The sequence below is a fragment of the Salvia hispanica genome, chromosome 6, assembly GCF_023119035.1.
Source record: "Salvia hispanica cultivar TCC Black 2014 chromosome 6, UniMelb_Shisp_WGS_1.0, whole genome shotgun sequence".
NCBI lineage: Eukaryota > Viridiplantae > Streptophyta > Magnoliopsida > Lamiales > Lamiaceae > Salvia > Salvia hispanica.
In genome coordinates, this window is record NC_062970.1 from 17,314,948 (window position 1) to 17,385,526 (window position 70,579).

General features: G+C 38.6%; 9 protein-coding genes and 1 pseudogene across 10 annotated transcripts; 3 read left to right on the forward strand and 7 right to left on the reverse strand.

The window, feature by feature from the left end:
- Positions 1–2,304: 2,304 nt before the first annotated feature.
- LOC125194823 (protein FAR1-RELATED SEQUENCE 5-like) lies at positions 2,305–4,438 on the reverse strand. Its single transcript, XM_048093041.1, has 3 exons — positions 4,035–4,438; positions 2,831–3,852; positions 2,305–2,705 (listed from the first exon to the last, which is right to left on the reverse strand). Exons 1-3 carry the CDS (start codon positions 4,436–4,438, stop codon positions 2,305–2,307), a joined length of 1,827 nt encoding a protein of 608 aa, XP_047948998.1.
- A 16,495-nt stretch (positions 4,439–20,933) lies between these two features.
- Positions 20,934–22,045, forward strand: LOC125194457 (annotated as a pseudogene).
- Positions 22,024–24,158, reverse strand: LOC125194456 (chloroplast stem-loop binding protein of 41 kDa b, chloroplastic-like). The gene is made up of 10 exons (XM_048092682.1): positions 23,999–24,158; positions 23,638–23,772; positions 23,472–23,558; positions 23,310–23,400; positions 23,169–23,223; positions 23,028–23,088; positions 22,730–22,951; positions 22,522–22,638; positions 22,349–22,438; positions 22,024–22,268 (listed from the first exon to the last, which is right to left on the reverse strand). The coding sequence occupies exons 1-10, from the start codon at positions 24,098–24,100 to the stop codon at positions 22,089–22,091; spliced, it is 1,140 nt and encodes a 379-aa protein (XP_047948639.1). The 5' UTR covers positions 24,101–24,158; the 3' UTR covers positions 22,024–22,088.
- A 434-nt stretch (positions 24,159–24,592) lies between these two features.
- LOC125194458 (Golgi apparatus membrane protein-like protein ECHIDNA) lies at positions 24,593–28,668 on the reverse strand. The gene is made up of 6 exons (XM_048092683.1): positions 28,513–28,668; positions 26,079–26,135; positions 25,771–25,974; positions 25,628–25,687; positions 25,221–25,347; positions 24,593–24,888 (listed from the first exon to the last, which is right to left on the reverse strand). The coding sequence occupies exons 1-6, from the start codon at positions 28,525–28,527 to the stop codon at positions 24,800–24,802; spliced, it is 552 nt and encodes a 183-aa protein (XP_047948640.1). The 5' UTR covers positions 28,528–28,668; the 3' UTR covers positions 24,593–24,799.
- A 4,645-nt stretch (positions 28,669–33,313) lies between these two features.
- Positions 33,314–38,167, forward strand: LOC125191663 (AP-3 complex subunit mu-like). 2 transcript variants are annotated; one of them, XM_048089055.1, is made up of 8 exons: positions 33,314–33,453; positions 33,963–34,062; positions 34,190–34,300; positions 35,686–35,775; positions 36,328–36,575; positions 37,066–37,275; positions 37,352–37,559; positions 37,724–38,167. In XM_048089055.1, exons 1-8 carry the CDS (start codon positions 33,347–33,349, stop codon positions 37,967–37,969), a joined length of 1,320 nt encoding a protein of 439 aa, XP_047945012.1. In that variant the 5' UTR covers positions 33,314–33,346; the 3' UTR covers positions 37,970–38,167. The 2 variants fall into 2 exon arrangements, with proteins under 2 accessions (XP_047945012.1, XP_047945013.1); XM_048089056.1 differs by having other exon boundaries at positions 37,201–37,275.
- A 526-nt stretch (positions 38,168–38,693) lies between these two features.
- LOC125191833 (pentatricopeptide repeat-containing protein At3g62890-like) lies at positions 38,694–41,506 on the forward strand. The gene is given in 2 exon segments (XM_048089255.1): positions 38,694–40,750; positions 40,752–41,506. Coding segments are annotated over 2 exon segments (2,388 nt in total). The 5' UTR covers positions 38,694–38,711; the 3' UTR covers positions 41,101–41,506.
- On the reverse strand, positions 41,416–43,755 carry LOC125191834 (putative pentatricopeptide repeat-containing protein At1g56570). The gene is made up of 2 exons (XM_048089256.1): positions 43,067–43,755; positions 41,416–42,974 (listed from the first exon to the last, which is right to left on the reverse strand). Exons 1-2 carry the CDS (start codon positions 43,652–43,654, stop codon positions 41,772–41,774), a joined length of 1,791 nt encoding a protein of 596 aa, XP_047945213.1. The 5' UTR covers positions 43,655–43,755; the 3' UTR covers positions 41,416–41,771.
- A 310-nt stretch (positions 43,756–44,065) lies between these two features.
- On the reverse strand, positions 44,066–47,295 carry LOC125196458 (alkaline/neutral invertase A, mitochondrial-like). Its single transcript, XM_048094979.1, has 6 exons — positions 46,537–47,295; positions 45,984–46,143; positions 45,610–45,821; positions 44,913–45,406; positions 44,774–44,822; positions 44,066–44,685 (listed from the first exon to the last, which is right to left on the reverse strand). The coding sequence occupies exons 1-6, from the start codon at positions 47,200–47,202 to the stop codon at positions 44,359–44,361; spliced, it is 1,908 nt and encodes a 635-aa protein (XP_047950936.1). The 5' UTR covers positions 47,203–47,295; the 3' UTR covers positions 44,066–44,358.
- Positions 47,296–59,581: 12,286 nt separating this feature from the next.
- LOC125192957 lies at positions 59,582–60,317 on the reverse strand. Its single transcript, XM_048090643.1, has one exon. The coding sequence runs from the start codon at positions 60,252–60,254 to the stop codon at positions 59,700–59,702; it is 555 nt and encodes a 184-aa protein (XP_047946600.1). The 5' UTR covers positions 60,255–60,317; the 3' UTR covers positions 59,582–59,699.
- Positions 60,318–63,762: 3,445 nt separating this feature from the next.
- On the reverse strand, positions 63,763–64,488 carry LOC125193142. The gene has a single exon (XM_048090885.1). It carries the CDS (start codon positions 64,483–64,485, stop codon positions 63,922–63,924), a length of 564 nt encoding a protein of 187 aa, XP_047946842.1. The 5' UTR covers positions 64,486–64,488; the 3' UTR covers positions 63,763–63,921.
- Between the last annotated feature and the right edge of the window lie 6,091 nt (positions 64,489–70,579).

The following is a 70,579-nucleotide window of genomic DNA, read 5'->3' on the forward strand; positions in this document are numbered from 1 at the left end:
AGATTTTCCAACGACCAGTGAGTTCCTAGACCTTGTGATCTAGTGGATTTGCTGGACCTAGGAAACTTGTTATTCTTTTCTGTGCACACAAGCTAAACTCCGTGGCCGTGAGTCATCGTAAGGGTTGGCCGGTCAATGTGATCGTGGAAGGTGGCCACCTTCCCGACACACAATGAACCATCAGATATGGCGGATTGTTGGAATGAACTTAGCTTGATCAAGAAAACTTTATGAAAATGAACTTAGTAAGCTCGGGCCTTTAAGAAAACCCCCGTGTGTTACTGTGATGGCATGATAATAACTTTTTCTTATATGTGTATCTTTCGGCAATGTGTTCACTGAGTACCCCGTACTCAGCCCTGCATGTATTTCTAAATGTGCAGGTTGAGCAAGTGATGAACTGGTGGCTGAGTGGAGTTGGTGGTCGTCTCATCTCTTTTGTAGGATTTTCGTGGCATGTGTCTTCATACACATGACCATATGGTTACAACTCCTTCCGTTGTGTTTTTGTTGTGGTATTTTGTAGTAGATGGGTCATAGGAAAAATGATCAGTAACGAGTGACTTGTGATAAACACTCTTTTAAATTCTCATGATCTTTCGTTGTCTTGTGAACCTCTTGTACCTTATGAAGAAGTACTTGTGTGTCTTATTGTTGATTCTTCGTCCCCTTTCTATCCCCTCTTCTCAATTCCCTTCCCCGGTCACAATTTATCGAGCAAGGCTATCCTTAGCAAGGCGCGGTCGTGACACTAACAATGATATCTATGTTAGAATATGAACAAGTATTCTATGGATATAATTTTATCTTTCATGTCATACAGGTCTTCTTCCCAGTTTGTGCAGATAACCAATACTACCTTGTAGTATATTGGATGAAGAAAAACATCATTGACATCATTGATAATATAAAGCCACCTAAAGATACAGATCCGTTGAAGAATTATGGCATTGATATTGGCTTACTGGTATGCTTTTATCTATGTTATAGACATATTCTCTACATTGTGTTGAAATGCTTTGTATGTGTAGTTTAATTTAGTTATTTATATATTTTGCAGAAAGATATGTTCGAAGCATACTTCATAGAGAAGAAATTGCTAGATCTTTGAGAAAATATAAACAAGTCTTCATTCAACTTTCTGAATTTAGAATGGGCAACAACCACAAACATAAAGGACTGCAGTGTCTATTTGATAAGGCATATGGAGACCTATGTTGGGAAAAAGGGCAGTGATTGGGATATCGGCTTCTCTGCGCGTAGTCTGAAGATTATCCAAGTACTCAGGGGAAGATATTGTTGCACGATGATTGCATCAATTTACAATAACCAGAGATCGCCAATGTTACAATTAGCTCATGATTGGATGGAAGCAAACATGGACAAATTGCTTAAGCTAAACAACAAATACAAGAAGTTGTTTAGTTGTAGAAAGAGGAAGTGAACAAAAACTGATTTTAATGTTTGATTTATATGCATTCTGATTTTTGAAATTAGCAGTTATAACAAATGTTAATCAGTTCAACAAATTGTATTGAAATGTCAACAACTTGATTGAAATATCAACAACCTATAACAAAATGTCAACAGCTTGTATAAAGTGTCAACAACTTGGAAAACAAATATTATAACTAAAAAAGAAACTTAAAATTGACATAATTATATTAGTTGTTGACATGGCTAGTACGTGTAGTTGACATGACTTAAAATTGTTGTCAACATGTTTTCTATGTATTGTTGACATGGCTTGTACGTGTAGTTGACATGACTAGTATATGCCGTTGACACAATGTGCACTATAGTTGACATAATTATATTAGTTTAGTTGACACGATATGTACCGTAGTTGACATGACTGGTATGTGCCGTTGACACGATGTGCACCATAGTTGACATAATTATATTAGTTGTTGACATGGCCAGTATATATAGTTGACACGATATGTACCGTAGTTGACATGACTGGTATGTGCCGTTGACACGATGTGCACCATAGTTGACATAATTATATTAGTTGTTGACATGGCCAGTATATATAGTTGACATGATTTTTAATTGTTGACATGTGCACCTTAAAAACATGATATAGCACGAAAGCAAGGCAGAGTCCAACTTGTACTGAAATGTCAACAACTTATAACCAAATGTCAACACATAGTATAAAGGTGTACAACTCAGAAAACAAAACTTAAAATTAAAAAAACAGAATCATAAAATAGATGTCAATAGAGAGTAAAATCAGATATCAACAACTAACAAGAAAATGTCAATAATTTGTAGTCTATGTCAACAACTAAAAAACAATCATGTCTCCTTTCTGCCACAACTTCTAGCATTATGATCGGTAACTTTATGACACTTTCCACAACGCCTATGAGGTTTATTTGCTTTTTCAATTGCTTTCTCTATGCTTGACTTAATCCTGCTTTTCTTGTCACTTGCACCTCCTTTTGTACTAACCACATCTGGAGCATGTGCAGTTATTTCTTCAGGTACAACAATACCATATATGTTCATGATTGAATCATTTTTATCAATAGATGACGATCCAGCACAGTCATCTTTAAAGATTTGAGGACCAATACCCGCAAGCAAATTATCCAAAGCAATCAAATGATCTTTATTCCTAAAAGCACGCTGATATAGACCAAAGTAACGACCATGACACCTGTTAGCAATCTGTAGTTTGTCATCTTTGTTAGAACCTGCACACATATAAAATGTCAACAGCCTATATAAGATGTCAACAGCCTATATAAGATATGTCAACAGCTTAAATAACACATGCTAAAACTTAAACTGAAATATCTATAGAAAATAGTTTGCATACCTCTGTCAGACGCACTTTCATCACTCGTGAGACCATGAACTGCCTTTAGTAATTCACTTTTAAGCCAATGGTTACCAACATATTTCTCTGGAATATTGTTGACATCTTTGTTTCTGAGGATGAAGAAAAGGTGGCTGCATAGATAACCACACCTTAAAAATAGTTTACACTCACATTCATATGACTCAGTCTCTATCTCATGTGTAACTGTAAAGGTCTTCTTTCTAGCATCAGAAACTTTGAAGACCTCGATGTTCTCCAATGTGGACATGCTAATCATCCGACAACTCTTATCAGCCTCAGCAATAAATTCTTGTACCACTCTAAACATCCTATCTGTGTATACAGATGCCAATTGCTTCTCAAATGCTAAATCAGTGACATATTTTGGAGTGATTACAGAATCATAATAGTCAAGCCTTTCAGTTTGATTCCTTTGAGCATCAATGGCATTATTATACTGAAGAGTGAAGTCAGCAAAATTAAACAACGGTTTCGAGTACCTCTTAAAAAAACTGTTTTCAGATTCTGAAAAAGATGTTGTTCTCATTAAAGAACCCATAGGAACATCTCTAAAGAAGGTTGGGATCCACATATGTTTAATAGCAAACATATCCTTAAACCATTTATGATCTTCTACACCATATTTTTCAACAATACTAGTCCATAATATATCAAACTCATCCGGATCTAACAACTCTGACCAAACACAAGACTTAAACTCCTTACTAAACTTTTCTCTATCAGAAATAGATTTAGGTATCTTCTCAAACAACTTGCTCATAATATGCCACATGCACAAACGATGCCTTGTACCAGATAATACCTTCTCAATGGCAAGCCTCATTCCCCAATCTTGGTCAGTGATTATGATTCTTGGAGCAACACCCATGCATTCAACAAATACAGTGAAAAGCCATGAAAATGCATCACAATTCTCCCCGGATACGAAACCAGCTCCAAACGCAATAGGACACCCGTGATTGTCTTTCCCGGTAAATGGACCAAACACCATACGATACCTATTGAACAAATAGATCAACACAAAACATCAACACATTTTTATGATAACCAATGTCAACTATAGGTATATGCTATGTCAACTATTAAATCAGATATGATGCAAAGTACAAATGTATATCCTATGTCAACTACCATGTCAACTACTATGTCTGTCAATTACTAAGTACAATAAATAAACTACCTGTTTGTCGAATATGTAGTATCAAATGCTACAACATCTCCAAACATATGGTAATGTTTCCGAGACTCAGCATCAGACCAAAATAAGCTCACTAACTTATTATCATCAGGTGATAATTGATACTTGTAAAAAAAGCCTTCACAAATTCTCTTCTTCTCTTGCATCTGATTTAGGATCATTTGAACATCCACTTCTTTCAGTTTCTCTTTAATATCACGAGAACAATTCCTAACATCATTCAACGTACACCCAACAACATCATAACCACCGAAAAACTCCTTTAATAAGTTGAAAGTTGAGGTAGGACCGATGTTAGCTTTGGTGCAATCTTCAACAAACTTATGATGAACATCATTCAAACTTCGATTACCTTTCATAAATCGCTTATGATCTTTGTCAACCATAGCATGATTGTGTTCCTCAACGAATTGATGCACAAGGTAATACTTAACACCAAAATCAGAAAAAAAAAAAAAAAAAAAAAAAAAAAAAAAAAAACTTAAAACTAATTCTCGCTCCACATCCACACCTTTTGGTGCCACGTCTACGTCTCTTCTTTGAAGATACTTCATCATCATCTGATACATTACCATCCTCAGATACACTTACATCAACATCCAACGAATCTACTGTATGAAATCCTTGTCTATTGCAAACAACATACTGAAAAATAATAACACCACCACTAGACCTATTTCCAAATCTTCGACAATCAAAACAAGACTCCTGAGCATACATACTCCTCAAGGGAAGAAAATTTTTGACAATAAGGCCTCAACTCAGGCGTGCAAAATAACAGATCCTACAACACAGAATATTTAACAGATAACATAAATCATGTCAACAGATTTTCAAGTCATGTCAACAAAGCATAAATCACCAACATAACACAACAAAATAATGTTAATGAAACAGAATGTCAACAAAGAGCTCATAACTCATACATCTCCATTGAAAGCTCATAACTGATTAAGAAAAAAGGGTTTAACAGTGTGCACCTAAAGGTCATAACCCATACATCTCCATTGAAAGCTCAGGCTTTATGGTCATTTGCTTAGCCAATGACTAACCGATTTTTTTATGTCAAGTTAAGGACTCTCATCATGGTTATATCATATGGACTTTTACATTCAAGAAAATTCAACCAAACATTGATCCACTTAGACTAACGTTTAATTCCTAGGTCAAGAATTATTGAGCTGATTCCTCAAATAGCTTCACTTAAAGCAGAAAATTACCCATATAGTTATATCTAAAGAGGTGGTTGCACTCTTGTAAAATTCTTAGACAATTGTTATAAGTTATGTAAGCCAAAATATCAAAACATGCTTCAAATTACCAGGATCAGAATGTCCAGTTTAATTAGAATACACCAAAACAGAATATTTGGACTGAGACAGAGTTGCGTACTGGATTGAAGAAATTTGTTCAATGGTATCTTAGTCACCAAAACGTCACTCGTAATACATGAAAGAAGCAAGGGAAGACTAGGAACTATATAAAGATAACGAAGAAAGAGTAGTATAGTATCCAATTTAGGGAAAATGTTCAGAATTCTATTGCTTAGTGTTGGTAGAATTATGAGGAATATTTGACCAAGAAACCTTAACCTCATTGATAAGGCGAATTTCATGCATCGGTAATGTGCGAAAAATGTTATAATTTGCTGGGTCTAACACGTTTCCTAAGCCAGGTGTGTGAAGAAAATCGCTAGATCAAGGAAGTACTGAAGGAGATGGTCTAGCGAAGGAAAGGAACGAAGTGAGCAGGATTTACAAGGAAAATTGGCGTGACAGAGGAGTCTACAGCTGAGGGCAACAAAGTCTTATCTATACCTCGCTGGGCCCACTCAAACGCCTATATATATAGAAGAGCATGCAACGCAAAAGGGAGATAGTTTTAGTTTTTTTTTTCACTCTTCTTAGCTCACACACTTTACACACACTTGGGAATGGATCTGGGGTGGTCGTGATCGGAAGGGTACTTTCTAGAAAATCTCGTGTTTGGCAACACCGTCCGAGTGAGGGCGAAGATACAATTACCTTTAATTTCAGTTGTTTTGCTTGTTTTCACCGTCGAACTTCGCTTTTGGGAGTCGACCTTGATGTTGATGATGCTTAATTGTTTTACCGTTCGTGGATCTGCGTTTAGCGGTTAAATTTCAAGTCATTTTGCATAGATCTCTCTGCTGTTAGCTTATTTCTTCAATTGTTATGTCGATCTCTGTTTATTTTGATGTTGAGGTGTTTGATGTGGAATTTGGTGACAGATCTGTGGTTGTTTGAGTATTCGGAGTTCTTTTTTTTTTTTTTTTTTTAATTTGACGTGATGGAGAGTTTCTGCTGTTTGGAGTTCATGTCGGACGCTTGGATCCGGAGTGGATTTAGCGTCTGAGGTTGGATTCGACGTGTGGAAAGATAGTAGTTCGATAGATCTTGTTTTTTTTCTTCTTGGTTTCTATTTTACTTCATCTAGGGTATGCAGATCTGTTAAGTTCTTCGTTTATTATGCATAAATTTGATTTCAAGTCAGTAGCTCTGTTTTTATTTTGCTCATGCTGCTTTTCTTAAGAAGTTTTACGCAATTTTGGTTGTAGAAGACGATGTCACTGTCAGTCGGTACGAGAGTTAGTTATTCTGCCAACTTTTCAGTCGTACCTTGCTTTTTTTTCAGACATGGTCCCCACAGTAGGTTTATTTCCTAGGTCTAGCTGTTAGTTTAAGAATTTTTAAAAGTTCCCAAGTCAAGTTAATTTTGATTTTCCTCAACCCAAGAAAATGCGTGGCAGCAGCCAACACCAAAAACACTCTCAAATCCTTGAACATGAGTATTACGCATCCTTCTCTGTGGGATCGATCCCTACTTCCCTATACTAGGTTTAGTAAAGTGGTTGAGGGTTTTTTGAAAGAAAAAGTGCTCTGTGTGTCCGACGACCGGGATTCCTCGCGACCCACGAGTTCCTAGACCGAGTGATCCGGTGGACTTGCTGGATCTAGGGAACCTGCTATTTCCTATTTGAACACGCGTAGACCAGAGAACCTTTCACTCATCCTAAGAAGATGATTCTATACAATGTAACACCCAGATTTACACACGATGTCAACAGAATATTTAATAAGTAACATAAATCATGTCAATAGAGCATAAATCACCAACATAACCCAACAAAATAATGTTAATGAAACAGAATGTCAACAAAGAGCATAGCAACAACACAGAATATTTACCAAGTACTCCCTCCGTCCCGGCTAAGATGACACATTGCTTAGCCGGCACGGGATTTTAGGAGTTATTAGTTAAAGTGTTTAATTGGAGAGAGAGAAGGTGGGTGGAAGTATTAAAGTAGAGAGATAAAGAAAGATGAATATTTTAATAGGAGTGGGAAAAAGTGGTTGAGTGTATTAATTGGAGAGAGAAAGTTACCAAAAAAGGAAATGTGTCATCTTAGTTGGGACAGACTAAAAAGGAAAACGTGTCATCTTAAGCGGGACGGAGGGAGTAACATAAATCATGTCAACAGATTTTCAAGTCATGTCAACAGAGCATAAATCACCAACATAACACAAAACAAATCATGTTAATGAAAATCAAACCAAACTACCTCTACCATTCGTCGACGTAGACTCGGAATAAGATGAAGAATCCATCAAATAACACTTATTTGTTGATTACGAACTAAAGTCAAACCTAAAGATGAGAAAATTAAAAAAAAAGAAAAAATTGATTAGGAATAAATTTGACTGGAGATAAACAAATAAAACATACAAACAGAATCAAAGTCGGTAAAATCGACCGAAAAACTTCAAAATCAACACAGAAATCCATCGAACTGGTCGTCTGTTTTTCGAAAATTGAATCGCAAATCAGAAATCGTTGAAATCGTCTGAGTCTAATTTTGCGAATCAATTGAATCATAAATCGTTAAAATAGATCCAATCAGTGATATGATTGAATCGTTAAATTCTCACCAGAATCGCCAATATCAATGGAATATGATGAAGAACCCTAGATTAAAATGCGAAAAGACAGTTTTACCCTTTCATATTAAATTAATCTAATAATATTTATTGTGTGGCAAAATCTGGACCACTCATTTAATAAAAATGAGTGGCTGATATTGCATCTCATTTCTCAATTAGCCTATATAATCTCAATTTATCATGATCCTATGCATATAAACTGCTATCACAAATATCTTCTTGATTCATTGTAAATTTACATTATTTTTATTATACTAATATTAGTTAGGTTTCTCGTTTTCCTTTAAATATGTTAAAGAGTATTTAATTGTTTTAGGTATAACTAACCATAATAAATGGAGTACTATTTGTTAATGGAATTCCTTGAAATATGATTATGAGACTAATTATTGTAAGTCTATAACACTAATTATATTCAATTATTAAATAATTATATCTACAACTGTAAGATAAAATTTAATTGATTATAAGTAAATAAAGAGTAATATAATATCAAAATAAAATAAAAACTAAAAATACCAAACCTAAAAAGTCATTAGCTATCAGTTTTTAATTATATGAAGAGTTGAATATTCATTAAGGCATATTATGGAGTTAATTCCCAATTAATTCTAGAAGTTAGTTAAAGCAAGGTCCATATTACTTATTATATATAGATGTTATATCATGAATTATATTCAAATAACAAAGCTAAAATTTCAAAAGTACAGTAAGATTTGAATATTTTTTAGGTGTATTTATGGAGTTCATTCTCAATTAATTCTAGAATTTAAATATAGGAAGGTCTATAGTATTAACTATATTCAATTACAAAATAATTATATCTAAAATGATAAAATTAAACTTAATTAATTATAAGTAAATAAAGAGTAATACTTCATCCGTCCTACAAGAATATGTACTCTTTTATTTTTACTCTGTCCAAAAGAATATGCATTTTCTAATTTTGAAAACTCTTTCTCTTTAATGAGGGAGACTCATTCTTAACTAACAATATTTAATTACTTTTTCTTTTTACCTCTCTCTTACTTTATCAATTGTGCATTAAAATTTGTGCCCTACCAAAAATGCATATTGTTATAGAAAAGATGGAGTACCTGTTAGGATCGGTACACTGAAAAGCATATTTCGAGTATGTTGTACACTGAAAAGCATATTTCGAGTATGTTGCACAGATAGAATTGCTTGTATACAATAAACTCTATATTCCACCAACCCAAGGCGATAAGAAGTAATTTTATCGCATCGATGTTAGCTTATGCATCTACAAGATGTTTCTCAAATATTTAAATGTATAAGAAACAAACAAGTCTAATTCTTCTACATAGTAGACTGGTCATGAATGACGTTCACAGAAGGTGGCGCAGTCGGTTCTTTGTACAAGAGAAGTATAATTTAACAACCTAGATCAACTTTGGCTACCTATCGCAAAGGTTGCAATATCCGCCGTATGTTTCCTTACCTTAGGAAATAAACGACACCGGTGTGGTATAACACTAACTGATCTAACAGTTGAGATAAGTCTTTCTTGCTATTTACAAAAAGACAAGGTCTCGATGATTGTTATTTTTTAATTATTGTTGACATAACATTGAGCATATGATATTGGTTATGCACTACTTTGATTTATCAAATGGTGCGGATTTTTCGTAATACAAGATTTATGATATCTTGGGTAGTGGTGATCAATGTCTAGAGGTGCTAGTATTGTTATTGCAATGAATAATATGATGGGTGAGTCCAGTTCAATAATATCCTCAAAGGGTGTTTGAAAAAGTTTTATTATTCTGAAACCTGGTTGTTTGAATTTATTTTAGATTAATAAATAATGATTTTGAACTAGACAACTCATAAAAAAATATATTAATTAACTAAAGTTGTTAGTATGCCTTGAATTTGTATAGGATTAGGTTTCCTAATTGGGATAGGATTATGTTTCCTAGGCCCAGTCTGTCTAATGTGTGCCTATATATATGGGAGTAGAGCACATGATCTGTATCTGAAAACTGCAGTCATAATACAATTTGTTCTCCGTTTTTGCCCGTGGACGTAGCCAACACAACGTTGGTGAACCACGTAAATTCTGTGTCTATTTACGTTCTTTTGTTTCTCGATTCACAATTGCCCTATTTGTCATAACAAACTGGTATCTAGAGCCTTGGTTTTCGAACTAGGGTTTTGAATTCCGCTGCGATGGTTTTGTCTGATAAAATCGAGATGTCTGCTCTGAACGTGAAGGTTGACAAATTCACCAGGTGAAATAGTTTTGGTTTATGGCAGATCAAGATGCGATCTCTGCTGAAGCAGCAGGGTTTGTGGGAGCCGCTCAAAACAAAGAAGGCTACGGAGGATGATAAGGAGTGGACAACCCTAGACGAAAAGGCCCACTCGACCATCATATTGAGCCTGTCTGACGATGTTATCATCGAAGTTGCGGATCAGGAGACGGCTGCTGCTCTTTGGGCGAAGTTGGAGAGTCTATACATTACGAAGTCTCTAACCAACAAGTTGCTCTTGAAGCAACGTTTGTTTCGGTTACGCATGCAAGAAGGTACGCCCCTTCGGGATCATCTGGAAAATTTGAATAAAATTTTGCTAGATTTGCGTAATGTTGAAGTTAAAGTAGAAGACGAGGATGCTGCTTTAATTTTGCTTGTGTCTCTGCCTGAATCTTACGAAAATTTTGTTGAGTCTTTTATGACTGGCAAGGAAACTCTTTCATCGGAGGATGTTCGATCTTCTCTCTACATCAGAGAGGATCGTCAACAGGCAACGAGTTCAGCCACAGAAGATCCGCCATCAGGATTATCTGTTACGGGTAAAGGACAGAAGAAATTCGGACAAAAGAAACAGAACTCAAAAGGTTCAAAAGGTCCTAAAGGCCCTAAGCCAGATGACATTTGCAGATATTGTAAAGAACCAGGGCATTGGAAGGCTGATTGTCCAAGGATAAAGAAGAAATTGGGCAAGAAGGAAGATGCTAACGGTTCTGCGACTGTGGCAGAAGCTGATGACACAAATTCGGAAGAAGAATTGGCCTTGGTTGCGGATGAACAGCCACACTGTAATGATGTGTGGATTTTGGATTTTGGAGCGTCATATCATCTCTGTCCTCACAGGGAGTATTTCAACACTTATGAGCAGATATATGGAGGCAATGTTACCATGGGCAACAGTGTTGTCTGCAAGGTGGTTGGCATCGGCTCAATCAGGATTAGGACTCATGATGGGGTCTTCTGCACCTTGAACGATGTTAGGCATGTTCCACAGATGACAAAGAATCTGATATCCCTGAGTACATTTGATAGTAAGGGGTTCAGTTTCAAATGTGAAGGTGGAGTAATGCGTATTTTGAAAGGTTCGAAGGTGGTTCTGACAGCTTTGAAACGGGGTACCTTGTATGTTCTGAGAGGTTCCATCATAGCAAATTTTGTTGATATTGCATCATCCGAGGTTGCAACCAAGGATATGACCAAGCTGTGGCATATGAGGCTCGGTCATATGGGAGAACGTGGCATGAGAATCATGTCGAATCGTGATTTTCTTTCGGGCCATAAGGTGCAGAAACTTGATTTTTGCGAACACTGTGTGTTGAGGAAGCTTCATCGCAGCAAGTTTCCAAAGAAGGGTGTTCATCGAACGAAGGGGACACTTGACTACATTCATATGGATTGTTAGGGTCCCTCACGTGTTGAGTCTATTGGAAGACACAAGTATTTTGTGTCGATGATTGATGACTACTCGAGAATGACTTGGGTGTTTATGATGAAGCATAAAGGTGAGGCATTCAAGAAGTTCAAAGAGTGGAAGACTCTAATTGAAAACCAGACTGGGAAGAAGATCAAGCGATTGAGAACAGATAACGGTCTGGAATTTTATTCGTCTGAGTTCGATGAGTTTTGTAGGAGTGAAGGGATCATTCGCCATCACACCGTTAGACATACACCACAGCAGAATGGTGTGGCAGAACGCATGAATCAGACGTTGTTGGAGAGAGCAAGATGCATGCTCTTCCAAGCCGGTTTGACTAGGAAGTTTTGGGCAGAGGCAGTAAACACGGCTTGTTATCTGATCAACCGTGGACCTCACACTGGCATTGACTGCAAGACACCGTACGAGGTATGGTCTGATTCACCTGCAGATTACTCTATGTTGAGAGTTTTTGGGAGTACTGTTTACTATCATGTGAGTGAAGGTAAATTGGAGCCAAGAGCTAAGAAGGGAGTATTTGTTGGTTATGGAGATGGAGTTAAGGGGTACAGAATTTGGTCATCTTCAGAGGGTAGAATTATTCTCAGTCGGAATGTGGTATTTGATGAAAATTCTATGCTTAACTCTACTGTGAAGTCTATTGCTACAGAGGATTTGGATGGTGTTGATGAACAGGTGGAGCTGCAAGTCACTCACGATGTGAGTGAATCACAACTCCAAGGTGGAGAAGATCAACACACTACTGCTGAAGCCGCCGATACTTCTAGTTCGGATGTTCATCCACAAGCTCGTCAGAGAAGCATTGCTATTGACAGAGCTAGGAGGACAAATGTGAAGCCTCCGTTGAGGTATGGTTTTGAGGATATGATGGCATATGCATTGCAGGTTGCCAATGAGGTCGAAGATGAGCCTTCGGCAGATGAACCACCTACCTACAAGGAAGCTGTTTCGGGCAGTGAGCGTGCCAAGTGGCTCGCTGCAATGGAAGAAGAGATAGAATCACTTTTGAAGAACCTGACTTGGGAATTGGTTCCACGGCCTAAGGGGAGAAAGATTGTCACTTGCAAATGGATTTTCAAGAAGAAGGAAGGCACTACACCAGATGAGGGCATTAGATACAAGGCTCGTCTAGTTGCAAGAGGGTTCACGCAAAAGGAGGGGGTTGACTATAATGAGATATTCTCACCAGTGGTCAGACACACTTCCATCAGAGTGTTACTTGCGATAGTTGCACATTATGATTTGGAGCTTGAGCAACTAGATGTGAAGACGGCTTTCCTACACGGATTGCTTGAGGAGGATATCTACATGACTCAGCCAGAGGGATTTGTGGTTCCGGGCAAGGAGGATTATGTGTGCAAGTTGAAGAAGTCCTTGTATGGACTAAAGCAGTCTCCGAGGCAGTGGTATAAGAGGTTTGACAGTTACATGATCAAGCTGGGATTCAGCAGGAGTCCGTATGATTGTTGTGTCTATCACAACAAAGTTGATGATGGTTCTATGGTCTATCTTGTTCTATATGTGGATGATATGCTCATAGCTGCGAAGTCGAAGTCTGAAGTACAGAAGTTGAAAGCTCAGCTTAGTGCTGAGTTTGATATGAAGGATTTGGGTGTTGCGAAGAAAATTCTGGGCATGGAGATTTCTAGAGATAGAGAAAAGAAAAAGCTTTCTCTGTCACAGAAGAGCTACATTGAGAAGATTTTGTCAAGATTTGGCATGTCTGCATCTAAGGCTATTGATACTCCAAGTGCCACAAACATTCATTTGTCATCTGATCTTGCACCGAAATCCGAAGTTGAGGAGGAGTACATGTCTCGAGTCCCGTACTCTAATGCAGTAGGGAGTTTGATGTACGCCATGGTCTGTACTAGGCCAGATATAGCGCATGTTGTCAGCGTTGTTAGCAGGTTCATGGGAAATCCTGGAAAGGAGCACTGGCAGGCTGTGAAGAGGATCTTTCGTTACTTGAGAGGTACGTCTGATGTTGGTCTCATTTATGGAGGTGATACTCACTGTTTAGTGACTGGTTATTCTGATTCTGACTACGCTGGAGATGTCGATAGTAGAAGATCTATGACCGGTTATGTTTTCACTCTTAGTGGTTCTGTTGTTAGTTGGAAAGCAACTTTGCAGGCTGCAGTTACTTTGTCTACTACTGAAGCAGAGTATATGGCGTTGACAGAAGCTGCTAAAGAGGGAATATGGTTGCAAGGGCTAGTTGGTGATCTTGGTTTACATCAAGATCAAGCTGTTGTGTTCTGTGACAGTCAGAGCGCTATTTGTTTAGCCAAGGATCAAGTCCATCATGAGAGGACTAAGCATATTGATGTGAGGTATCATTTTCTAAGAGATGAGAAGAGAATTGAGGTGAAGAAAGTAGGTACTGCTGATAATCCTGCTGATATGTTCACCAAGTCGGTCCCGCAGAGCAAGTTCCAACATTGTTTGGACTTGCTTAATGTCATGAGCTGTTAGTTGCCCGTGGAGGGAAAATCTGAGGCAAGAATGGAGAAGTTTGTTCGTCTGGTGTTATGATGATGCGTCTGCAAGGGAGAATTCAAGTCAAGGTGGAGATTTGTTAGTATGTCTTGAATTTGTATAGGATTAGGTTTCCTAATTGGGATGGGATTATGTTTCCTAGGCCCAGTGTGTCTAATGTGTGTCTATATATATGGGAGTAGAGCACATGATATGTATCTGAAAACTGTAGTCATAATACAATTTGTTCTCCGTTTTTGCCCGTGGACGTAGCCAACACAACGTTGGTGAACCACATAAATTCTGTGTCTATTTACGTTCTTTTGTTTCTCGATTCACAATTGTCCTATTTTTCATAACAAAAGTCAAATAGAAACTTAAATTAATTAATTGATATTTATATCTTAAACACGAGAAATAATAAACTAAAGCGGTAAAGCCCGGATTACTCGTAATTTAGGATTTCACGGGCCGTCAATATTATTTTACTCTAGTGGCTGATAATAATATTATGTTAGACTTGCATTAAATTGGCCTCAATTTAATTAGTAAAATTCCAACAGATTTGGCCAAATTCCAACCTTCAGGGATCACTAATCTGACCCATCATAATTGTATATAAAGAAGATTAGACAGAGGACAAATTAAAAAAATTACTTCAATCATTTTAATCGTTTCTCTCTCAGATTGAATGAGTTTTTCAGTTCTCTCCAGAACTGATTTTTTTGTCTTCTTCTCTAATCAAGTCCTTTTGATTCTGACAAGTTTTGCCCACCAAAAGGTCATAATTTGAGTTCGGGATACAGATTAGAAGATTCGTGGTCGAGTACGAAGATCTTCAAGTGGAGAAGGCGCAAGCAATTGTCGATTCTTTGGAGAATTTGTTCAGTAATTCTAAACCATAGGAATTCATGAATTAGGATTTCGATTCCATATTTGTGAATTATATGTGTTCTAGCATACTATTGATTGTTTAACATGTGGTTAATTAATTCCATAATCAGTCAAATAGATTTGTAGATCTTATTTATTTGTTTATGCATGCCGCTATGGACAAGTCACCAAACCCCAACAATAGTATAATAAAATTGAAAAAAAACTAAAAGCAAACCTAAAAATTCATTAGCTAACTGTTTTTAATTCTTAATACACCCTCTCCAATTAAATTACATTTCCTTCATTAGAAGGTATTTGAGTTGTACTATTTCTTTCGGACATGTGATAAGTAATTGAGTCATTTAATTTATGGCAAAATATTTTACTAAGTATTATCTTTTTTAGTATTATCTTTTTTAGTACTTTACTCTCTCTTTATCCCTTATACTTTATTATAGTATTTGGTAATCATTTATTAAAAAAATTAGTTTGTTAACAAAACTATTATAATAAATACTTACTCCCTCCGTCCCACAAAAGATGTCACACTTGTGGGACGACACGGGATTTTAGGAGGTTTTATTTTGTGTGTTAAATGGAGAGAGAAAATATAATTTTTATATTCATGTGAGAGAGAACTTTTTCCAAAAAGGGAAATGTGACATCTTTTATGGGACAAACTAAAAAGGAAAGTGTGACATCTTTTGTGGGACGGAGGGAGTACAATTTATGCTTTTACAATCTGTACTCATATAATATAGTATTATTTTATAAATATTATTGTTATTATTTTTTATTTTAATTATATGTATAATATTTAAAATAAATTCATGTTAACAAACCATACTAATCAATAATTTTGTTCCTTCTAGGTTGTACAAAATAGTTGAGTCACTATAATAAATATTTATTATTACTATAATTTAGACTTTAAAGGTATATTTTATTTATTTTATTAGTTTGTAAATCAAATTTATTGTGGTATATTTAAATTGTTGTAATGAATATTTATAGATATAATTATTTGTATAGTAAAATTATTAATCATATTTTTAATACATTTCCTTTTTGTTAAAAGTGCATATAATGATATTAATTTCTTAATTCTATTTAATTATATTGAATTTTTATTCAATAAATGAAAATTATATGACATGTGCATAGCACCTTTCTTAATTCTATTTAATTATTTTGAATTTGTATTCAATAAATGAAAATTATATGACATATGCATAGCACGGGTGATAATACTAGTTATAATAAAAAATATGAGGGAGACGAGCCAAAAATAAGAAAAAATAGAAATGGTTAAATTTTCCTTTGACACTACAAATAAGTACTCCCTCTGACCCTAAAAATTTATCACTTATTTTCATTTTCGTTCGTCTCCAGAAATTTGTCACTTTTGACTTTTATCATTTTTTATGGTTGATTCTTGATCATACATACCACAAACTCATTTCCACTCATTTGTCTATAATAATGTGTCACCATTTGATTTGGCATAAGAGCATCCGCAGCGGTCGTCCTTGCCGACGGACGTCGTCCATGCCAGCGGCAAGGCGACCGCTGCTCGCCGCTGCACGTTGTTCGTCCGTGCCAGAAGCAGGGCGGTGCTCTTAAATAAGAGCACGTTTGTGCCGCTGAGCAGGCTGGCATGGCGGGCTGCGATTGGCCAACGGTTTAACCGTTGGCATTTTCGTTTTTTTTAATAAATTCGAAATTTAATATAAAAAAATGTTTTTAAATAAATAAAAAATATTTTTCCACTTCCCAATAAATTATATCCGTTTTCTACACACTTTTAATTTATTTTTTAATTTTTTTTTCCCAAAAATTCACATTTTCATCTATATATACACCCACTTCAACACAAAAAAATTCCCACCCCACTACACAATTCTCATCTATTCTCTCGTCTAAATTCTCTCATCAATTCTCAATCTTTCACTCTTACAAAAACAATGTCTGGCTCCGGCGATCACCCCTTCGACTCCCGCAGTTGGAAAAACGAATGGTTTGGCTCACAACCATTCCCTAGTCCGAAAACGCAAGTCACGGCCCCTCCTCAAACCCAAGGTTCTCAAGTTCCGGGTGGCTACCGGCCTTACCCGGTGGACGACCAAGATGCCTCCGATGGGCGATACGGGTGGGCACCCGAATCCAGCTCGGGAGGGAGTGGAAGCTCTACTCCTACTCCTCCTACTCGTGGTACCCACACTCCGTACACTCCGGCAGAGATGAGTCAGTTATTCAAAGCCTACTTGGAGGTCTCCGAAGATCCGGAGATTGGCACGAACCAAAGCGGGGAAAAGTTTTGGTTCCGCGTCACTCGTATGTACAATGAAATTCGGCCGGGGGGAACCATCATCGCAATGATCATATGGTGCGCAATTCCATCTTCAGAGCCAACGAAGCAATCAGTAAGTTCCAGGGGTATTATCTCCAGGAAGAGCGGTCGGTGGGGAGCGGCAAAAGCGAGCTTGACATAATCAGTGCCGCTTTGGCGACCTACCAATCCATGACTTTGAAACTGTCCAAGTACCTCAGTTGTTGGCAGGAGGTGCGCCATCATGAGAAGTATAGGAGTGTCATACTAGCATCCTCCTCCAGCTCCTCCAACAAACGGTCGAGGTCGGTAGCCCTATCCGACGGCGCCTTCGATGAGGTGGCTACCCAGCTTGCCGGAACTAACTACTGGGGATTGGTGCCCCTTGCACAGCGGAAGACATGCATAAACAAATAAATCAGCTCTACATATCTATTTGACCGATTATGAGATTAATTATCTACATGTTAAAAAAACAAATTGCATTCAAGAACACAAATAATTCATGTAAAAGGAATTAAAACCCTAATTCATGAATTTCCTACGGTTTAGAATTACCGATCTGATTCTCCAAAGAATCGTGATTGCTTGCACCTTCTCCACGTGATGATCTTCGTACTCAACCACGAACCTTCTAATCTGTATCCCGAACTCAGATTATGACCTTTGGGTGGGCAAAGCTTGTCAGAATCAAAAAGGGCTTGATTAGAAAGAAGACAGATTTTCTGTTCCGGAGAGAACTGAAAATCACGTTCACTCCAGAGAGGGGAGAACGAAATTTATGTATTAAATCACATTAAATCCCCTTTCTAATCTCCTTTTATATTGAGTTATGATGGGTTAGATTAGGGATCCATGGAGGTTGGACTTGGGCAAACCTGTTGGACTTTTACTAATTAAATTGAGCCCCAATTTAATAGAAGTCCAAACAGAATATTATTATCATCCACTATAGTAAAATAATATTGACTGCCCGTCCAATCCCAAATTACGAGTAATCCGGGTTTTACCTCTTTAATTTATTATTTCTCGTGTTAAAGATATAAATATCCATTAATCAATTTAAGTCTGCCATTTGACTTTACTTAAATAATATCTTTTTCCAAGAGTTGTCTAATCTTTATTTATTATTCTGGAATAAATTCCAACCGGCCGGGTTTCTGAATAATAAAACCTTTTTTCGAACACCTCTTGAGGATATTATCAAATTGGACTCTCCCAGCACACGATTCATTGCAATAACAATACTAGCACCTCTAGACATTGATCACCACTACCCAAGATATCAGGATTCTTGGATTACGAAAAATCTGCACCATTTGATCAATCAAAGTAGTGCATAATCAATATCGTATGTTCAATGTTATGTCAACAATGATTAAGAAATAACAATCACCAAGACCTCGTCTTTCGATAAATAGCAAGAAAGACTTATCTCAACTATTAGATCCTTCAGTGCTATACCACACCAGTGTCGTTTATTTCCTAAGGTAAGGAAACATGCGGATTGACACTGCAACCTTTCACGATAGGTAGCCAAAGCCTATCTAGGTTGTGAAATTCTATTTCTCTTCTACAAAGAACCGACTGCGTCACCTTCTGTGAACGTCGTTCACGACCAGTCTATTATGTAGAAGAATTAGACTTATTTGCTTCTTATACATTTAAATGTTTGAGAAACATCTTATAAATGCACAAGCAAACATCAATGCGATAAAATTACTTCTTCTCGCCTTAGGTTAAAAATGGATTGTAGATACAAATTACAAGCAATTCTATCCGTGCAATATGCTCGAAATATGCTTTTCAGTATACCAATTCTAACACTAACTTGGGTAGCCCCGACGCTGGCCCGAGCAGTTTCCGCTGGCCGCAAGGAAGAAAGAAGGCGACGGCCAACCGCCATCGCGCCCCAACTCCATCCGCCCCCGATCCCGATCCCGCTCCCGCTCCCTTTGTGCCACCTCAACCCCGGACCAACTCGTTGTGGACGCTCTTGGGTCAAGTCAATATGGCCGATAGGTCTAACATGACTCCCGACCAACTTGCAACACATGTGGCAACGATACGGGGTCTCCGAAGAACATTGGGGATAGAGGACTAGTCTTCCACGCGGGTATTTTTTAGTCATTAATTATGTAATTTTTAATTTGTAGGATTTTAATTATGTATTTTTTTATTTTCTAGGATTTTTATTATGTATTTTGATTTTTTAGGATCTTAATTATGTAATTTTTATTTTTTAGGATTTAATTATGTAATTTTTATATTTTAATGTATTTTTATATTATAGAAATGGTTTTAGTAATTGAAGTATTTAAATTGAATAATAAAATGGTGGGACCCTTGAGCTTGTCCTTGCGGAAGAGTATGGATGTGGGTGTTGTGCTCTTGCCTAAGGACATGGAGTAAAAGTGAGTCCGGGTCCACTTCCGTACTCTTAAAATAAGGCACGAATGGGGAGCTCTAAGTTTTAAAAAATGTACTCCCTTCAGTGATTAAATGTCTCATATCTAATCAACACATCTCTTAAGAAATTGTTTGACTTTATAAATTAAAGTGGAATGTGTGACATACTTTTATATATTAATTTAATCATATAGTGTGAGTGAAATGTAGGATCCACTTATCAAATATAGTAAAAATGAAATGTGACATTCATTGGCAGATAGACAACAAAAGAAAAATAGGACACTTAGTGACAGACAGGCAATAATAGAAAGTGTGTTGAAAAAGTTAGTGACATATGAAACCTACCTTTATACTACCTTCGTACCACAATAGGATTACACATTCGACTCAACACAGATTTTAAGAAATTTAAACAAAAGTGAGTTGAAAAAGTTAGTGAAGTAAGTGTCTCACTTTTATTTATTAGTTTCATAATGAATGTGTGTGGAATGAGTTAGTGAAATGTCAGATCTACTTATCATTCATAGTAAAAGTAAAAGTGGATTTTTATTGTGGGACGAACTAATATGCAAAAATGGATTTTTATTGTGGGACGGAGGTAGTATTAAAATGTGATTGTGAATGAGTTAGTGCAATGTGGGGTTATGGTCCAGTACAAAAAATGGTACTACCTCCGTCCCCCAAATTTTGACACAGTTTACCATTTCGATCTGTCCCTGAAAGTTTAACACACTTCACTTTTTACCATTTTTGATAGTGGACCACATATTCCACTAACTCATTCCTACTCACATTTTATTATAAAACTAATACTTTAAAAGTAGGACCCACATCCCACCAACTTTTTCAACACACTTTCCATTACATTTCTTAAAACTCGTATCGGGTCAAACCGTGTCAAAATTTGAGGGACGGAGGTAGTAATAGTGAAAGACGATAAATTTTTAGAGAAAAACGAAAATGAAAATAATAACAAAATTTTAGAGACATTGGAAGTATAAAAGAGAATAATATTAAAAATTAAAAGAGTATACAATTCAATTAAAACTTTAGTTTATATACATCTCGCAATTTATTTTTATAAACTATCACAAATATGCATCACGGAATCATGGTTCATTCTGAATTTACATTATTTTTATCATACTATTGGTTAGGTTCCTCGTTTCCCGTTAAACAAGTTGAGAGCATTTAATCGTTTACGTGTAACTAACTATTATAAATGGAGTATTTGCAGAGGTGAAAACAGAAAATCATGAGCAAACATAGGCGATGAAGATGATAACAGGAGTAGAACCATCACCCGCCCACTCATGATGAGGCTCAAATTCTTCATCGGCTCATTCCTCTTCAACCGCTTCATCCGCTCCGACGGAACCATCAACCGCCGCCTCCTCAGCCTCATGGACCCCAAAATCCCGGCCTCCCCCTCCGCCTCCCCTGTCTCCTTCTCCGACATCTCCGTCGACCCCTCCCGCGACCTCTGGTTCCGCCTCTTCGTCCCCTCCTCCCACTCCCAAAAACTCCCCCTCCTTGTCTACTTCCACGGCGGCGGCTTCTCCTTCTTCTCCCCCGACTGCAAGCCCTGCCACGACCTCTGCCTCTCCCTCGCCGCCGCCGCCTCCGTCAACTACCGCCTCGCCCCCGAGCACAGGTGCCCCTCCCAGTACCACGACGCCTTCGACGCCCTCCGCTTCATCAACGATGAAGGCCTGCCGCCGAGCATCGATTTGCAGCGCTGCTTTCTGGCGGGAGACAGCGCCGGCGGGAATATAGCGCACCACGTGGCGGTCAGGGCGGGGAGTGAGAGCGAAAGGCACGTGCTTGATAAGGTGAGGCTCGCTGGGGTGGTGGCGGTGCAGCCGTTTTTCGGAGGGGAGGAGCGGACGGAGTCGGAGGTGAGGCTGGCGAATGGGGGCCGACCGGGACCATGCTGCGGCGAATGTTCTTGGCGGTGAGGGTGATTTGGAGAGCGTTGGTGGTGGTGGGAGGGGATGATTTGTTGCAAGATCGCCAGAGAAGTTATGCTCAGTGGCTTACCAAGTGTGGGAAGCAAGTGGAGTTGGTTGAGTATCCAAATGCCTTTCATAGTTTCTATGCTTTTCAAGAATTGCCTGAGTTTCAATTTCTTATTCGTGATGTTAGGGCCTTTGTTAGCACTCCTCATTAAGGAACTAGTGCATTGCTTTTGATTGTGCAATAACAACAAAAATTTCATTTGATTGCTGATTGTACAATAACAACAAATAAAGGTATATTATTGTTCTAGGACTGAGTAACAAGAGACTTGCCCAGGATAATGTCATCAGTTGTGAAATCAGCTGCTTTCCTGAATGTCCCTCTGCCAAAGTCTAGGTTGTAAGAGTCTGTAAGGCCTGCCACGAGATCAAACTCCGGCATCCATCCCAGTAAGCTCTTTGCCTTGTCAATCGAGGCGAAGAAATGCTGCATTCAAGCACAACATCTAAGCAATCTTTGCAATGCAAAAAATACTATAAATAGGTCTGTGTTGCTCGTTCCAGTACCTGGTCACGGAAAGGGAACGCCTTCTTCTTGCCAAAATCGTACTCTTTGGGGTTGTAATGAACAATCTCGGGCTCAGGGAAGCCACCGGCCTGTCAATTTTATGTGTTTAGTAAGCTATTATAAGCTGTGAGGATTTACCTTTTTTCTGGAAGTGCATTTTGTGAGGATTTACCTTAGCACATGCTCTTGCTAGACCATCAAAGGTGACATATTTATCTCCAGAGATGTTGAACACTTCCTTGCTTGCTTTCGGATTGCCAAGCACCTTGATGAAGGCCGTGGCGAGGTCCTGTAAGTTTGGATACAAGAGAATGAAGTTGTGTCTTGAGTAGTAGTGGCAAGATTATAGGGAAGTGAAGATGGTGTTTTGAGTGAGATACCTTGACATGACCAAGCTGTGTGATCTGTATGCCTGAGTTGGGGACGGGGATGGGCCGGCCTTCTTTCAGCCGGTGGAAGAACCATTCCTCAACAGGGTTGTAGTTCAGTGGCCCGTAGATGTAGACTGGCCTTATAGAAGTCCAGTTCACATCTCTTGATGCTAGCAAGCTCTCTGTCTCGAGCTTGCCCTTGTGTCTGCTCTTCGGATCAACTGCATCGACCTTCAACGAAGCGTGAAGATCAGATGCCGATATATGTATGCAAGTGATTTTGATTCTAAACAAGATAAATTCTGACCTCATAATGTGGAGGGTAATCAGTTTTGAGGTAAACTCCTGCTGAAGAGCAGTAAATATACCTGTAAACACACACACACATATCTCAGAAAAAGAAAGCAATAGAATTGTATAATACAATCCAAGAATTAAAGATCCTAACTGTTCAAGATTTGGAAGAGCATCGAGTATAGGTTCAACTTCAACTGCTTCACGCCCTATTCCACAATGCCATGAAATGTGAGGGAGACTTTTTTACAACACAAAATGAAACAAGTTAAGAGAGATATTGATCGACACACACCATTGATATCATATACAACATCAAATCCTTCTGCAGCAAGACTGGTCTTGACAAAATCAAAATCTTGTCTGTCTCCCTTCAAGTGTAAGATCTACACGTACCACAAAAATTGAAGAATCGTGTACTATCCGGTGCATTCGTATCAGGTAGAAGTTAGCATACCTTGGAGGAGAAATCAGAGAATTCAGCGTCAGATTCACCAGGCAATTGTTGAGCAATTGGAGCTTTCCCTCTAGTGAAAAGTGTGACCTGCCATTCGGTGTTTCAGGTTTTCAAAGGCAAGGAACAACATCAACACAGAATCAGAAGCAGGGGAGAATGAGTGAACCTGGTGGCCTTCTTTGACGAGGAGTCTGGACAAGAATATGCCGATGAATCGAGTGCCTCCCATTATAAGGATTTTCTTGGCACTCGATGCACTAATACGTAATGCTCCTTTCGGCTGCCATACTTTCCTCCTCAACTGCACCAAAATCTTGATTAGATTGCATACTAAAAAGGATTTGCAGCTTTCGTGGAGGATCATTATTCTTTTTTACTTGCATTGAGTTGAGGCATCATTTGCTCCAAAAGCCAAGATGGTTTTCAAGAACAAGATTGTAATAGTAGCTTATAAGTAAAGAAGAGAGACATGGGAATTTCAAACCGTAACAAAGTGTATTTTGCTGACATTTGTGTTGTGGGAATACCTGGACTGAGGAAGTAAGTCTGGCGCCGTTGAAGTCAGAGAGAGAAGATGAGAGGACGGTGGAAGACGGTTGTCTGTGTTGCACCACCACCAGACTTGCCATATTGAATATCAACCACCACCACCGTGATCAGTTAGTTCGTTGAGAGGAAAACTGAAATGGGACATAAACATTTTATGGGGTTATCATTTGCGAGTGTGTGATTCTTACAATAGGGATAAGACAAGGCCACACTCTCACCACAACCTTCATTATATCCATATTTTCCTCATACATCAAAACCTCTACGCTGGGTTGCTAATGTGTTTAGACAATTTTGTCCCTAAACTTTAATTTCATCAAAACATTGAATAAATATTTTTTCTGTTCTGAAAATATACCATGTTATGCTTGTGGTGGGATATACTACGAAATACTATGAAATTTAGACGAATACCTTAGCCTAATTCCACAAATATCACAAAATTTATTAAGTGCATCTTGCTTGCTTGATGTTTCTTCAATCAAATTTCCTCTCGATCATTGAAAAAAATTCATGAAATTATTACCACATTCAGTAATCACAAATGACCCCCCCCCAAAACCCACAAAAAATAAAATAAAATAAATAGAACCTAACAAACCAGGATTTTTTTACGTATTACAACACCTTTAGATATCAAAAAATGGTACATAGACATGCACCTTCTTCTGTCTACATGAATGTATATGAGCAACTCTTCTAAATGTTCATTTACACTAGGAAAATAAAATCTGCTTGACAGCAGCTTGCGGTGCGTTCCTCTCAATGAGTTAAGCAACTCAAACAACACTAAATGCTGACTGAATGGTGGATTGGAAACGAGAAGCAATGGTCTGGGAAGCAAATGCCTGAAGCTGCTTCTTAGCATCTGGACGAAAAATTGAACCACATACAGTTACGTCAAGAACGAAAATAATCAGATGACTATTTTTACTTCCTAGGTTAAAAGTGAGGACTCTAATTTGCATGAATAATTCACTACAGTAAAAAACAGAATCCAGGAGGCTACAATAAGTAACAACATTCAACAATAAGTATGAGCATCAATCACTACAGAAAACCAGCAGCAGCAGTCAAAGAAAATTATGCACTAAGCAGGATAGTATGAGCATCAATACAGAAAAACAAGTAAAAACAGTTGAGGACTTAAGTAGAACTGTAAAATCCGACACTTGAGATAGACATCCATAGTAGACAAACCTTTCCGACATTTTGTGAAGCCGATGATATTAGCAATGCTAAGTGTCAAGCACACGCCAACAACAAGAAGGTAATCAGCTTGGAACCTAATCAGAGAGAATATGGCAAAAAAGATCCATACAACCGCCTGCCAAGAAAATAAATTAATTAATTAATTAGAAAAAATAAATAGCTTAAGGAAGATCCGATGCCATCAAATGGAGAAGGCTTCACTTGCAAAAATATAATACTCCTATATGATTGCTGCGAAAGAATTGATAAGTCAACAATAACACACATCATCATTCATATGCAACTCCTCATTAGCCTAACCTTTTGAACATCATCTATCTACCATTATCCTTTCCTTTCCAATTGAACTAAATATAATATCCGTATGGTATCTTAACTCAAGATTCTTTATTTACCGTAAGGTATATGGTCCACCAGAACAGCCATGAATCCTTCTTGTTCATTCGAGCCATTGACTGAATAAAATGAAAATGATGAGTAAACATGGTTATGGCAGAGTAGAACAGATAAGAGCATTAAAGTGGCAATATATCCTCACCTCTTGGTCAAGGCATTCAAATTTCCACACACTCTCACCATCATCATTGATTTCATTCCACCACCTGAGGCCCACTAAGATGCGCCCACTTACATTCTTGACAACCCAAAAATCAAGTGCAGCTAGAAGTACGGTGATCACGAATATGATGACAAAATTATTCACAAATAGTGCTGAAAGAATATAAAAAGCCAAGGCAGCCCCCTAGAAAGATATCACTTTCGTGGAGTTAGAATATTGACAAATTCAGAAGCAAAACACAAGACTATGACAAAACTGAAAAGTCAGATAGGTAAAATGCAATAAACCTTGAAAAGCACATGGAAGAAGCATATTTGTGGATGAGCATAATTCTCCCCTTGAGGCTGCAGAGAAAGAAAAGAGACCGAAATTAGTTCTCTGCCTCTCTGGCACTTTTCTCCACTCTTTCTCTCCCACATATTCTTGTACTCCTCTAGGGTGGAAAGAACACAAGTGTGGAATAATAAAAAAAAATATTTTCATTCTATACATTTTTATCTAAATTCATGAAATCATGATGCTCATAGTGGAACAAATTAAACTTTTCAACTTAGACCAACTACAATTTCTGTCTGCCCTATAGTTCAATGTACTACTTCGTAGAAGTTGTAGAAATTGTGGAATGTGCAATCAACAAATTGTAGAAATCGATGAACTTATACATGAAAACAATAGGGTACATCACAAGATCCTAACAATCTTCAAATCCTTCACTTTAAGGATGCAAAAGGAACTATAGATATGCAAAGCATTTAAAGGCTACCATAGCATTTTTTGGTCAAGATGGAATGGAATTAAGTAGGTCTTATTTCACTAAAATAGAAGGAATCCAATTGACACGAGAGATTCTTGAAGAAAATGCGGTTGAAATAACAATACAAAATATGATAACTTGTGGTTGTAGGGAGCATAGAAAGATAATAATCGATTAATTCACATTCCACAAAGACAAATAAGATAATGAAATTAAGGATTCCATATATTCACAGCAAATATTAAGCTAATATTGGACAAGGAGTTTAAGTTTCAATATTCCTTCAGTGGCAATGTGACATTAACTAGAACACAATATTTTCCCTGCTACTAGTAAATTGACAAATTAAACTCAACAACCTGTCACAGAAAAACAAGGGCATTGTATTAAAGTATAAAACGATCCAGCACAGTGGAGAGAAGACAAATCTGATTGATTTTAAGAAATTTTGGGTAAGAAGATGCAGTTTTAAGGTAATACTGGACATACAGTTGTTCAATCAAAGAAGCCTAGGGAGTTTCTCAACTAGTAGTTTGTACTTTGTAGAAATTAAGCTGTAAAACAAACGTTAGAGGGTGCCATCAATGATTAGGTGATGGGTTCAAGTGAGGGATTCATGAGAGAGAATCAATAAGTAACAACTAGTATACCTAAAGTTATAAAACTATTTAAAAAGTGAGGATAACCTAGACACCTAAAAAGTAGAGCCATCAAATTGAACTCTTCAGTCTTCACAATTCACATTTACTTATTTTAATTTTTAGTGCTGAATATGTCAGTTTTTATTGTGTTATCGGTCATCTGGTTGTGAATGAATGAAAAAAATAAAACAAACATTATAGCCTAAGAGTAACATTTCAAAACTGAACCTCATACAAATTGACAAATTTCACTATACTTTATTGAATAACCACAGTGTCTCTAAAAACACTTAACCACTGAATCTTCAACAAGGTTACATGGCTCCGACATATCATCTTCCACCCCATGATATCAACAGAGAGATAAATGAGGTACACAGATGCACTCGATCAGACAGGAATCTAAGAGCTATTGTAAATCTGAATACAAATTAAAGTGATAAACATCATGGTTTTTTACCCATAAGACACTAAAACAGTTGAAGGTTACATAACAGATTTTAAAAACTTTAAGCTCCAACTCATGAAGCAAAAAAGTTCCTCAACAAACCATTAGATTACAAAAGCACTTCAAAATGAATCTCTGTTTATTAACAGAGATTAGGGGAGTCGTGGACATTGGATCAGTTAGTTAAACTGCCTAAAGATCAGCGAAGTAGAAAAAAAAGTTATTTGGTTAGGTTTATTAAGTTGACTCTAGCTAATGCGAGTTTCAAAGAGAAATATACATGACATAATGCTGATTGCTGGCAATAAACAACTGACCTATCATACTAGAGCTCAATGGGTCAATTTCAAACAGAGATGGGGATGAAACAAACTAAATTTCCTATAAATCTGTTAATATAGCTTTGCATGACACTGAAAAATAATTTCATCAGATAGTTTCAGATATCTGAAGCCTCCCAAATCAATGAGCAAATTTTTTCAAGCAGAGCTCATGATATAGGTTTTAGAATCCTAGATCAATAACTGAAGTAAAGAACAATAACTAACAAAAAAAAATGAAGATCGCTTTGTTTTTCCAAGTCAATCAGCCATTTCCCCGACTCGAGACCCACACACCATGATTTCTAATGCATCAAATTATCAGAACTGAAACCCTTGGATTGGTGATCTCGCCATGGCAGGGGTGAAACTTGCCGCGAACAAGAAATGCAGCTTAAAAATAAGTTAAATTTACCGATCCATGCTGCATTATACTAATAGGTTTAATTAGTCGTAAAAGAATCACAGGATTCATCATCCATGTCCCGACAGGGGAATTTTTCACATAATAATTGAATAATTGAGAAACGACTGAACAATGGTGAAGAAATCACTTACTGGATTAAGATCCATGCTTTGGGGATTTACGATTGCAAGATCTCCTCGAATTCCAACCCTTGGGATAATTTTCTATGGTGTGGTGGATGGGCGTCTCCTTATGCTTATTCCAGTTATACAAATTCAGATCTACTGAGCTCCATTCCCATCTTGGTAAATGAGTGCTGAATTTCGAGTTTTTGGTAATCGTAGATTGACCCCGGTATTTTGTCATATCTAAAATTAACCCCTACTTTATATACAATCACGTTTTTTAATACAAACGAATTATTTGGATTTTGGGATCAAATATAAGAGCATCTCCAATGCCGGCTAGCCGGTCGCTAGCTGAACCATTGGAGCAGGCCAGCGCCGAATCGGCGAAAAAACCGGCGTAGGCTGGCCGATTGCGTGGCGCTGGCCGATGCGCTGACCGCCATTGTGGCGGCCCGATCGGCCAGCGCCGAATTTCGATTTTTTTCAAACCTTTATAAACGCGATTTTAGTTTCATTTTCATTTGCACCACTTGTTTTAACGAGTTTTCTCTCTCTCTAACTTTTTCCGTACAAGAGCATCATCGAGCGATGAGTAACACGGGTGGTAGCGGTGGTGGTAGTGGTGGGGATGCCGAGGAGTACGAACGGAGGATGAACGAGGCTATGGAGGCCTACATGAACCGTGAGATGGAGCGGTACATGCGTAGGGTGGAACAGCAGGCGATACCTCGCCCTCCACGGGTTGTCCACCGCCGAGCAGTGATTGATCGGGATCACGTAGCCGCACATCATCGGCTGTATGACGACTACTTTTCGGAGAACCCGCGGTTCCCGCAAACATGTTCAGGGCGGCGTTTTAGAATGCGCAGGGAGTTATTTATGCGTATCGTTGACGCTTTGGAGCGTCGATATCGTGTTTCCGCTCAGGGCACGATGCGGTTGGCAGACCCGGCCACACCCTTATTCAAAAGTGCACGGCGGCAATCGCAAGCAGCTTGGCCTACGGAGGCGCGGCAGCACATGTGGGATGAGTACCTCCACATCGGTGAGTCGACAACTCGGAATGTCCGGGTATATTTCGTGCGGGCGTGATAAACATTTTCGGTGAGCAAGTACACTCAAGCCCTACTCCCCAAGATTGTCGGCATTTGATGCGTATGCACGGGGAGCAAGATGGGTTCCCTGATGTTAGGCAAAGATAGATTGATGCATTGGGAGTGGAAGAACTGTCCGACTGCCTGGAAGGGGGCCTACACGACCGGCTACAAGTCAAAGAATCTCACGATGATCCTCGAGGCCGTAGCCGATTACCGGTTGTGGATCTGGCATGCATATTTTGGGGTAGCCGGGTCGAACAACGACCTCAACGTCCTCAACTTGTCGCCCCTATTCAACGAGAAGTGTCAGGGCATCGGTCCAGCCGCCTCATTTGTGGCCAACGGCAACCGGCATGATATGGGCTACTACTTGGCGGATGGGATATACCCTAGGTGGCCTGTCTTTGTGAAGACGATCAGTGCACGCAAGTGATGAAAGGAAGGCCTACTTTGCGGAAAGGCAGGAGTCGGTGCGCAAGGACGCTGGAGTGCGCATTTGGTGTGCTCCACTTCTCGATGGGCGGCAATTAAGGGTCCAACGCGCCAGGATGTCGATGCGTTTCCCAAATAATGTACGCCTCGCATTATCATGCACAACATGATCGTCGAAGACGAAGGCGTACAACCGACTAGTTGGGCCAATGACGATGAAGCCGGTCCAAGCCACGGAACGGCCACTAGCCTAGCGTACGACGTGGGGTACCTCTTGATGAAGTCGGCCGCCTCAAGGAATATGCCGACATGCGCCAAGTGGAAGCTCGTATTCAACTCCAAAAGGATATAATTGAAGAGTTGTGGGCACGGAGGACTGCACGCCGATAGTTTTTTTTCTTTATTATGTAATTTTTTTTTTATCTATGTACCTTTTTTTAATGCAATTAATGAATTTTTCCGTATATGTCTCGTAAATTTAATTTCGTAATTTAATCGTAATTTTAATTCCGTAAATGTAGTATATTTTGAATTATTTTTATTGCGGCTTGCCTATGGCACGGCCTAAATCTGATGTGGCGGGTGGATTTTTAGTGCTTGCTGACGTGGCAGGGAGAGAGAGTGGGCTGGCATATGACTGGCCTATTTGCATTGGAGATGCTCTAAAAGCATCTCCAATAGAGATAGGCTAGCCACAGGCTAGCCACTCTCTCTCCTCTGCCACGTCATCAGCACTAAAATTTCACCTGTCACATCATCATTTTGAGCAAATAGGCTAGCCACAGGCTAGCCGCAATAAAAATAATTCAATTTACGGAATTAAATTTACGAGACATATACAGAAAAAATTCATTAATTTCATTTAAATAAAAAAAGGTACATTAATTGAAAAAAATTACATTAATAAAAAAAAACGGGCTTCCACACACGAGCCCCGCCTCTCTCTACTCCTCGTCGCCGTCGCCGCCGTCCTCGCCGCCGTTGCCGCCGCCACCCGAGACCTCCACATCTGTGGCATCTGAGCCCGCGTCTGAGCCCCCCAACTGTGCCCTCGCGGCATCCAAATCGACCCGCATACTCTCGAGCATCGAGTGAAGAAACCTCTTCTCCATGGGGTCAGTTGCGGCCTTCCAATCTTGGAAGACCATGTACATCTGCTCCCGCATTTTTTGACGCGAGAAGAAGGTGAGCGCGAGTGGGGGGGTTGCCGAATGGACCTCCTGGGGCGATAGGGGGGAGGATCCCCTTGCTGCCCGTTGCGCCCGCCTTTGGCCAACCGGGCGAGTGCAGCGAGCAAACGATGGAGGGGACGGAAAATCCTCAGCATCCGGGGGGAGGTCGTGGGAACCGCCGCTGCTGCCGCTATAATCGCCAGAATAGTTCAGCTTCTGCTTCTTCGGCCACCCAGCGTCGACCCCCGGCCGAAACTTCTCGGAGTACTTCAGCACCAGATAGCAGTTCCAGTAGGTGAATTCCTTATAAGTCTACGGCACGGGGAACTGACTCTCCGCTATCCTCCGGCAATCCTCTCAGTCTGCCCACTAGTCTGCATGCGGAGGGCGTTGGCGTACAAGCCCGAAAATCAGCCAACCGCGGCCCTGATGCGTTCCCACGCCTTCCGGCACTCCTCCCCGGTGTAGTCCTTTCCATGCGGGCAGTTTCTCTTGTAGGCTGCTCTAATCTTAGCCCACATGTTGACGATCCTCTGGTTATTCGACCAGGGGATCGTTGCAACCCTACACCCACACCTTGGATAGGGCGACGTTCTCATCGTCCATCCACTTCCTCTGTGGGGTGGTGTCGTCAACAGCCGGCTACGACGACTCGCCGACCACCTTGCTCTTCCCCTTATTCTTCTTCTTCTTCGGCGCGGCCCGAACCCGCCCTACTCCCCCCGTTGGAACGGGAGTGTCCGCCTCATCGACATAGATCCCCAACTCCTGTAATGAGAAAGTCTCATCCCCAGTGAACTGCGTCTCCACTAGGGTCGATGTGTGAGATGAAACCGTCAAAAAGTCAAGAGTGGGATGATAGACCGTGCCCCTCCCCCCCCCACCCCGCCATACCGGCATCATCCCCATCATCTGTTGTATCATCTGCGGCATACCTCCCCACCCCGGCATTGCCTGCCCGCCGCTGGCCTGCCCCGCCATCAATCTCATTAACTGTTGCCAAGAGTACATGTTGTAGTGCTGCCCATCTGCCCCCATCCAGCCCCCCGGGTACCTTGGGAGTCTGAGAACCGCTCGTCGCCGGAGTAGACTCCAGAAATTTAGATAGAGAGAAAACACGTTAAAACAAGTGGTGCAAATTAAAATGACGTGAAAATCGCGAATATATAGTGTTTCAAAAATTTAAAAAAAAAAAAATTTGCGCTGGCCGATCGCTCGCTGACCGCCAGCCTGCAATGGCGGCCAGCGCATCGGTGAGCGAATCGGCCAGCACCTGGAAATCGGCGTGCGCTCGCCTAATTTCTCGCCGATTCGGCGCTCGCCGGTTGCAGTAGTTCGGCTAGCGACGCGAATCGATTAGCCGGTGGGCTAGCCGTTAATGGAGATGCTTAGAGCATCTCCAATGGCAATAGGTTAGCCATAGCCTAGCCAAAAACTCCTCTTGCCATATCATCAGGACAAGAAACTCCTCCTGCCACGTCATCAAGACAAGAAATAGGTCAGTTATAGGCCAGCTAAATTATAAAAAACAAATAAATTACAATCACGCAAATTACGGAATTAAATTTACGACACAAATACGGGAAAATGCGATAATTTTATTTATAAATTAAAGAGAGAGATACTTGTTAAAACAAACGGTGTGAATGAAAATGACGTTAAATCGCGTATATATAGAGTCTTGAAATTTTTTTTAAAAAAAGGGGCGCTCGCCGATCGCTAGCTGATCGGGACGCCACAATGGCGGCCAGCGGATCGGTGAGCTAGCCGATGCGCTCGCGGATTTGTCGCTAGCCGGTCCCAATGGTCGACTAGCGGACTGGCGAGCGTGCGCGGAGCGGCTAGCCAATCCGCTAGGCGCCATTGGAGATGCTCAACTATAATATTTTATTTGAGATTTCAGCAAATATAACTATAATATAGTAGTTATTATTTTTTGTTCGATAGATTCATAAAATTTTTGGACTTTTTAATTTGAATTTTAGATATTTAATTAAATATGTAATAATCCGAATGCTCGTCCCTAACTTGATTTGTGTAATAAACAATCCAATTTAATAGCTTAAAATGAATAGAAGTTAAACTTGTCATTTTATAATTTATACTCTATACACACGTGGAAAAAAAAGAAAAATAGTTTGAGGATTAGAGCTTAAAATGGATTGGAACAGCAGAGCCAGCGCAGTTTGGAACAGCCTTTACAAATTTAGGGAACAAAATCGGGAAAACATGATGCAGTGTATATTTCTTCTATCAGATTCCGGGTATGATCTCAAATCCCCACCCCAACTATTTTCATGATATATGCGTCAAGAAATTGTTGCTGGTTTATGTAAATTTCAATCCTTGGTATATTCAGATTTAAGGTTTTACATATTCAGCTGTCAGAATTGAAAATCATTACCTGCTAGCAGAAATAAATTTGTTGAGAAGGTTATTAGATTGAATGGTACTAATAAATTGTTGAAAATTACTGTATTTAAGGGTTTACATATTTTACTAGACCTGGATATTTTCAGCTTTGATAAATTGTTGATGGGACCAAAACATAAATTCTTGGATACAATTTCTGTTGCAACTGGGTAACAAAATAGTAGGCTGTTCTAGGATTTGGATTGGCTCTAGCTGTTTTTGCAGTGAAGAGTGATAGTACATTAGTTGTGCTTCATATAGGAATGCTTGAATTTCCGAACGGGAATTTTCTTCAGTAATTGAATTTACGGAATGGAAAAAGAGAATGGGCTGACGATTCTGAAATGATCTGAAATTTCAGGGAAGTGTTGCTTGAGAAGCAGCTTACTGGTCACCGGGTTGACCGCGCCATATGTGATTGGTTCTGGGACCATATACTTACTCAAGGTGAATCTTTGAAGGTATCCCCAGCCACTATAATTTTGATTCGATTCGATTCTGCACAGATAACAATTTTTTATATTTTTGATGCCTATTTGAGTATTTGGCATTTCTGTGTATGATTTTCTTTCCCTGGTGATAAAATAGCTTGTACCTGTTATTGCTTCACCCACCCACTACCTGTTTCAAGTTGTTCGTGAGGGGATCACCTTCTTGGCGTGCACCCAAGTTGAGATGCCACCTTTGATGGCAATTGAGGTGGGTAACGTCGGTCCTAGTTCTTTTATTTAACTATAGTCATCGCTTTCAGTTCGTGAACTGTGGATTTTCAATGTAAATTCCTTGAAGTATAATGAACTGCCGACGTGTAATTTTGTTGACATAATTGAAGAAATGAGCAGATGTAATTGTAGGCAGTAACTATCCATATTCCTGATTTGAGGTGCAATTTTTTGAACTGTTTCTTTTGCTTGCTCCTCTGTTGAGACCTATCAGCAATCAACTATAGCCTCTCTACTACTCAAAGAAAATGGAATCAACATTTTCTTCAAGAATTGTTAGACTTTCAGTGTTTGTCTACAGATGCTTTGAGAATTTATGAATGAACAAGACAACAAAGACGGTGACTTAGGCAGTCTTCATAGAGAAGGTTAAAAAAATAATGTGTAGGCAATTGAGAAAGGATACCTCACCTGTAAAAACTTCACTATCCTTTTGTGGCTTGAATAGCAAATGCATGGCTTAGGCCGAATGAATATATGAAAAATATTGTTAGGAAACCCCAATATTTCACGAAACCCGTAGAAAGTGTAAATTGATAATCTCAATGTAGCCGCAGAATTCATCATATGAAATCAGTAGTTGGATGATTGCTCTGTATTTTTATACCACTCTGTCTGCATAGTTTCTTCTTTGATACTCATATTCATAAAAAATTAACTTAACCTTTTTTTACCTGCCACAACCATCCGAAAGAATGATACTCCCTCTGTCCCATAAAAATAGGGACACTTTACTTTTCTGTCCGTCCCATAAAAATAGCCCATTTCCATTTATGGAAAGTTCTCCGCAACTCATTACCCATATACATCAATTTATTTACAACTTATACCATTAGGGCCCACCATTAAACACTAATAATAATGTGGTTCCCACTCTCCACTAACACTAGTTTAACTACCCTCCTCATCTCTCTTACTTAATAATTATGCATTAATTCCTGTGTCGTCCCAAATGTTCCTATTTTTATGGGACGGGGGAAGTACTAGAATCACTGATGCAACAAGAGAGTTTATTTTTACATTTGACAATGTGCATTTTGTTATTTATCTATTATAACAGTGATAGCATAATTGTTTGATGCTGATCATGCCACAAACAGTTTCAAATGGGATATATATCATCAGTATAAAAGATGTTGATATTGAGAATGTATTCACGTTTCACGTATGCAAGCATGCACTGTAGAAATAGAACACATATGTCAAAACAATAAAGTTCCAGTGTTTCTGCTTTTAATGTTCTTGATGATTATTTTATTCCTTTTCTTTTCCATACCACCACACCATATGATATTTTATGGATTTAAATATATACTGAGCAGATGTGATTACTTATTTAACACTTGACAGTTTGATTTCTAGTTCCTTTGCAGGGTCGCTGATGTTCTTTTAAATTATTTGGATGGCTTGAATGAAGACGTGATTAAGGATAACTTTGTTATTGTTTATGAGGTATCTATTTACTACTCCCTCCGTCCATGAAAAGTGGGAACATTTGGTTCGGCACGGGTTTTAATGTATAATTGGTAAAGTAAAAGAGAAAGTGATTAAGGGTAGAGTAAGTAGTGTTAATGGGTAGTAGGCTCCACATCATTAGTAGTGTAGTGTAATAGTATAAGTTGTAAATAAAATGATGTGTAGGGGTAATGTGTTGGTTAACTATTCCAAAATTAGAAAGAATACTTTTCTGGGACAGAGGGAGTATGATTTTTCTGGCTGGTTATATTTTTGGTAAAAATGATAATCCCTTGTCAGCCCTTTATTTCTGTGATACCAATCCAGCGTGTTATGTCTGTTGTTTTTTTTTTTATTTGGCGTGAATCCTACCATACACTTCATTCTTATTTCTTATCCTAGTATTATGCCAGGTTTAAGGATTATAATTATGGTACAAGGCACAATAAGTCAAGAATTTTATCTTCAATTCTTAATCTTTTATAATAAACTTTATATACTTCTAAGCTATTGTAGAATCCAGAGCTGACACAAATAAATGATATGCAGCTGCTAGATGAGATGATAGACAATGGCTTCCCTCTAACAACAGAACCTAATATCCTAAGGGAAATGATAGCTCCTCCAAACATTGTTAGTAAGGTTCTGAGTGTTGTCACTGGTAGCACATCCAATGTGAGCAATACACTTCCCGGGGCAACTGCTTCTTGTGTTCCATGGAGAAAGACAGACCTTAAGCACGCCACGAATGAAGTTTATGTTGATCTTGTGGAAGAAATGGATGCCACTATAAACAGGTGCTTGGATAAACATAGAAACTTGTCTGACACTTTATTACTTAAAAACTCTGCTCCATCTCATGGTCTGACATCACATGTTTGCGCTCTTCAGTTTTGTTCTTTCGGGTTTTTCAGTTTTCCTCTCTCTCTCTCTCTCTCTCTCTCTCTCCTCTCTACAGTATGCTCAACTTTGCTCTGGTTGTCCGGTATTCATAGATGGGTATTCATAGATGATAGAACAAAAGGACTAAATCCAGTTTCAAATGCCTGGTATTTGTGGATATGGAATCTTCATCTTTTCATCTGCTAATACAAAGCACCATTGCAATGGCTGTCTGGTAGAAAACTAGCTGGAATCTTTAAAAAGACTAAAATGATAAACATATTTCAAAATTATGTTTTCTGGCACTTCTTGGTTTCGACATCCAAAGCAATTGGCAAATGTATTTTATCTGTATAGTTTATCATGTTCTGATTTGTCGCCGCTTCTCATATTGCTTCTGCTTAGAGATGGGAATCTGGTAAAATGCGAGATATACGGTGAAGTTGAAGTAAATTCAAATTTATCAGGTCTTCCGGATCTAACTCTGTTGTTTGCGAACCCTTCGATTTTTAACGATGTGAGATTTCACCCTTGTGTTAGACTTCGGCCATGGGAAGCTAACCAGATTTTATCCTTTGTGCCACCTGATGGACAATTTACCCTCATGAGTTACAGGTTTGCTGAGTTTCATTATGCTCATGCATATCAGTACAGCTTCTTCACCGTAGTTTAAATACATGTTATCTTTTAGGGTAAAGAAGTTGAAGAGTACTCCAATCTATGTGAAGCCACAATTCACCTCAGATTCAGGGACATGTCGTGTAAGTGTTTTGGTTGGAATTCGGAATGATCCTGGGAAGTCAATTGATAATATTGCAGTTCAGTTCAAACTACCACCTTGTGTCAAATCATCTGATCTTTCGTCAAATTATGGATCCGTGAATGTTCTTGCTGACAAGGTATATAATTTTCCAGTGCAGCAATAATGAATTTCATCATAGTTACAGGATTCATTATATTGCCATTCAGTTGAATTCGAATTTTGCATTACTGTGGCATTTGGAGTGGTTTATAGTATTGGATTACTAATGTTGGTGCATTTCGACATCTTCTGTTTCTGCAGACCTGCTCGTGGACGATCGGGCGGATGCCAAAAGATAAAGCTCCTTCCATGTCTGGAACCTTAGTTCTTGAAACAGGCATGGACCGGCTTCATGTATTTCCGACTTTCCAAGTTGGTTTCAGGATCATGGGAGTTGCTCTCTCCGGCTTAAAAATCGATAAGTTGGACCTAAAGAATCCACTTTCTCGGCCGCATAAAGGTTTTCGGGCTCTTACAAGAGGAGGTGAGTTTCAAGTGAGATCATGATCAGATTATCGATGCAAGAAGCATAATATCAAGTGTGACCTTCAGTGTTTCAGTTGTACATTTATACATTGAAGGGTATTGGTGCATGAATAGCCCTTGTTTTTAATCATAAGTAATTATTTTTTGAATTTTTTTGTTTCAAATACTCCTCCATCAATCTCTGTGATTTGAGTTTTACTCGGGTGAAATGATTGCATAGTTTGTTGGGGTTCGATTCCCAAGATAAAATATATTTTGGTCCATTGTGAAATATGTTAGCTCTTGCTCTAAAAATGTGATTGTTAATTTTTTACAATAAATCATGGATCAAAACTTACTGTTTCAGATCAGGTCAAAAAGCAACTGACCATTAATTTTTTAACAATTAGTTATGAATCAAAAAGCAATTGACCATTAACTTTTAACAATTAGTTATGAATCAAAAACATATTGTTTTGAGATTAAAAAATAATTAATATATTTAATGCGGGTTAAAAAAAATCGACAAAGAGGGTCAATTTTAAATCTATTATTACTGTGTAAGGCACCTTAATGGGCTTTATAAGGCTGCGAAATTATCTATTAAGGGCCCTTATTGGGCTATAGTCATATACAGCAGTTGAGCGAATCTGCAGAAAAACTTGAATTAAAATTCATTACTTATATTATTGAAACTTTTAAACCTTGAGATTTAATCTGATCTCTCTCTCAAAATTTCGCGTTCTCTCTTTGCTGAAAGCCTTTGTGCATCGATATCTTTCTTATGAGTTCTGCAAAGCGAAGTGCATTATCAGCAATTAGATCATCCCTAAACCAGAAATCCACTTCAAGAGCTACAATAACTTGCTCGGAATTGGAGACTCTTTTGTCTCAATGCCATACTCCGCGCTTCTTTAATCAGATTCTGTGTCAAACCATCTGCTCTGGTCTTATTAAAGACACTTATGCTGCTAGCAGAATTCTCAAATTTTCCACCGACTCATCGTTTATTCCATTTGATTATCCTCACAAAATCTTCGCCAAAATTGACAACTCAAATGGGTTCATCTGGAATACAATGCTGAAAGCTTTTGTCCAACGGAACAGACCAAAAGATGCAATCTTTCTGTACAAATCAATGTTAAAGAATGGTTATATGTTCATGGACAACTATACCTACCCCATCTTGATTCAGGGCTGCTCTCTCCGTTTCTCTGAATTCGAGGGGAGAGAGGTGCACGATCATGTTGTCAAGATTGGTTTCTGTGGTGATGTTTACGTTGTAAATAATTTGATAAACATGTACAGCGTGTGCGGGCGAGTTGAAGATGCCCGAAAGGTGTTCGATGAAAGTCCTGTTTTGGATTTGGTTTCCTGGAATTCAATGTTGGCTGGATATGTTTTAGCGGGGAGCGTTGAGAATGCGAAGGTGCTGTATGCTCGAATGCCTGAGCGAAACATTATTGCATCAAACTCTATGATAGTGTTGTTGGGGAGGAGTGGTAGGTTGAGTGAGGCGCGGGAATTTTTCGAGGAGATGGATAAGAAGGATGTGGTATCTTGGACTGCTATGATATCTTGTTATGAGCAGAATATGATGTATAAAGAGGCCTTAGATGTGTTCTTGACAATGTTTAGGAAAGGAATTAGTGTTGATGAGGTAGTCATCGTGTCTGTGCTTTCAGCTTGTTCGCATTTGACGAGTGTGAGAATGGGGGAATCAGTTCATGGTTTGGTTGCAAAAGTTGGTTTTGAATCTTATATAAATCTACAGAATGCTCTAATTCACATGTATTCAAGATGTGAGAATGTCTCAGCAGCGGAGAAGTTGTTCAAAGCTGGTTGTGTTTTGGACTTGATATCTTGGAATTCTATGATATCTGGCTATGTTAAGTGTGGATTGGTTGAGAAGGCTAGAGAGTTGTTCGATAGGATGCCTGAGAAGGATGTTGTATCGTGGAGTTCAATGATATCAGGCAATGCGCAACATGGTAACTTCTCTGAGACATTGGCGTTGTTTCATGAGATGCTGCATCAAGGTGTTAAGCCTGATGAGACCACTCTCGTGAGTGTCGTTTCAGCGAGCGCTCAGCTTGCTGCTCTCGACCAAGGAAAGTGGGCTCATGCTTACATACGGAAGAGTGGGATGAAGGTTAACATTATTCTTGGCACAACTCTTATTAACATGTACATGAAGTGTGGAAGTGTGGAGGAAGCAATGGAGGTTTTCGATGGGATGGACGAAAAGGGAGTTTCTTCTTGGAATGCTCTGATCCTCGGCCTGGCAATGAACGGGCAAGTTGAAAGGTCACTTGAGAGGTTTGAGGAGATGAAAAGATGTGGAATGGTGCCAAATGAGATAACTTTTGTGGCTGTTCTTGGTGCTTGCCGGCATATAGGTCTGGTAGAGAAGGGCCGTGAGTATTTTGATTCGATGGTGAAAGATTATGACATTGAACCTGGCATTAAACACTATGGATGCTTGGTAGATCTTCTTGGGAGAGCGGGGTTGCTTAAAGAAGCAGTGGAAGTTATTGACACGATGCCTATGCCAGCCGATGTTGCTACTTGGGGCGCTCTGCTCGGAGCTTGCAAGAAACATGGTGACAAGGAAATGGGAGAGAAATTAGGAAGGAAACTTATCGAGCTTCAGCCTGAGCACGATGGGTTTCATGTATTATTGTCGAATATTTATGCCTCTAAAGGGAACTGGGAGAACGTGGAGGAGATAAGAGACATTATGGTGAGGCAAGGTGTGGTTAAAACCCCAGGTTGCAGTATAATCGAAGCCGGTGGTGTTGTGCATGAATTCATGGCTGGAGACATCACACCCAAGGATTAAGGAAATTGAGGCAATGTTGGCTGAAATGGTTAGGAGATTAAGGAGCCTAGGTTATGCACCGGGTACAGATGAGGTTCTGCTTGATATAGATGAAGAAGAGAAGGAAACAAATCTGTTTAGACATAGCGAGAAGCTGGCAATTGCCTTTGGCTTGTTTGCAACAAATGCTCCTGCACCGATAAGAATAGTTAAGAATTTGAGAACCTGCAGTGATTGTCACGAAGCAGCAAAATTGGTGTCCAAAGCTTTTGATCGTGAGATTGTGGTGAGGGATCGGCACAGGTTCCACCATTTCAACTGTGGTTCTTGTTCCTGCAACGATTATTGGTAGCAGATGCCTATATGGCGTGATGCCAAATGCAAGGATTGATTATGATTTAAGGAGCATTCTCCAAGCTGACCGAGAGTGCGTTCATAGTTACTGCACGAACATTGCTGGGATTGCCAAGATTATGACACAATATGAAGATACGAGGCTTTGCAGTGAACAAGAGCCTGGCCACTGAGTCAAGGTTACATGTATTTATGCCTTAATGCTCATCATAATTTGGGTGTAGCATCAATTTAGAAGTAGTGTGTTATTGTATCAATTGCCCTCTGAATTATTCTTCACCAAGTCTAGCACAATCTTCACTTTTTGGAATAATTTCATAAATCATAATGTGTGTCATTGTATCATTTTCTTTGCTCAAAAAGTGAGCATAACAATACAAAATATGCACATGCTTCGCAGGAAACCATAGCACATTTACAACATACAACATAACTCTGCAGTTAGATTCAGTCATTAGTGGTATGATCCAAATCTCATGCTAAGATTTCTTCATTTCTGGGCATCACTTGAATAAATAAATAAATGAAAGAATGAGTCTTTTCTTCAAAATCTGATGTAACTCCTCAAGGCCAAAGATTTCGTGTTTGAATCTCACCGGTGCCTCTACGAGTCCGCACTTTTAAAGACACTGCCTCGAAGTCACTTGCTTCCCAATGACTGTCAGCTCCTCACTCCAAATCATCTTCTAAGCATTGCAAATCAGGATTGTATCGAGCATCTTTTATATGCAGTCCCAACGTATCTACAGCTTCATAAACCCAATCGATATGGGATCCCATCTTATCTCCTGCAACGAAAGTACAGATCTGATTCTTCACCTCGATCCAGCTCATCCCCGCCTCTTTCTTGCTCCCCATCCCTTTCAATAATTTTCTTATCCTCGCAAAATCCCCCCACTTCCCGTTAGCAGCATATAAGCTAGACAGCGCCAGATACGTCCCAGCAACACCGGGCCTCAAGTCCAACACCCTTCTTGCAGCTTTGCTCCCCAGCTCTGCAAGCTTATGTGCTTTGCAGGCTCCAAGAAACGCCCCCCAAACAGATTCATCCGGCATAAACGGCATAGCTTCTATCAGCTTGTACGCTTCCTGAAGCCTCCCTGCACGACCAAGCAAATCCACGACACACCCATAGATCTCCTGATCCGGAGTTATGTTGTACCTGTACACCATTGCTTTGAAGTACTCCAGGCCCTCGTCAACAAGCCCTGTGTGGCTGCAAGCGTTCAAAACAGCAACAAACACAATCCGATCAGGTCTGACTCCGGACTCAACCATCTTATTGAACAGTGCAACAGCTTCCTTCCCATGCCCATGGCTGCCATATCCAATCATCATAGAGGTCCAAGACACAACATTCTTGCAATGCATCGCCTTGAAAATCTTGCACGCGCTCACAATGCTACCGCACTTGGCATACATGTCGATCAAGGCATTGGCCACCCCCATGTCGTCGTCAAGGCCTCTTCTCACGACCCCACCACGAACCTGCTCTCCAAGCCCCAAGATTGCAATGTTAGCTACTGCAGCTACGACAGAGGTGAATGTGAAACAGTTTGGCACGTGGCCTTCAAGCATCAATCTAGAGTAGAGGTCCAGGGCCTTGTACGGATCCGACTTCTCATACCCTGCAATCATGGTGTTCCATGTGATTATATCTCTTTCAACCATCTCACCAAAGCATCGATCTGCATCAGTCAGACCAACACACCGGCAGTACATGTCTAGAACAGAGTTCATCACAGGGATATTCGTTTCGAATCCATGTTTGAACACTGTAGAATGTATCTGCTTCCCAAAGGCTTGCGATCCAATCGAAGCGCAAGCCCTAATAGCAATAGAAACGTTGAACGGATTCAATTCAGCCTCCTCCTGCAGCCAGCAAGCACACATACACATGAGAACTAAAAGCAAGAATTTACAAACGAAGGAATGAACGATCACGTATGGAGGTGAGTGGATACCAACAACATTCTCCTAAAAACATCAAGACCGCCATGGCCGTCTCCCATATGCGTATAACCAGCAATCAGAGTTGTCCACGTGACCGAGTTCTTAACACCAATCTCCTCAAACGCGGTGCGGGCTCTGTCCATATCATCGCAGCATGCAGCGTACATGTCCATGAGCGCGTTGGCAACGTAGATGCTCCCAAGGAAGCCATGCCGGAGGGCGAGCGCGTGGGTCATGGCGCCACGGGGGAGAGAATTCATGGTCTTGCAGGCCTTAAGTACGCTGGAGAAGGTGAACTCGTTGGGGCGGACGTCAGGAAGCATGTCGCGGAAGGCGGCCCAGGCATCGGCGGGGCGGTTGCAGGAGGTGTAGCCGCTGATCATGGCGGACCAAGCCACCACGTCTCGGTCAGGCATTTCGTCGAACAGGATGCGGGCGTCATTGACGAGGCCCGCCTCCAGGTATGATTTGATGACATTTGTGGCAAGGACTGAAGGGGGTTTCGGGGCAAACGGTGAACTGAAATGGGTTGATGAGGAGAGTGGGAGAAAGTTGGGGAATCTGGGATTCAGATGATGGACTAGCTTTCTTGATGTCATTTCTTGTGTTGTTTTTAAATTGACAATGTAAAGACACACAACGTATTTAACAAAAGATTATACTTACTCTTTGCTCTTCATGCCTCAACAGAGACAGTAAATAGATAGGGGAAAATAAATTGATAGAAACGGTGAATTTTAATTTACAACTCGACTATTTCATGGATGAACTTTAATTCAGGATATTTTTAAATAGAGGTCAAATTAGTTCAATTTTTTTAATAAAATAATTCACTTTCATCCAAATACATGACCCACAACCTATTATAATTTCTACTACCATCAATAACTCAACCCATCCTAAAAGAATATTTTCTTTTTAAAATATTTTTTTTAGTTTTTGCGCATGTAAGAACATAACCATAACAATTTATTTCAGTTTGTACTTTGTAATTAGATAAGTAGTAATGATGAACAAAAAGAGAAATGTGACTCAAATTCATATATGAATTTAATCCTCTCCTATCTAGCTACTATAATGTGCTGCATCAACACAACACTAATAGGCCACGCCACCATTACATAATATATGGGGCTCTCCTATTTTCCTTGCTATATTAGTATACAACAGTTGGCTTCTCTAACATTTCACAAATCTAAAAAACAACACTAGTAACCTATCGTCTGTACAGCACAGAACCGTTATATGTATTATATGTATATGTATATATGTATGGTGTTTTCTTGATCCAAAGTAGAATAGATCAGACCAGAATCTGAGACTTGGCAAGCATGCGCGAGCAATTCTTCCGGTTGGAGTTGCTCACAGCACACACACAGTTTTCGAGAATATCGTAGTCTTCCTCCCACAACAAAAGGGCAGCTGCATCGGGCTTCTCTATCAGCATCTTCGATGTCAGGTATCCTGCAATAGACCATGTCTGGTACAACCGCGCCTGCTTCCCTATGAACTTCCCGTTCTTTGTGTCGTAGTATTCAGGCCACCCATCCATAGGAAGCCGCTTCTCAACTATGTCCAGAGCCTTCTTCGCCATATCCGTCCTACGCATCTTCATGCACGCCAGCGTGAACTGCGTAAACAAATCAATTCATCAACTCCACACAAAACACACATTTAAGCATCAAATGATCTGTTATTTTTATAAAAGATATTCTTACCTGCCATAGAAGTGTTGGCCAGGATCCACCATTATGATATGACCAAGGTCTGCAATAATCACTCAGATTTTATAAGATATATACTACAAAACTACATCCACATGAAAGCATATACGGTAAGGTAGTTAAGGGAGCTTACGTATTCTTGGGATCGCTTCCAGTGATTATTCGCCACTCCTCTGACTCGACAGCAGGATAACACACTTTAAGTGGCATTTGACCAATAAGATCATCCCATTTGGCTTCGATCAGATTCAGTACAGCCTCATTCTGTCTTGGAGTACCCAGAGATGAAATGATAGACCAGAGGTTTCCGAGGGTAAAGAACCTAAAATCCATATGAGCCGGCTGCAGGTTGCCAATGAGATAACCGCCCGTCTCAGGAATCCAATGCATTAACCAATGAGGAATTTGATCAGGGTAGATATTAAACTTGTTAGTGGCTTCAGTCGAGTACTCCTCAGTCTTATAACGATAGATCTCATTAATTTTCTTCAGATCGACCCAATAATACTCCCTGATGTGAAAAGACAATGCACTCAGTCTATTGTTGATGGCCTTCACCAAATTCTTGGATCCCTCCTCTATTTCCAGCATCTCACGAGAGCACCGGAGAGCTGAGTAAAATAAGGACTGCAAAATAAAATTAAAATGAATCATTCATGATACTTGCATAAAGTTGACCTGCAATCGATGAGTGAACTCATCGTTCTTAACTTCCAAAAAAATTTAAGAATCCCATAACAAACTATCATTCTGAGTCTCTGACCATATAAACTAGATAATAAATCTGCTAAGAAACAAACAATTCTTATGAGGATATGCAGCAAACTTACTTGAATCTCTAATGGATGACCATGAATACCCATCCGACGATCAATCATACAGGAACCATCAGTAACAAGTAAAGAAGGAAACATATCAAAGCCATCTGACAAACAGAGGTTTATAATAAGTTTTATCCCTGTCTGGACATCCACTCTTTCCTGCAAGGAGTAGTCCCCGGTGAGCTTCCCATAAGCTCGTAGTAAGATAATCCACCAGAGTCCTAGATAAATTAGGAACAGTTGCAACATCACAGAAATGAAAACTAAAACATGAAGCCCATTTAGCCAACACCTTAAATGTATCCATCATTGAGGTTCACTGCTAAACACTGGTAAAGTAAACAGAGAAGAAAAAGAACCTAATAAAGAAACAACTTGCATACCAGAATCTACAGGAGCAACACGTCCAATAGCCGACTCCCCAAAATCTGGATCAAGAACTTCCTCAGACTTATCATCTTCTACGGCAACAGATCTAACTTTAAAACTTGCTGGCATTAGGCCTTGTCCAGGACTATAGCAATCCACTGTTTTCTCCCAACTCTTGAAACAATGAGGTAATATAAGAAAACGAAGGAACGTCAGTCAAGTAGCCACATCAATGATTAAGTCAACTAGTAAAAGATTAGCTATTCAACAAATGCACTGTAATCCAGAATCAAGACAAGGAACTTTCTTGAATCAAGAAGGTGAAGGAACATGAATCAAGTAGTCACATCAATGATCAATCAAGTATACTACAAAACCAGGGAAGATAAGGAACATTCTTTTATCAAGTAGCCACATACATCAACGATTAAGTCGAACTAGTAAAAGATTAGCTACTCAACAAATGCAGTGTAATCCATAATCCATCTTTCTCTATATATTAAGTCCCAATGATTCATCGTAGATTATCACAAAACGATGCAATAAAAGCAAAGCAGAGTTGATTACCTGCAGCTGCAGAGTGTGAAGCAAGAAGTTCTTGACGATCTCTCCCTCACCCTTGAGCAAAAAGGCAAAGGCAGAAGGGACAAAATCACGTATAAACACCTGATCGTAGTTAAGCGGCGTCTTGTCGTCGGGATCATTTGCGGCCACAGTGCCCACGGGGCTCCCGCAATACGTGACAATGGCGTTCCTCAGCAGCCTCCACGCCTCCTTCTCCACATCAGTCTCCTCCTTCCCCGCCTCCGCAAGCATCGCCTCCCTCGAGCACTCATTCTCCCCACACTCTTCAACCCCCTCATCCTCCGGCGGGGGCTTCACATTGATGCCTCCCTTCACGTAAATCCGATCGCATTTCTTGTCGCTGACGCGCCTCTCCACCGGAGACGAGAAATTCCTCAAATGCGGCGCAACCGCGAAATGGGCCCTTGTCCTCTTGCTGGGATTGAAACAGCAGGAGCTGGAGAAGATTCTGGATTGGCCCCATGTGGAAGACAATGCCGAATTCCGCTTCTGGGTCCGACCAAGAATGGTGCGAAATCGGGAAGCGGAGAAGTGATTCGGATTGGATGAGAAATTGGAGGATTTGGGGAGAGGGACGCCCACGTTCTTGGAGGGCGACAGGATTCTGGAACATGGCTTCATGTTCTTGAATTTGAAAATGGTGGCCATTTCTTTCGATCGAAACAGCAATTTGAGTTGTGGGGAAGATTAATGGGATGTTGAAGAGAGACGACTTAGTTAATCCGAATTAGAAAAAAAAGTAAAAGAAAATGGAATGGATTCCAGAAATGGGAAGAGGGGAAGGGATTGCGGAGGGAGGATTCAAATATGAAGAGGGAACGGGAAGTATCAATTATATATACGCATATTCTGCAGTTAAAACTGTTGCATTTTTTACGACGCATATTTTAATTCTTGTATTCTAATCAAATTCTATCACTAATATTTACGAATAAATTTAGTTACAACCTGCAAAGAAATCAGGGATCGTTGAGATCACTATTATTTAGGAATAAATTTAGTTACAATCTGGAAAGAAACCATTGGAAAATTGATAGTTGTGACTTGTGAATGATTTTTATCGTGGGCATATACTTATAATTTAGGCATTGTGTATTACCTTGAGTGGAGAGTAGTTAGTTGTGAATGATTTCTTATCATAGACAAATAATCTCTCCTTCCCAATTTAATTTTCACTCTTTTCCATTTCGGTCCGTCCCAACTTAATTGTCACACTTCATTTTTACAATAAATAGTTAATAGGTCACTCATTCCACTAACTCACTTCACTCACATTTTATTATAAAATCAATATAAAAAAGTGGATCTCACATTTCACTAACTTTTCCAACCAACTTTTCTTTATATTACTTAAAACTCGTGTTCACTCAAAGATTGACAATTAAATTGGGACAGAGGGAGTACTTACTAAAAGTTGGCGTTGCTTCATTTACTTGTACATGTCAAAATTACTCCCACGGTCCCACAATAAGGGCGTGTTCAGTATTTTAGAGATAGGGAGAAATGGGCCCATTTTCGTCGTATTATGACCGTTTGGTGTTTTTGTATCATTTCCATTGGGCCCGACTACAAAACGAAGGCCCGCAGTGTTCCTCTCTGTTTTTGCCTTAAATCAATTCTTCGATGGGTGCTAAGAGCACCCCCAGAATTGATGACAATTTTACGGAGTTAGCCTTCTCATTTTTTTCACTTCCCCCCCCCCTCTCTCTCTCTCGTCTTGTTAGATTTCATTTTTCAATTTCCCCCTTTCTGCTGAGGGAACCCTAGTGAGAAAAATTGGTCCAATTTTTGTTCAGATTTTCGGCCAACTGCTCCATCGGAGTTTAATTAAGAGGCGACCTACATATAAGGCAGGTAAATTTACACACTATGATGAGGTCCAGCACAACAAATTATGCGAGCTTGATGTTGATGCTGGAAGACATTATGCTAATTTACCAATCGGAGACCAAGCTACTTGTACATAGGTACATGAGCGCACGAAGCAGATCTGCGGAAAGGAGAATTTTAGACCATGCCAGACGGTTCAGTTTGTTGAAAAAAATTCCAGATCAAACAAAATACCTGAATCGCCTAGTTCGTTTTTCAAACGTAGATTGTGTAGCTAATCTTCGTATGGACGTAAATACCTTTGGTAAACTTTGTAGAATTTTATCCGAAAGGGGTAGGCTGATAACAGGGAAGTCCCTACTTGTAGAGGAACAAGTAGCAATATTCCTTGGTGTTCTAGCACATCACAACAAAAATCGGGTAGTCAAATTCAGGTACAGGCGATCCGGGGCAACCGTGTCCTATTATATGCAGAAAGTCCTTTGTGCCGTTTTGAGCTTACATTCTATACTCCTGCAAAAACCCACCCCGGTGACAGCCGACTGCCCAGATAATGGATGGAAGTGGTTCCATGTAGTGCAAAGTGTTAGTCCCTTCAGCTTCATAGATGTGAACAACTATCTTTGTTATAATCATATACTAATTTTGCAAGGTTGCAATTGGTGCTTTGAACGGGACCCATATCGATGTGTTGGTTAGTAATGAGGACAAGCCAAGGTATCAGACTCGAAAAGGGCACATTGCTACAAATACTCTAGCCGTATGCGATCACCAAATGCAGTTCGTGTATTTATTGCCGGGATGGGAAGGTTTAGCAGGCGACTCACTCGTACTAAAAGACGTTGTAACGCAAGAGCATGTTTTCAAGGTCCCCTAAGGTCATAACTAAGTTTATTATGTCCTATACACCTCTATACTGTTCCATTTTATAGTGTATTTATCAATTGTTGTTGGTGTTGATGCATCGCAGGTTATTACTACTTGTGTGATAATGGGTATGCAAACAGCAATGGGTTTCTGATGTCATATAGAGATGTACGTTATCATCTAAAAGAATGAGGTCCGGGTACAGATACGCCTCAGAATCCCAAGGAATTATTTAACATGCAACACACAAAGGTTCGTAATGTAATCGAACGGGCTTTTGCAGTGCTGAAAATGCAGTGGGGGGATTCTTCGAAGTGCTTCATACCAATGTTTTAAAAATCGGACCGGCAAGTGAACCGGTGTGACTATCGGTTCACGGTTCAACTGGTTCGACCGAACCACTAGTTGAACCGGAATACTGTAGCAATAATATATTTATTACATAAAAATATATATATAATGTATTTTTATATAAAATAGAACTCAAAATAATGAATTCAAAATACTTGTCCTAGCGTAATACCTATGTAATACTACTAATTGAATATAAAAGCATGTCTCTAGTATAATTTTAATAAAATAGAATATAAATTATAATTTTAAATGCTTTCCCACACACCCATACGTCACGCAACCACTTTGATAAATACCCTAACCCTATTTTCAATCCCCACACCTGCAGCTGCCTCTCAGAAATTCGCCACCCCTTCCATCTCCATTTTAAAACCCTTTACTTCCTTCTTGGTTTGAGATATTCTTATCTTTTTCAATTCTCTTATTTTGCCACTCAATCTTGTGATGTTCACTGCTTTAAATCAACAGATTTTTGATCTATTGGAGAAGGGAAACAAACAATGCAGTGGGCAAGTGAATCTCATAGTAGTTGCACTGGATATTCTCGACGATTTTCAGAAATGTTTCAAGAACCGGTTCAACAAGCCAGTTTGTCTGATCTAAAACGGCTTAACTAGCTGACGGTTCAAAAGGCCAAACCGGACCGGAGAACCTACCGGTTAGCGGCCAAACCGGTCGGACCGGCCGGTCCGGTCCGGTTTTTAAAACACTGCTTCATACTACCCAATCGAAACACAAATCCGACTAATAATGGCATGCTTTTTGCTGCACAACTTCATTCGTCTGGAAATGGCAACCGACCCAATTGAGCTCGAGCTCAACGGGTAATCCACGCCTCTAATGAGTGATGAAGACCATGTTGCACGAGAGTACATTGACTATGTGGAGCCTTCGCCGGAATGGACTCAGATGCGGGATGACATAGCCCTAAATATGTGGAATAACCGTTAGAAAATGTTGTTGTTTTTAGTAGGTTTATGCGTGTGTGCGATACAATGTTTTTAACTTGTCCGCTTTGGTACTCTGTCTCACTTGGATTATGTTGATCTTTACTTTGCTTGACCAGTTGTAAGAACCTTGTTTCATGAATGCATTTTAATTTCTAAAACCCATATTGCAGCTTGATGTATCAAGGCGGTGAAACACCGGAATGTCACTGTGGTGCTGGCAAGATGGAGCTCCGATGTGCCGGCCCGAACGCAGTGAATGCGGGAAGGTACTACTTAAAGTGCCCTGCTAATGAGAACCATCCCATCTCATTCCAATGGTATGACGAATACCGAAGTCACAACAAGTGGCATCCAACAGAGGCTACAAGCAAACGCATCCGAGAGGCCAGACCATCAGTTGTAAGGGATCACCGTCATCCGAAGAGTTCACGGGCGCATGGTTGTGCATCGAACTCAAATACCGAAATGAAGATTAATGTGTTGCTTTGTCTGGTTGGTTTGCTGCCGTAAAAAAAAATGAGATTATCGTGAATATAACACATTCAAAAATTAGCCAAATTTTCCCGACGTAGAGGCAATCGCTTGTCGCGGTGTGTATTTTGATTGTGAAGTGGATGTAATGTCAGTTTAACACCGAACGTTTCTATGTTTTTTGGCTCTTGTTTTAGCTGACATATAACAATGTACTAAGTTAATACTCCCTCTGTCCCATTAGAAATGCAACGTTTTCCTTTTTGGGTTGTCCCACTAAAAATGAAATGTTTCCTAAAATGGAAACATCACTCTCTCTACTTTTCCCTCTCTCTTACTTTACTCTCTCTTCATTAACTCACAAAACAACACTTGCATAAAATCCTGTGCCAGAAACCAAATGTTTCATATTTATTGGGACGGAGGGAGTATTTTTTATAGTGGTTATGGTTATTGTAAACAGACACCTTTATTCAACACACTAGAGAACAAAAATTTCAATTCACCTGTGAGATCAACAAACTTTACTACACCAAATCAAAAGGACAAAATGATTCGGCCTTTTTTACATGGAGTTGGTTTGGAGAGAATGGCTTATTTATTATCAACAAGACTTTGGATTGGTGTGGTGAGATTAATGGGTTGAGTAGGTTGCACTAAAGCAATAAGCTTTAGCACACACCATTAAATGTCACAACCTCCACCCACAAGTAAGATGCATATATGCGTATACTTCTCCGATTTTCTTTTTGAATGACAACAATTTGTCCAGATTTTTGGTGCAAAAAATGTTGAATTCGTCGAAAGTCTTAGCAGAAAGTTGTCAAAATATTTAATGCAGCCTATGCCTCAATCCTCTATATAATATCAGTGTTATTGTTTACCATAACCACATAAGCATAAACACTCACCTTCTCCTACATGGATTTGAATATACCCGGTCTAGCGGCTTTTTTCTACGTCGGAAAATGATCAGCCGATTGCGACGACACCTTGTCAAGTGTCTCATGTCCCTCAAGTCAGATACATAGTGGACGCTCAAATACTTTCCAAGTTGGTTCCTACTCACAGCTCAACGTCAGGTCCAGCAAAAGCAAAGTGTGTTCTTCTCCAAGGCCCAGCTAAGCCAGCGTGTGGAGCACCTGCACAAACGCTACAAGACATTCAGGGCTATTGTCCACACTAATGGTGCGTTTTGGGACATGGAAAACAGGTTTGTCCGAGCTTCCGATGGTTTATGGCATAAGATAATAAAGGTATGTGTATTTACTTTCACCATTGCATCAAATCATCTTCTCAATATGTATAAAAATATTTGTCTGGTGAGGCGTTTAACAATTTGGTTTCAATATGCAAGAAAAACGAGTTTGCGGGAGCTTACTACTACCACGATGCACATATGTACTCCTCTCTTGCATGTTTATTCGGGATGGATGACATCAAGGTGGAGGGAGAAAGGGAGGTTATTGAGGTATCAGATAACACCGCCATAATAATGTCGGAGGACACTATGCCTGTTGATTTAAGGAGGATGATGACGAAGTTAACTCCCTCGCGGTATTCCGGAGGCCAAATGTCAAGAAGAAACTGTTCGATGAGGATGAGATGTTGACCGACAGAGAGTCATCCACTACTGAGGGATCAGACCTCATTGAAGTTGCTGCTCGAGTCCAGCTGCAGCCTCGAGTTGAAATGAGGCGATCCCTACCAAGGCCGACGACATTTGGGAGTGGAGATGTTGGCCCATCTACAAGGTCCCCACATACTAGTTCTTGCGCCTCCAACTCTCCTATTAGGTGGCTGCCGCAAACTCGCAAATGAGTGTGTCCGTATGATGATGAGGGAAACACAATGCCAACAAGACTAACTGTAGTATGTAATGGTTTTTTTTTTCGTTCCATGTTTTTGCCATTACAGTCATTGCTCTTTTGGGTTGTTGTTGCTTCCTTCAACTAGTTAAGAACATCATTGCTAAGGATATGTATTAGTAGCTAGGTACTGTCTAAATAATTTAAGAACTAGATCAGTAAGGTAGTTTATGTAATAGATGCATACGTTGGTGTTTCCTTGCTTTGAAATATGACCATCTTATTACCAATTGGTGCAAGGATGAGCTTCTTTTTATTGGCACTAATGACTGAAATGGGGATTAAATAATTTAAACAATTCGGTAGTCCCCAGATAGGTTCTCAATACAAATGACTGAAATGGGGATTAAATAATTTAAACAATGAAATATACATTACATTGAGTTGAGTTGAGCTGATCTACACTTGTACATTCATCATTGTTTTATACGACGTTCTTTCCAAATGTGGAGCCCGGGCTGTTATTTAGGAACAAAACAAAGGAATTATTTACTCATTGCTATATGTAAGGCAGAAACAATGGAAATGATTACTCAATGCTATAAGTATGACCGAAAATTCTTACTAGTAATAGCCATATCATAAGGTGCATTAATATTACAAAAAGTTCACACCACTTTGGACATACAAAAAGTGGAACTAATTACGCTCAAAGGGGGCTGCTTATTTGCAGCATATTCATCCCATTGATTCAACAAAACAGTAAAAAAAAGGTTAATTCCAACCATATGTCCTAAATATGTAGATCAATAACTAGTTAGATATGACAAGTACCATAAGTAAGATCCATGGTGGCCGTTCAGTTATGTTTTCTACTTGTCCTCAATGAGCTTTAGTAGATAACCAAGACGAGCTGTTGGGGGCATACCATTGAACACCTGAAGACGTTGTGGCTTGTCCCCCAATATGTTGCAAAGCTCGTATTTCTGAGCGAGATTGAGGCCCTCGACTGTTGACAACTTTTCGAACACGTCATCCCTCGCTTGGCCACAGTTAAACTCATAACCAATCCTTTTGGAAATCATCTCCAGACGTGCATTTGTTTCCGCATGTAGGTTACCGAGGTACTCTATCAGAGGGGCATCACTCATATCGCGTTTGCGCTTACCGCCACTGGTTTTGGTATACGACATTTCCTTATCACTTTGCCTGGACGCCGTGTCATTAACCTCGGCTGTTTTCCCAATTGGAGATGTGTCGAAAAAAATATCATCAAGTGAGGGGTGGTAATCGTTCTCGTTAACCTGGCTCCCTCCAGCCATCTAACTTCCAGCCATATGGCCTCCAGGCATCTGGCCTCCCCCCATCTGACCTCCAGTCATCTGGGCACGTGTGCGCTCTGCTGACTTATGAAGTGATCTACCCCCAGGCCGGATGCTCTGTCCTTACCAAAGATACATTTTCATGTCTCCCAATAAAGCCATGACTTGGTTCGCATAAATTTAGCTTCTTTGTCAGCCTACAATAATACATTTAAAACTGTATTTAATCATCAAGTACCAAAGAAATCAATTTTATCCATATGAACGAACACTTTAGTTATATCCGGCTACTCACCGCAACAATTTGCTCCCACTGTTCATCCGTGCATTCAATCTTATGATCTCCATCAGAATTGAAACCAATTCCGGTGCGCGAAAGGATTGATCTTAGGAGTCCATAGCTCTTTTTCCATACTGAAATCTTAGATTGTATGTGAGGGTTTCCCTTCAGGTCGGTGATCGGGAACTCTTGACGAAGGTTATCCTCGATTATGCTTAGATACCCCGAGCGAAATCTGTTGTCGGATTTCCATCCCGTCGCAACCAAGCCCTATAAACTTGTTGCCAAAATCTCTTCCTCACGTTCAACCCACATTCTCCGTGTGTGGTCGCCCTTGCGGTACTTCTGCCGAGGTGTGTGTTGAAGACCTACATCAAGCAACACAAAACAAAGGAGAATTTTGGAATACAGGACGATAAATTAACGGAATTTATCCACTATGTAGGCCCAAATACCTTGGCTTGCAGTTACACTATCATGAACCATGAAACTCCTCTAAGACCCAGACATCCCACCCTGCAACCAAACAATAATATGACAAATCAGACATCAGTTACTCAACAAAACGTTGGAAAAATGCTTCGCAGACACAATAAAAATAAAGCGTGGGTTGTTTTGATAACACTATCAAATTATTTCAACAGAATTCAAAGGAGCATCTTGATCACAAACTAAATGATCGTTAGTCCTCTAACTCATCCAACCGCATACCTTATATCGTAACAGCAAATACTATCGTAACAACCAGTTCGATTCTTCAAAAAAAAAATAAGGCCTAACCTAATTAAGCCAGTAAGGAGAAGCGAAAATGGCATACCTGCATTTCGACAAAACCCTAGATTGAATGCGCTCTGATTTTGCAGAATTTATTCTACTGAACGCCTTCTGCCTGGTTTATTTGTATACACCCAAAAAATTAAACACACCCACTCTGCCGTGCTCATTTTCTATAGCCGCGAAATTTCAATTTTTTCATAATTTTAGGGGCACTTCCGTCTTTCAATAATTACCTTTAAAATAATGCCAGTATTTTGGTGGTAAAAGCCACCCAATATCTAAAACATTGAACTGCAGAAATAGGGCCCCATTTTGGTGGGCCCTACAGTATCAAATCTAAACCAGATTTATATAGAACAACCCATATTAGAAACATTGAACAAGCCCTAAGAGTTTTGTTTTGCCATTTTGGTCCATCCCATAATAAGAGTTCTATTTCGCTTTTACCATAAATGGTATGTAGGGCACACATTCCACCATCGTATTTCCTCCACATTTTATTATAAACTACTCCCACCGTCCCTGAAAGTTTGTCCCATTTTTCCATTTCCGCCCGTCTCACAAAATTAGTCTCATTTCACTTTTTTACCATTTTTGGTAGTGGACCTCATATTCCATTAACCCATTCCTAGTCACATTTTATTATAAAACTAATATATATATAAATATGACTCATATTCCACTAACTTTTTCAACTCACTTTTCATTACATTTCTTAAAACTCGTGCTGGATCAAAGTAGGACAACATTGGGGAACGGAGGGAGTAATATATATATATATGTGGGACTCATATTCCACTAACTTATTCAATTCACTTTCTTTAACATTTCTTAAAACTCATGTCATAACTAAATAGGACTCTTATTTCGGGACAGAGGGAATATTATTGTGTACATGATTTTAAGTGATGCTAAAGGTCCTGAGTTCGAAGTTTTGTTACCTCAAATAACTTTTTCTCTCTATTTCTAACTTACTTTACCGATTTCATATTAAAATCTATGTCTTATATAATACATTAATATTTGCGGGTACCAACACCCGACAAGTTAGGTACCCGTACCCGATTTTTAGCCAAATTTGTTGTTCCAATACCCACTCCGCGACATACCGGGATTACCCGATACTCGTGTCGGGTATCCCGTACCCGACATTGCGGGTACCTAATCCGAAATCCTAATAAAAAATATATAAATCATAATAACCGTCAATGTTCCATAATTTACTTTATTAATATCGATGGCAAACGTTGAATAGATTGAGCATAAAAGTGAGGGGACGCTCTATAGCTAGTTCCAGTGAGTTTTCAATTGTATATTCGTTAGAATATAAAAATGTTTTAAAAAATCTCTTAGGCCTTCCACAACGCTATCTCTTATTCATCCATTAACCGTCTCATCCCTTAACTATTCATGGGCCCCACTGTACTTTTCAGCATATCTCTTAACTAAGAGACAATACCTGCATCCCTCCATCTCTTCCCTTAACTATTCATTCAATTTCATTTTTTATTTTTATTTCCAACAAATTCAATTAATAAAAACACACTTCATTAAATAAAATAAAATTACAATTTAAAAACCTAAAAAAATAAAAAAGACATAATTTAAAAAACTAGAAATTACAAATTGCAAATTTAAATTCAAATCACAAAAAAATGGAGGCAAAGAAGTAGAAGAAGGAGTTCTCTAGTGACGATCATCTAACAGTTGCCAAATTTTGCCCAAATGTGCTCCATTAGATCCTCCTGGAGTTGGGCGTGGGCGGTAGAATCACGTGTCCTTGCCCGAATAGACAACCGCTCTTTCAAAGACGGATGCACTCCCCTTCGAGGCGGACTACTTGCGGTTGAGCTTCCCGGGGTTTCAGGGTCGAACCAATTTCCCGCCTCAGGTCGTTCGCCGGCGACAATCATGTTGTGCAAGATTATGCACGTATACATGATGTCGACCATATTATCCATAAACCACATACGAGCCAGGGCTTTGATAATGTTAAATCGAGCTTGGAGAACCCCGAACGCTCTCTCCACATCCTTGCGAGCAGCCTCTTGCTTCTGCGCAAAAAGAGCATGTTTTTCGTTCGCAAGCCTGTTGAACGTCTTCACGAAGGTTGGCCACTTCGGATAGATGCCGTCGGCATGATAGTACCCCATTATATACTGGCGATTGTTAGCGATGAAGTTGATGGCCGGTGCTTTACCATTCAGAACTTCGCTGAAGAGGTTGGAATGGTTGAGCACGTTGACGTCATTGTTCGAGCCGGGGACCCCAAAATAGGCATGCCAAATCCATAGCCGGTAGTCGGCGACAACCTTGAGTATAACGGTGGGGTGGGTGCCTTTGTGGCCTCTCGTGTATGACCCCCTCCACGAGGCAATTCTTTCATTGCCAATGCATGTAATCGACGCTCCCGAGCATCCCGGGGAATCCGTGCACTTGTTCGTGAAGTTGGAGCAGAAACTGACAATCTGCGGTGGTTGGCTTCTTCAGAAATTCGTCGGTGAAGGTTGCCCGGACGCCTTTGCAGAAGTTCATCAAACAAAGTCTCCCAGTGGTTTCTCCGACGTGCAGGTATTCGTCGAACGACTCCGCCGTTTGTCCAGTAGCAAGCTGACAGATCGCTGCAGTACATTTCTGGAGGGTCGTGTGGCTAGGACGTCCAACAGCGTCAAACCCTTCTATGAAGTACTCTTCCCGGGCCGCCAATGTATTCGCGATATGCAAAAATAGTGCGCGTGACATACGAAAACGACAACGGAAGTAGATATCTCCCCATACCGGGTTCCGACTGAAGTAATCGCGTTCCAACCTTGCGGCGGCTTCCTCCCGGTTACGATGGATGTAAGTCCGGGATCGCCTTTGAGAAGGCGTGGCGGCTTCCTCCTCCCTACGTCGATCTTCTTCTAGCGATTCTTCCATTATTTGACGCATTTGCTCAAATGGATCCATGAATGGATTAAATTTGGGAAAAGAAAAATTTGTGGGAATGATTTATAGAAGTGATTGGAGAGGAAAGAAAGAGAGATGAGAGAAGAATAGATGTGTGTTTGTGTGTAAAATGGAGAATGAAGAGTATTTATAGAATAAATAAAAAAATAAAAAATTCGACCGTTGAACGGTCATATTACCGTTTTTAATTTTTTTTTTTTGAAAAATCGAATTTAAAAAAAATCAAATTATGACGTCATAATTACGACGCCCACTCGCGGGCCGGCGAGTAGGCGCTGTCTCGTGGCGATGCCCTTCCGCGCGCGACGCGGGACGGGATGGCTCGTCCCAACGGGACGAGATGGTGTTTGCAACGGCGTCTCGTCGCCGTCTCGTCTCTGCGGGACGAGATAGGGATGGCAACGAGACGCGTTGCCGATGCTCTTAGATTATATAAAATACTCCACTGGTCCGCCTTAATAGATGCATTTCATTTTCTTTACTCATTTTGGAAATATAATAATATAAACACTCTTCTCTACATTATTATCTCTCATACTTTATTTTTTCTCCGTTCTAACTATTTATTTTTAATTTGTCAAAATGAGGGTGTATATGGCTATCATTATCTAACTATTTACTTTTTTTTCCTCCACTTTAACTATTTGAAACACCTCTATTAATATGGAACGGAGAGAGTATTAAAAGATGGAATATGACTAATACTAATAATAACGGGTATTATCAGGACTAACGGGTATACCCGCTACCCGCAAAATTCTAAAACACACTACCTGATTCCGCCCCGTTTCCCGTTATTGTCGAGTAATGGATCGAGATGGGAATCACCCATTACCCGGTACCCATTTTGCCACCCCTAATTAATATGATTACATGACTATTGTATATGTATTAAACATGTAAAAGACATAGAGTACTCGATGATTAGAAGTTTGAAAGGGAAACTATCTGGATAATATTGTCCGAAATTTGAAAATGAAAAAAAAAAAAAAAGGAAAGTAACAAGAATTAGTGAAGGCTGTTGACCTTAACCTTGTCAACATAATTCAAAAATCGAATTGTTCATGGAGTGAATCTTAATGCATCGGAGATATCAATATATAGGGAATAAAATAACAATTAAGTTGTAATAAATCACACATCCACAGCTTTTAATTAATTTGGACGAAATATCTGTTTAAAAATATGGAGGATGAAAATATGTCAATGTTTGAGAGATTTCACTATTTCAGCCTTCAGGTAGTATTTACTACTCATATTGAATTGTTCAAAATTCCACGTGGCATAGTTTGAGTCATTAGATCACTAAATTAGACAGTTGGTAAATGGTCTTTGTTAGGAGTTAGAATCAAGCAAAGTTAACTTTTCCATAACATCCATACAAATATATTCTCCATAAATTAATCCAACACATTCAAATAAAAATGAAAATTGAGAATTCATGTTATATAAAATTAATCAAAGCATAGGCATATTTTAACATACATATTAGCACAAGTCCAATATATTTTGATTTGTGACACTAGTCAGATTAAAATTAAACCTCCTTGACTTCAACGGTGGGCTTGATTTCCACGGCCGGTTTGGGCTCCTCCTTGAGTCCATTAACCGCAGGCTTCTTCTCGCTCTCATTCTCGATCTTGTTGTTGTTGTTGTTGTCGTCGTCGTCTTGAAGCTGGAAGGCGTCAACGGGATAGGTGCGGAAGAGGCCAGTGGGGGTCTTGAAGGTGATCTTGCCGGTGGGAGGAACGTCAACGTAGATCTCCCTAAGCATGACCCAGAGCAGGAGCTCCTTGGCCTTGACGCCGGTGAGCTTGGTGATCCGGTTGGGCTCAATGTAGGCAGTCACCTCCGTGGCGTACTGCACGGGCTTCCCGATCTTCTCGAAGCGGTGCTCGCACTTCTTCTTCTGAATCAGCCACACGAATCCAGTCTCCTTGACGTAGCCGACTTCCACGATGTCCTTGAGCGGCAGAAGCCCGTTGGGCAGCCCCATCTCCGTCAGCAGCTGCTTCGACTTCTCCCTGCAGATTTCGTCGCCCTGGTACATCTCCGACGCCGCCGCTCTGATCGCGTCTGTTACTAGAGACATCTTCTATTTTATTTTATTTTTGCAAATGGTTTCAATGAATGAATGCAGTTGAGAGATGAAGGAGTAGATAGGTTGTTATATAGATGGATATAGGGATGGCTTAGCTTTAACATTATCATGGTGCATTAATTGTATGTATGTTATCAATACCTACCAACTACTTTATGGTTTAGATGTACCTATTATCAAATAGCTAACACGAGATCATGAATTAATAAGGCCAGGCTACGTACATATTTCTTCAACAAAAGGGTAAGTACAAGATAGCTAGTAATACACATGGTTCAAGTTTATGCATAGATTAGGCAGCTAGTATTAAACAAAAAACACATACACATTTTAGAAATTGCTAAATATGAGTATCATCGATAAGCACTGCTCTCTTTGTTATTTAGTACAGTACTCCCTCCGTCCCACAAAAGATGTCACACTTGTGGGACGACACGAGATTTTAGGAGGTTTTGTTTTGTGTGTTAAATGGAGAGAGAAAATATAATTTTTATATTCATGTGAGAGATAACTTTTTCCTAAAAGGGAAATGTGACATCTTTTGTGGGACAAACTAAAAAGGAAAGTGTGACATCTGTGGGACAGAGGGAGTACTTTTTAATATCTTGATAAATGACATGGACATTAATGTTTAATTTGTTCTTTTATGTATGAATTTGAAATTATTTAATAAAATGGATAAAATCGAGCTTTTGTTTGTATGTAATTTGTGAAATTAATAATCCCTTCATCCCGCAAAAGAGATAGAAATAAAAAAATAATTAAAGTATTAGTAGTGAAGAATGAGTCTCACCTCATTAGATAGGAAAAATAGTTTTTTAAATTAGAAAGTGCATACTCTTGTAAGACGGACTAAAAAAATGGCTGTATACTCTTGTGGAACGGAGATAGTATATGTTTGAGGCTCTTCTCTGTATTATTCTCTCTCTTACTTTACAATTTAACTATTTATCATTTTTATAAAACGAATGCAGAAAAGTCAATGGAAATCCTAATGGCGGACAGAGGGAGCATATAAAATAGTAAACATGGATTAAATGAGAACGGTACACAAATAATGTTTACTGCAGTATAACGCTTTTTATCTCTTGGAGAATATTCCTTTGATCAGGTTATGAAAAAACAAACTTATTTGACACCTAAGAGATATATATATATATATATATATATATATATATTGTGTATTAAAAGTTGAAGTCCGGGCTTCACCACCCAACCAGAGTCCTTCACCAACAACTTGAGCGACCTTAGAAGTTGGACCGAAGGATAAGATACTTGTTTGCTAGTATCTTCCGATGTGTTGAGATGCTCCTTTTCTCTTGGTTTTCCGTGTTTGTTTGACGCTTCTCTCTATTAATTTGGATATATCATTAGACTATTAGAGGGTAGTTGGTATTTAATTTGCTATTATTGCTATGTTTTGGATCTTGTCATGGGTTTCATTGTTAACCGGTGGATTCTCACTCACTTGTAACTCCAAGTCTGAAATGAATTTTTAACATGTTAATCATTAGAAGACCCTCACTGTTAACTTGATAGTAATTTTTTTTTGTTTTCTCATCCGCGGGAGGATAAACATGTCTTACATAAGACACCTTGAAAAGAAATCACAACTTTCCACTACACGCAATTTATCAATTTCACTCTGTAAATTCAGAAATTTTATTTCGTAATGTTTGCTTAGTTATGAAGGTCGTTAGAAGATTAATTGCAGAATTAATGTCTAACTAACGTGGCAAAGAAAGTCAATTTTTGTCAGCTCGTATCTAACTGTGGGTAAGTTTAAATACTCATTATATTGAAACGGTGTCGTTTTCTACAGCTGTAAACTGTTCATTTTTTCCATAAACTGTCATAAATTCTGTGACGGTGGAGATAGTGAGCTTCGTTTAGCACTGCTGTACACATTTATGGCTCCTTAATTTGGGAGAATGGTTTTCTGAAAAACTCCTCATTTTTTTTAACCACCATTAACGAAACAAATTTCTTTAAATAATTCTTTTTTTTCTATGATCGAATATACATACATATATAAATGGGTATATTATTAGCAAGTCCGATCCATCATCCATGAATTTTCCGAATCTTTAATAATGAGATGGTGAACGATGTTTATTGTTACAAGTGATGCTGTGACGTCGACCATAGATCATTTACAAAAAAAATTGATAATGTTTAATGGTATCTAGCGTATCGCACTATTAAACAGTCTCACATTGTGATGCATTGATTATTACTTCATAAATTAGAAAGTGGTGTCATAATTATTGAGGTTTATAAATCATACAGAAATTAAAAAATTTAGAGATTTAGACTTTTTAGGAAGTATAATTATAAGATACTACATATAGGTTAAATATTATACATGTAAAATTCCCTAAAAGAGATAATGAAGTGTAGCTTAGTTAGTTGAACAATTTATGTCCTCCATTTAATAATTCTAAGGTTTGAGTCCTCTAGAGATAAATTATAATCCACCATAATCATACATTCTTTTAATTCCCACCAAATTTATATTGGAATTGGAGAAATTATTTACACAATTTACCACCGACATCTTATTCATAAGTGCATATAAGTAAAATTTAATTCATTCATTTGGTATCTCGTTGCAACGATCAACAATCAACAAGAAATGTAGATATACATTTATTTCAACATTTTAAGCAAACTAATATCTTATTCATTTCAATACAATAATTGAAAGAAATAAAACCCTCAATGGAGTGATATAGTGTGGTTAAGTCAATAAGACCGACGAGACCACACAATGAATTGGGCCTCGACCAGGAACCTTCTAACATACACTAATTAAGAAAATTGCTGGAATCAATTTCAGTACAAAAGCGAAATTAGTACTCCCTCCGTTCCATTGTGGTAGAGTCATTTTGCCACTTTGGTACGTTCCATAGTAGCAGGATCATTTCCTTTTTTGATAAAAGTCAACACATTTCTTCTCACCTACTTTACTCTCTCATACTTTATTCTCTCTACATCTCTCTACCTTTTTCATTTTTTACTTTATTCTTTATTTATTTAATTCTCCTAATATAACTTTTTCTTAATCTCCGTGCCAAAAAGAAATGCATCCACTGCTATGGAACAGAGAGAGTATATCAAAAGAAAATATTCCGTAAAAATACCAATGTTGCAGCATATTAGTATAATTTTTGGTACATTGATATCGCATCCGTACTTATTGTCACATCAATATAGCAATCAGTATTAATTGCACATGTAGACGTATATAATTTACAAACGGGCGCATCAATCACAAATTATTAGGATTCAATTTGCCAATACAATAATTAGATCAATTTAAGAATCTTAACTTTATATAATTACATTTTGATAACGGATGACTAAATTTCATTTCGATAGTGTAATACTAGTAATTAATTAAAAATTGTGGACACGAGCTTATAGTAGAAGTAAATGTTGAAACCAAAGGTCTCAGATTCGAATCATACCGGCCTTTAAATTTATATTCATTAGCCAATAAATAAAGAAATTATTAGGATTAAAACTCACTTAAACCTTTAAAACACATGAGATTAGCACTGGTGGATCAAATTAAAAAAGAAAAACAAAAGACAACAACATAAAGCTCTTTGATGAAATAAATGATAGTAACACATTAATGAGAAGATGAGCCTAATTAAAGCTCCTTGACTTGAACCGCATCGGCCTTGGCGGCGAGGTTAACGGCGTCCTTGATGGGAGGCTTATTGTCTTGGACAACGAAGGCGTCGATAGGGAAGGAACGGGAGAAGCCGGTGGGGCTCTTGAAGGTGATCTTCCCGGTGGGGGGATCGTCGATGTAGATGTCGCAGATGGAGAGCCAGATCATCATCTCCTTGGCCTTGACGCCGGTCAGCTTCTTGATCTTCTTCTGCTCCACGTAGGCGGTCACCTCGGCCCCGTATTGCACGTGCCGCCCGATCTTCTCGAACTTGTGGTCGAACTTCTTCTTCTGGATCAGCCACACAAACCCCGTGTCCTTGATGTACCCGACTTCTTCGATGTCCCGAAGCGGGAGGAGCCCGTTCGGGAGCCCCATTTCTGTCAGGAGAAATTTCGATTTCTCCTGACAGATCTCGTCCCCGCGGTACATCTCTGATGCGGCGGCTCTTATTTCTTCGGTGATCACAGACATTTTGTTTTTCCTTTCTCTCTCAATTGGAGTGTTTGATTGCTTTTCTAATGAGATGGGGATGTTCATATATGGTCTCTATGTTATTCTATATATAGAGATGACAGCCCCAATTCATTTTGCTTTAATTTTATCTCTATTATTTCAAGGGAGGTATTAAACTATAATGTCACTATTCACTAGTAATATAGTGTGTCTTTGACTTTAAGGAATTTTGTTAATTGTCGGTTATAGTTTGAAATTTATGGTTGTAATGCTAAAAATATAATTACGACTAAATTGGCCATGTTAAAGGAAATAATGTTTCGATCCTGAATAAAAATCGTTAATTTTTTTTACCAGATTTTTCTCAATTTTGGGGCAAAATCAACAATTCTACGCCGATTATGATTTCAAATATTCTGAATTAGAATTGGACCAGTAAAATTCATGTGCTGATTTGATTATGATTCAGCCTAGATTATATCATCTACAACAATTTAACCTATTTTACAATATATATGCGCACTCTATCATTCAAATTGAGAGGTAGGAAAAAGGTTATTTTGTTGGAAACCATGGGTATATCATATTTGCATGAATCAATCAATGAGTAAGGTCTAGAATTTTTTTTTTCTACCAAAACAAATGTATGGAGAGTTTATCAAGATTTGAAAGATCGATTGAATAATAATCAATGAATATCAAAACAATTGAAGAGGTTATCTTCTCTTGTCTTTTGGCTTGTTGGTTTGTGCTTTTGTCCCCGGGTCTTGCTTATTCATAAATTTGCTGTGTGTTTCATTTGAGAGTGTGTGCCATGCCCATGCCCATGTTGTCCCTATTTGTTGGTGTGTCATCGGCATGTCCTTTTTCTCAAAATCAACCATTCTAATAATTTTTACTAATATAAAAATAAATTCTATTAAAAGTAACAGTAATAGATTCCCACAGATGACTATGTAACCTAATTTTGATGCAATAAATTCTTGAGACTAGAATTCGATCGACTAAAGTGCATAAAAATAAAATAACCAAAAAAACCAAAAGAATGTGAAAAAAATTAAAAATGGGATACTTGATCTCATTTATTACAATTAAAATGGGATACTTGTTGAATGAATATCTCACAATTTATTACACAAGATAAAAAATTAGTAGTATTTCTTAATTTACTCTCTAATATGTGTGTGCGCGCCTATATCTCAAATTCTCAATTAACTAGGTTAGGTTTACTACCATTGAAATCAAATTTGAATGTAATAGTTAATCTATTTAGGCATATTGATCTGCCTAATTATTGGTAAACTAACTGTCAATTAAGTCGCCCGTACGACACTTGCATGATCACAATCTCCCTATGTTTTCAATCTTATTATTAAATTGAAAAATTGAATGTCGGTTGTATTACGACTTTAAATCGTAGGGCCGTGGTAGGTGGTAGCAGTGTGGCGATATATATGCTCGTGTTTCTAATCTTTCCGATGAGATATCATTTCAACACAATGATAATTAATTATAAATATTGCCTTATAGTAGTAACTAATAAGGGCATATAACGTTTGAAATATTCCGAGTTATTGATTTTGAGATGAGATGATGATAGTGTCTTCTATTTTCGATACTACTATATTATTTTGACGAATATTCACACTACTAATGCATTATTTAATCAAGTAAAAGCATAATCAATTTTGCTTATTTTCGTGATACGCTCGGTATAAATTTCTAGCTCCATACTTGATTCAATTTGTAAAATGCTTCTTTTAGATCTTGTAGGTTGGGAATTTGAGTTATCTCGAAGATAAATGACGAATTATTATTGATTATTTTTTTTTAAAAGCCTTACATGTTAAATGAATCAATTTCGAATAGTAGTAATAAATAAGGAAAAGATAGGCAGGCATGAAAATTAATTAAATTGAATTTGTTTATCAGCACATTAAAGGAAAGGAAGAGGTGGTTGGAAGGAGTGAAATAAAAACAAAAGTGACTATTCCTGCGTAGTTGGGAGGAGGGAGTTGCAGCCACAGAGAGATAAAGTGATTATGTTTTGAATCAGAATAAGGCAGATATTCTCATTTTTGTATTAGCAAAAATATAATCATCCTACAATTAAAAAAAATTATGAATATTTTAAAAAATTATAATATACGACTGTTTATTCAACCTATTCTCACTAGCCATTTTTTTTATAATAAGTAAATGGCTAGGATGATTCTTACTCAATGCACCAAATCAAGTTTCCATTTGATCAAACTTGATTCTATATTAAAGTTGAGATCTTGTGATAATTGATAATCATTCATACACACAAATTACACAAACACATAATTTCATAATTATGATATCAACAGATGATTCGTCTTTAATGGGATTTGAACTCTCATGCTTATTCGCTCTTTTTAAATTTGTTTATGAAATTTATGTATTTATGCACGTTTGATTTGTGTTTATGCCAAAATTTGGTCTTCTTGCTCAAGTAAATATATATGTTATTGACTACGTACGTGTTATATTGCTAACTCACCCCTAAATTGCTAACTACAACTAAATGATAGGCATTAGATTTTTAAATTAAAGGTGAAGATCATTCAACCCTTGAGTATTAATATCATGCATAAAAAATATCAATAGGGGTATTAATGTCAATTAACTACAAAATTAGTTATAACTAACTTTTAAAAGAAATCCCAAAACTTTACATTCATATAACATATATCAAATTAAAGATAATTTTATAAGGATTCCAACGATATACTACGTGCATATGTTCCGAAGTCAAAATTTAAAAAAAAATTGAAAATTTTTAATTTTTTCGTACAGCAAAAATGTCAACATACTATATAAAATATATTAATATAATACATGTAGAATGTCAATATAAGCAATGAGTTAACATTCTTAAAACATTGTGTTGGCATTCTCAAAGCTTGTGTTGATATTTTTGAAACACTATATTGACATTTTCATCAAAAACTCTAATTTGGAGTTTTTTTTTTTATCTTTTGCAATTTAATTAATAAAAACAAAAATTACACGTGACAAATTATAGACCACACGTTTTCTAAAATCTTATGACCTTAAATTAGTTGTAGTTAGCAATTAAATGTTGAGTTAGCAATTGATCATTCTCCTATTCAGTAAATTGATTACGTATTTACGTCTATTTACTATTTATGTTTTGACTTTTTATTTTATAATTGTTCTTTTTTAGAGTTAAGTAACTATATTAAAAGACTAATATTTATGCCTTCTAACGTTTTGTTTTCTTGATTTTATAGTTGATGAAGAGATGGTCTTCATCAACATAATCTCATTTTATGTGTATAAATAAGACTGTGAATCTTTAATTTGAATAGAATAATAAACACTAGTATTTCAATTGCATAAATCATAATAGAAAATTCATCAGATTGATCAAATATACATCTTGCGGAATATGATCACTTTTTTAATAGTCATATACTTAGAGATATTCCTTGTTTAATAATGAGAAACTTTGGTACAAATCTCTCAGTCCCACCGGCCCATTCCCCTACTAAAATAATGTCTCAATGAAACTTGTCTACAATTAAAATTGTCAAGGTATCAAGTAAAAGTACCATGAAGCGCACCCATATTCACTTTTATTCAGCATTCTCAAATTTATTCGAACAAATATTATTTTTATTCATAATAATTATCACTTTTTATCAACAAAGTATAAATATTCCCAAGTACTACAATACTATTGAATGAACATATAATATGGTTTACATTTCAAAACTTGATTGATTTTAGCATTTTACACACCCAAAACTAAAAATAGTGATGCCTCCATAATTGGGGACATGACAAGGTTGCAGAAAAAAGTTGACTTGTCATAATATTTTGGTTGAATCACATACTTGTAATTGTAACCCTAAAACGAATTGGTAGCACAATAAATGAATACAGTTGAGAAATGAAGTGGCATTACTCAATACTTCAATTGCAAAAACTGACCACCAAACAAAAGTCATAAATGAGGGCAATATTAGCAACATACCAAATCACATTCATTGCTCTAATTTTTTTTCCCTCAACTCTCACTGCCCATCCATTATCTCTTATCCATATTCTTAACACATTTTACACTACAAAAATCGATTATTTTCTTTCAATTTGGTAGTGATTAATATTGGCACGGTTATACCATATTAGCTGTATATTCACGAGCAGAAATTCATTTGCAAACTACTTAAACAATAATAAGTACTTAGTACTGTACTAGGACTGTATAATTTTAATGAGAATCATCTGGTCTTATAGAAATTAATGACATGTATCAACTACTCTGACATTTCATTTAATTACAGTTAATTCCAATCCTACTCGAGGTATCGAAAGAAAGTAGAACAAGAAGGACAATTTAAAGTTAGGCAAAATATCATTTTATACATGTGATCTTTTTCATAATTGTATCATAACACATGATATCAAATTAACACATCCACCATAGTTAATGGAAGGCTTAATATGATAAATTTAATTCCAATAATAATTATATATTTATTCATTTGTATTTTCATGTACATTAAGACATGCACAAGTGTAACATACAGTGTGCACCATATGTTGCAGCTATGTTTACACATATACTACTAAAAATTTAGTACTAGCGTTTGAAAATTTTTAAGATAATCACAATTAAGGACGCAAAAGAAAGCGTCCTTAAGTTGAGGATAAAATTTATCTTAATTTTTGTTTTTTAGTACACTTTTATTTGTATCTTCTAATTTTAATTGTGACACCAACAATACAGACATTTTATGAAGCGTTGGTGGTATAATTATAAACATAAATTAGCGTCTTTAATAGCATTAAAATGCCATTAGCCATTTTTTTTGTAGTGATAGTGCTTACACACAATCCTATATTATGTAAAAATACAGATGCGCACAACACACGTCTCTCGCCTCGCAATGGCGCAACTCGCTTTCGTGGCTGGGCCAATCGGCACCATGTGTGCTTCACGCACTGACGCTGTTAATGAGCTTTGCCCCTACGTGTTCTAATTTTTTAAAAATATGTAAGTTTAACATTTGAATTATGTAATTATCGAATTTTTAAATATGAAGTCTGGGATTTAAATTATGTAAATTTTTATTTAAATTTTATTATTATGCATTTTAATTGAATTGCTCATCAATTTAATTAGAATATTTAATTACAAAGAATTCTAAAAATGAGAAAAAATAGTATCTTTAAAGTGGTTTGTAGTATTCCTATATTAGTTCAACTTGCAACCGTGCAAGACTATTGAGTGTAAAAATGAATAACTAATATATATAACTAATATTGTGAATACCCTTAATTTTATCATTGTCGACATATCAAGAGAGTTATAATGGGCAACAACTATTTCGACAAGGCTATGAGTGTTGGCAACCGATACAGTTAGAACAGTAGAATCACAATTCGTCATCCTATAATTCTTGGTTGGCTCAAATATCTATTTCACGTCATAATTAACAATAACGCTGTGGGCCTCCCAATTTCTCCTTACATTCAATTCATTTATCTAAATACCTATCATATATACTCGGTTCGCCATACAATATGAATTGTATAATTTATTAAAAATAAATTCTTAAGATGATAGTAGTACGTTTGTAATCACATAAAGTATTTTGTTTTAAATGCCTTCAAATAACAGAAGAAAGAGACTAAAATAGTTAAGAAGCTATATATGTCAAATGGCCTAATTTTACGATGAAGTGTACACGACTTAGCTTGAGTAAATTATTACATAACAATTAGAATATTTATCATAACTCACAATGCATGCTATGAACAACTCTAAGAAGTAGTACATCACTAATCATGACGAAGATTCAAGATTAACACAATACCAAGAATGTGTTATTATTATTATTGGTATTCGGTACTAGCTAGTTTTAGAGCATCTTTAATGGTCGCTCCAGTCCAGCGACGCTGGGTGGCCGAAGAAGCAGAGGCTGAACTATACCGGCGACTACAGCGGCAGCAGCGGCGGATCCCACGACCTCCCCCCGGATGCTGAGGAGTTTCCATCCCCTCCTTCATTTGCTGGTCGCCCCCGCCCGGTTGGACAGAAACGGGCGCAACGGGCTGCGAGGGGCGGATCCCCCCTATCGCCCCGCGAGGTCCAGTCCTCCGCCCTCCCACCCGCCCCACTCGA

What these genes read in the sequence shown, in the direction of transcription:
- LOC125194823 (XM_048093041.1), bottom strand. Translation starts at nt 4,438, where the DNA reads ATGGTTGACAAAGATCATAAGCGATTTATGAAAGGTAATCGAAGTTTG. An exon ending in ACTACATATTCGACAAACAG is followed by an intron (nt 3,853 to 4,034) that starts GTAGTTTATTTA and finishes TTTGTTCAATAG; the next exon opens with GTATCGTATGGTGTTTGGTC. An exon ending in TGAAAGTGCGTCTGACAGAG is followed by an intron (nt 2,706 to 2,830) that starts GTATGCAAACTA and finishes ATATGTGTGCAG; the next exon opens with GTTCTAACAAAGATGACAAA.
- LOC125194456 (XM_048092682.1), bottom strand. Translation starts at nt 24,100, where the DNA reads ATGGCAAGTCTGGTGGTGGTGCAACACAGACAACCGTCTTCCACCGTC. An exon ending in TCTCTGATTTCTCCTCCAAG is followed by an intron (nt 23,401 to 23,471) that starts GTATGCTAACTT and finishes TGGTACGTGTAG; the next exon opens with ATCTTACACTTGAAGGGAGA. An exon ending in TAGCAAGAGCATGTGCTAAG is followed by an intron (nt 22,439 to 22,521) that starts GTAAATCCTCAC and finishes TAAAATTGACAG; the next exon opens with GCCGGTGGCTTCCCTGAGCC.
- LOC125194458 (XM_048092683.1), bottom strand. An exon ending in TTGAATGCCTTGACCAAGAG is followed by an intron (nt 25,688 to 25,770) that starts GTGAGGATATAT and finishes CATTTTATTCAG; the next exon opens with TCAATGGCTCGAATGAACAA. An exon ending in GGTGGACCATATACCTTACG is followed by an intron (nt 25,348 to 25,627) that starts GTAAATAAAGAA and finishes TTTTCTTGGCAG; the next exon opens with GCGGTTGTATGGATCTTTTT.
- LOC125191663 (XM_048089055.1), top strand. Translation starts at nt 33,347, where the DNA reads ATGGATTGGAACAGCAGAGCCAGCGCAGTTTGGAACAGCCTTTACAAA. An exon ending in TTTCTTCTATCAGATTCCGG is followed by an intron (nt 33,454 to 33,962) that starts GTATGATCTCAA and finishes CTGAAATTTCAG; the next exon opens with GGAAGTGTTGCTTGAGAAGC. An exon ending in CACCTTTGATGGCAATTGAG is followed by an intron (nt 34,301 to 35,685) that starts GTGGGTAACGTC and finishes TTTGATTTCTAG; the next exon opens with TTCCTTTGCAGGGTCGCTGA.
- LOC125191834 (XM_048089256.1), bottom strand. Translation starts at nt 43,654, where the DNA reads ATGACATCAAGAAAGCTAGTCCATCATCTGAATCCCAGATTCCCCAAC. An exon ending in TTTTTAGGAGAATGTTGTTG is followed by an intron (nt 42,975 to 43,066) that starts GTATCCACTCAC and finishes TGCTGGCTGCAG; the next exon opens with GAGGAGGCTGAATTGAATCC.
- LOC125196458 (XM_048094979.1), bottom strand. Translation starts at nt 47,202, where the DNA reads ATGGCCACCATTTTCAAATTCAAGAACATGAAGCCATGTTCCAGAATC. An exon ending in TTCACACTCTGCAGCTGCAG is followed by an intron (nt 46,144 to 46,536) that starts GTAATCAACTCT and finishes CATTGTTTCAAG; the next exon opens with AGTTGGGAGAAAACAGTGGA. An exon ending in GGCCAACACTTCTATGGCAG is followed by an intron (nt 44,686 to 44,773) that starts GTAAGAATATCT and finishes TTGTTTACGCAG; the next exon opens with TTCACGCTGGCGTGCATGAA.
- LOC125192957 (XM_048090643.1), bottom strand. Translation starts at nt 60,254, where the DNA reads ATGTCTCTAGTAACAGACGCGATCAGAGCGGCGGCGTCGGAGATGTAC.
- LOC125193142 (XM_048090885.1), bottom strand. Translation starts at nt 64,485, where the DNA reads ATGAACATCCCCATCTCATTAGAAAAGCAATCAAACACTCCAATTGAG.